Source organism: Alligator mississippiensis, chromosome 16, assembly GCF_030867095.1.
Source record: "Alligator mississippiensis isolate rAllMis1 chromosome 16, rAllMis1, whole genome shotgun sequence".
In the NCBI taxonomy this organism is placed as follows: domain Eukaryota; kingdom Metazoa; phylum Chordata; order Crocodylia; family Alligatoridae; genus Alligator; species Alligator mississippiensis.
The window spans coordinates 15,248,139-15,319,029 of NC_081839.1; the positions used below are offsets into that span (position 1 = coordinate 15,248,139).

Below are 70,891 nucleotides of genomic sequence, written 5' to 3' on the forward strand. Positions count from 1 at the left end.
TAAACTAGCCTTGCCGGGGGAGGGGGCCGCAGGAAGTCATGGAGACACCACCCGAGCAAGACAGGTGACAAATGCATGGAGTGCCCAGGTAAGAAACAGAGGTCCAGATAGTCTTCCTAATCGGGGGGTGGCACGTGCAGCTATGCAAGGCCTTAAATGCCTATATACCAATGCTCGTAGTATGGAGAACGAACAGGAGGAACTCACCCTCAGAATAGCCAGTTCAAACCCAGACATAGTAGGGCTTACAGAAACGTGGTGGGAATCATCCCATGACTGGGTAGTTAGCATTAGGGGCTATAGGCTCTACAGGCAGGATAGAGAAAGAAGGAAAGGAGGGGGTGTGGCGCTCTATGTCAAAGAGCAATACACATGCTCTGCCAGCAAAATGGGGTTGGAGGAGGGGCAAGCTGAAGTGCTCTGGGTCAAGATACAAGGGGGTCGTAGGGAGAGGGATTTAATGGTGGGGGTCTACTACAGACCCACCAACCAAGGGGAGGAGCTGGACCGGGAATTTTCAGGCCAGCTTGCAGAGGGACTTAAGGCAAGGGATGTAGTTGTCATGGGTGATCTAAATTACCTGGACATCTGCTGGGAGGAGCAGTCAGCCAGGTCGGACCATTTCAGAAGGTTCCTGGCCGAGATACAGGACCTCCACTTAACCCAGGAGGTGCACAGTCCCACCAGAGGAAATACCCTGTTGGACCTGGTCCTAGCCACAAGCAATGATCTGGTAAGGGGGCTCCAGGTCCTTGACCACCTGGGTGATAGCGATCATCGCTTGCTGGAATTCATCATCCAGCGCAGGGTATCAAGGGTCTGCAGCAAGGCAGTAGCTCTAGACTTCAAGAGGGCCAGCTTCAATGAGTTGAGGAGATTCCTGGGAGAGGCACTGGGCTTCTCGAGGGCAGGGGAACTCACTGCCCAAGATGAGTGGTCGTTCCTTAAGGAGACGATACTCAGGGCCCAAGGGGTGATGATCCCAACAAGAAGCAAGGGGGGCAAGAGTGCCCCAAAGCCCTCCTGGCTCACCAAGGACGTCCGGGAATGCCTGGTTGCCAAAAAGGCAGTGTACACCCAGTGGAAGGTAGGGGCTATCTCCAAAGAGGAGTATACCTCCACTGCTCGGGCCTGTAGGGGGGTTGTTAGGAAAGCTAAGGTGGACATAGAGCTAGGACTAACGTGCAAGATCAAAGATAATAAAAAGTCCTTTTTCAAATATATAAGGAGGATGAAGAAGGAACCGGGAAACGTGGGGCCCCTGCAAGATACGCTGGGCAATCTGGTGGTTGTGCCAGAGGAGAAAGCAGACCTCTTTAACAAATTCTTCACCTCCGTTTTCTTGTGCAGGGACCAGGACCCCCTCACCATGATTCAAGATGGACTCGAAGGGAATGCCTCCAGACCTAACGTTGAGGAGGACCAGGTTAGAGTGCTTCTGGAGGGGCTGGACGTGTTCAAATCAGCAGGTCCAGATGCTCTCCACCCCAGGGTGTTGAGGGAGCTAGCAGGGGTTATTGCAGGGACCTTGGCATGGCTTTACGAGCACTCATGGTGCTCGGGCCAGGTGCCAGATGACTGGAAGATAGCCAATGTGGTCCCCATCTTTAAAAAAGGCAGGAGGGAGGACCCGGGCAACTATAGGCCCATCAGTCTTACCTCAATCCTGGGGAAACTCTTTCAGAAGATGTCAGAGAGCACTGAGGTGCCCTGCTCCTAGAGAGGGGAAACTGCCAGGGAAAGAGCCCTAGCAGGGAATAAGGAGCCCAGCTGTGGGTTGCCAGGGCAACCCAGAGGTCAGCTGATGGAAAGGGGCAGGGCCTGACTCCTATATAAAAGCACAGACAGGAGGCCAGAGCCAGTTTCCTGCCAGCAGCCAGAGAGGCAGGAGCGCCGTAAGCCAGGGTGCAGGAAGAAGCCTGACCACAGGTACAGCTTATGGCAATTGTAAGATGCTTGAGCAATGTTATTTTAGCCAGGCGGCTTTAATTTATGTTACAGCCCAGGGGCTTGTGTTTTGTTGTTGTTAGAACCGGTGGTTTGGGTGAGGCTATTAGGGGTTGAAAGAGGCCTCGTAGGGGTAGGGGACCCACAGTAGTGTGGGGACCCCAGCACCAGTAGGGGCGCAGCGTATGGGGTACATAGACCCCAGCCCCAGAGAGGAGCATTATTAGGAAGCCCAAGTTGGGCACCATGAGGCCCAGATATGGGGCAGCATAATTGAGGAGTCGAAGTGTGGGCACGGAGAGCCCCAGATAGGGGGCAGCATTGTAGATAAGGCCCCAGAGAAGAGGGCACAGAGTGAGAGAGGGCCGGAGAGAGCCCTAGCACCAGAGGGAGCATTCATCAAAGGAAGAAAGGCCCGAGAGAGAACAGGAAGGGGCCAGATAGTGATAGAGCTGAGACAACAGCTATTCCATCGGCGAGGTATGGACTGCGGTGTAGGGGAGGAAATGGAGCTGCAAATAGTGTCCCTAGCAGCGGGGTAGTACAAGGGCAGCCTCCTGCTAATTAACACCAATTAAGTAATAACAAGGCATGGCAGACGAGTAGGCGGGCGGTTGCCCCAGGAACAGGTGTGCGGGCCACATTAAGGTTGGCCTAGAGTGGGCTACCTGTCACAGAAGATCATCAAGGAGCCCATCTGTGATGGGCTGGCATCGGGGATGATGCTCAAGGGCAACCAGCATGGTTTCATGAGGGGCAGGTCATGTCAGACCAACCTGATTGCCTTTTATGATCAGGTCACAAAAGCACTGGACGCAGGTGTCGCCGTGGATGTAGTCTTTCTGGACTTCAGCAAGCCCTTTGAGACTGACCACCCGATCCTCATTATAAAACTAGGCGACTATAGCATTGATGCCTACACGGTCAGATGGATTGCAAATTGGCTGAAGGGTCATACTCAGAGAGTGGTGGTGGACAGGTCATATTAGACCTGGGGGGAAGTGGGCAATGGAGTCCCCCAGGGCTCGGTCCTTGGGCCCACACTGTTCAATTTCTTTATCAGTGATTTGGACGATGGGGTGAAAAGCAACCTGTTCAAATTTGCTGATGATACCAAAATTTGGGGTGAGGTGGGCACGCTAGTAGGGAGGGAAAGACTGCAGAAAGACCTGGATAGGTTGCAAGAGTGGGCTAACAAAATAGGATGCGTTTCAATACGGACAAGTGCAGGGTGCTGCACTTGGGCAGTAGTAACCAGCAGCACACTTATAAGATGGGGAAACTCCCTTCTTGAGAGCACGGAGGCAGAAAGGGATCTTGGAGTCATCAGTGACTCCAAGATGAACATGGGCCAACAACGCGAGGTCACGGTTGGCAGAGCTAACTGGACCTTATCGTGCATCCACAGGTGCATCTCAAGTAGGTCCAAGGAGGTGATCCTCCCCCTCTACGTGACACTGGTCAGGCCGCAGCTGGAGTACTGTGTCCAGTTCTGGGCACCCCACTTCAAGAGGGATGTGGACAACATGGAGAGGGTCCAGAGGAGGGCCACCCACATGATCCAGGGACAGCAGGGCATACCCTACAATCAGAGGCTATGGGACCTGAACCTGTTCAGCCTTCACAAGAGAAGGCTGAGGGGGGACCTGGTGCCTGTCTATAAACTCACTAGCGGGGACCAGAAGGGTTTGGGAGAGACCTTGTTTCCCCTAGTGCCCCCCGGGATAACAAGGAATAACGGCCACAAGTTGTTGGAGAGTAGGTTTAGTTTAGACATCCGTAAGAACAACTTCACAGTTAGGGAGTCTAGGATCTGGAACCAATTTCCAAGGGAAGTGGTGCTGGCTCCTATCCTGGGGGTCTTTAAGAAGAGGCTTGATGCCTACCTGACTGGGGTCATTTGAGCCCAGTTTTCCTCCTGCGTAGGTAGGGGGTCGGACTTGAAGATCTACAAGGTCCCTTCCAACCCTACTTCTATGATTCTATGAAATTTTTGCTGAATCTATTTGGAGAGCTTCAAATTGATCCAGTACTTTTAATACGTCCCTTAATTCAATTCAAACTTGGAGATTTGGCCACCAAATTGGGGCAAATCTACTCCAAATAGAATCAGCGCCTGAAGCTTCACACAGCCCAATTATTTAAAAGTTTATTTCAATTTTAAAAGAACCCTGCAAAATGCAAAAATACTACTTAGTAGGACTGTTCTGCCTTTTTTACTCTACCTACTGGAAGTAGAGGGTAGAATGTTCAAATGCATCCAGAAGACCTAGGGGCACAAGCTCTGAGTCCAGAAAGTGAAGGTGGGATTCAGATAAAAATCAGTGGGACTTGTGCTTCTAAGTCACTTAAGAGCATTTGGAAAATTTACCCACTTACCAATAGCCAGTATTTGTGTGCAAGAGAGGCAGAGATAGAAAACTTTGACTGACACCAATGCACTGTGAAATGCTGTCACAATTTTGTACTGGTATGTGGAAAACCCTTGACAATGGGAAATTGCAACTTTTATGAGTGACAAAAGGCAGAAAGAAGGACACTGTCCATTCTTTTAAACATTTGAACCCCCAGGATTCATTGAACAGTTACATAAATGTTAGACCATTCCTTCCAAGATACCTGATCTGTTGCAAATAATTTAAATGTAAAAACCTGGTAAAAACTTTAGAAGTGGGAAGTAGAGGAACACAATAGCCAGACAATCCAAGGGTATAAACTGTACCAGCTTTTTTTAATCATATAGTCTAAAAAACTATGTACTAGTTGCAATCTCCTAAAACAGCCAGTATGTATTGTAAGAAATCCATACTTCAAATCCTCTGCATCAGATTGCTCTATACATACATGCATAGTTTGGCACTCTCTAGCCCCCACTGTATTTACCAAACTTTTGAAGGAGTAAAATGTAATGAAGAAATCATGTGTTCACTTAATGAGCTTGTGTTCACTCGTGTTTGGGAAAATACTGATAAAGAAAATCTACTTATTAGGGATGTGTGAAACAGTACCATTTCATTTCAACTTGCACTTCACAGGTTTGATGGGACAATGTTTCATTTTGAGTTTTGTTTGCTTTCAAAAACACTCTTCCATTTCATTTCCACATGGACACAACACTGTTTTGACATTTCGCCTATAGGCTATAATGAGGAAGCACAAACCTGCCTGTAACCTTGTCACTTCTTGCCTGATTTGAATGAAACTTGCAGCAGTGGTATCCCCTTCTGATTCTATGAGGTCCAAGAAGTTTAAAGGATATGGGTGCAGGGGTTTATGGGAAACTGCACTTCAAATTCTTGAAACTAAAACTCATGTCACATGTATGTATTAAGCAACAGTGGGATGAAAGATTCTGGGATAGCACCTGCTGAGGCCACAAATCTTGTCAAGTTTAAAGGAGATTGCACCTCAAGATGCCAACAAGCAGAACTCATGACATGGGTGACATGTCACTGTGTGTGTGTGTGTGTGTGTGTGTTAAGGTGTAGAGGGGTGAAAACTGCAGGCATGCTAGGCCCTGCTGAGGCTATGAAGCCTGCCAGCTTTCAAAGAGATAGGTGCAGGGGGTTCTGGCTTCTGGGGTCTGCACCTCAGGCTGCTGACAGGCAAAACTTGTGATGTGGGTGCTTGTGCAACTGTTTGTGTTAGGGCACAGGGGGTGAAAACTGCAGGACTGCTAGGCCCTGCTGCGGCTATGAAGCCTGCCAGCTTTCAAGGAGATAAGTACAGGGGGGTTCTGGCTTCTGAGGCCCTGCACATCAGGTTGCTGACAGGCAAAACTTGTGACATGGGTGGGTGAGGCTGTGTGTGTGTTAAGGTACACCCTCACTGGTGCTGGAGCATCTACCCAGCAGTGTTCTGTGCCCCAAGGAGGTCTCCTCCTCCCCTACCACCTTGGATCAGTCCACAATTTTACATGACAACAGGTAAGACAATCTGGTGCCTTTCAGTAGGCCAACTGTATAGTTAGAGAACTGTATCTTAGCAAGTTTTCAGGTTGAAAAACCTTTGGTAGGCTGAGGAAGTACCTGTATTGGGTCTGTGTGTCTGCTGGTCCTGGATGGAAGGAATAGTAAGGAAGCCGGAGGCTGGCCTGGCATGCAATGCAAGCAAGAAAGCCAGTCAGAGAAAATAGAAATGGAGGTGTCAGGGGTTGAGGGACAGGTTGGGGCTGGGGTGGGGGGGATGTAGCAGTGCAGGTGAAAGTGCAGAAGTACCTAGGGAGTCAGGCCTACTTCAGGCCTGGCTGCTAGCCCCTGCTGCAGCCACGAAGCCTGCCAGCTGTCAAGGAGATCAGTGCAGGGGGGTTCTGGGGCCCTGCACCCCTAGCAGCTGACAGACAAAACTTATGACATGGGTGCTTGTGCAACTGACTGTGTCTGTCTTGGGGCAGCTGATTGTCTGTATTGATTCTTTCCTCTCCTTTAGTCCTGGTTTTGTAGGTGTTAATCCATGCTTGTTAAGTCATGATGTAGTAGCTAGGTACTGTGTATTGAGCTGGTCCCTGTGTGAATCATGTTTAATTGGTACCTGGTACCACAGTAGCTTAGCAGCCAGGCCTACAGTAGTCTGCCCACCCGCCCCCCAACCCCGTGTCCCAAGACGGACACAGTTGCACAAGCATCCATGTCATGAGCTTTGCTTGTCCGCAGCTTGAGGTGCAGTGTCCCTTAAACCCCTGCGCTTATCTCTTTGAAACTTGGCAAGCTTTGTGGCCTCAGCAGGGGCCACCATTCCTGCAGTCTTTACCCTGCTGTGCCTTAACACACACAGGGTCATCTATGTCATGAGTTTTGCCTGTCAGCAGCTTGAGGTGCAGTCCCCCCAAACCACTGCACCTATCACCTTGAAATGTGGCAGGCTTTGTGGCCTCTCTAGGGACTACCACCCCTGTGGTTTTGACCCCACTGTGGCTTAACACATACATGTGATATGAGTTTTGCTTTCAAGAATTTGGGGTGCAGTTTTCCCAAACCCGCTGCACCCGTCTCCTTGAAACTTGGCAAGCTTTGTGGCCTCAGCAGGGGCTAGCAAGCCTGCAGTTTTGACCCCACTGTCTTAACACGTAGAGAGTTCTAGCTCTCCCACTACCACCTCTAGCCCCTCTCCCTCCCCTGCCAGAAGACCTGGCACCTGCCTTTCCACCACGCTTCATATTAATCTTTTCTGTGCTGGAAAGTGTGTGTCTTACTTCTTCTGTGTTGTATTTCCTTTACACTGTGTTGTGTGTGGACTCTGCTATGATGATTATTGATTATTAATAACTATATATATATATATATATATATATATATATATATATATATATATATATATATATATATATATATATATATGGTGTCATCTTCTGTGGTGTGATATATGAATTAGGGATGTGAATGTGTGACTTCTTCTTCTTGTGTTGTGTGTTTTCCTTACTCTGTGTTTTGTGTGGACTCTGCTATGATGATTATGATTGATGATTAATAGCTATATATGATATCTTTTTCTGTGATGTGATATATGAATTAGGAATGATTGCGAATATGTGACTTATTCCCCTGTGTTGTGTTTCTTTACTGTGCTGTTCTGTGTTGCGTACCTAAAATAATATTTCTTCTTCTTCTTCTTCTTCTAAGACTATGAGTCCTGTGTATTAATCTCAATCTGAATCTCTATCTGACTTCTTGTGTTGCCTTTAGTCTGTATGTAAACTAACTATAACTAATAATATTAATAACTATATATAATCTCTTCTTCTGTGCATATCTTCTTCTATGATGTGTGTAAATGTGTATAATGTGTGCCTCCCTGCACAGTTATGGATCACACTGCAAGGGAAAACACTGAGCTTTCTTTTTAAAAAGTATTGGGGTGGAAAAAGAGTACAAACATAAATTGAAAGAAAAGAATTGGATACATAAAGTAGAGGAATGCTAAGCTAAGCTATATCCTATCCACTCCTTTGTAAGAACAAAAAGAAGCAGGCGACTGACTAGGAAGCCAAACCCATCCAGTACCTTTTCAGATGCTGTTGCTCACTCAGGTAGAAACAGCTCACAAAAAAGGACAGGAAGCCAGAGGACAGAGGCTTTTATGCCTTTTCTATGTCCCTCCCCCAGACACTGTGATTGGAAGGAGACTCCAGGAGAGATCACACTCACTGGCCAGCTAGAGATGTCAGTCCTCCCCGCCCCCCACCCCCGGTCCCCCTCCCTCTTCTAAGTTTCTGTTTCCCCTGCAACACCACCTCCAAATCTCTGAATCTTTTCTGAATTGATTTGGAGGCTCCAAATCATTTGGATAGTTTTAAGCTTCTAGTGATTCGATTCAGATTTGGCCTCCAAATCAGGCCAAATCTTCTCTGAATTTAATCATGAACTGAAGCTTTGCACAGCCCTAAAAACGTGACCCTCCTACCCAAATTAGTATTGAGGAACAGACCCTGGAAATGGCTGAGCACTTCCCCACCTGTAACTTTAGAAAGGATGCACTATGTTGTAGAAAATACAACCCAAGCACTGTGTTGTACCCTCAACACAAGTCTTCCTTCTCTCCCTTTTGTACTCTACTCCTGGAGATTTTATGCCTCTTTTTGGATCCACCTTAACTCACTCATCAGTTCCAGCTGCTGCCAGCCTTCCACCCAGGCAGACTACCTGCAACTGGGTCTCAGGCTGAGCTGCAGGTTGAGCGCCTCCTTACAGTCCCCATAAAAATTAGTGCAGATGCTGGACAGTGCAGTTATTTTGTTATCATATTTTACGCTGTTTTATTACGAAAATGTCACTGGATCAGCATTAAGCATGTAACTTTGTAGAATGGGGTATGTCAAATTCATTGTTCTCATTTGTCTTCTACAAACTATTTCCATGAAGTAGTACAACTAACAAACTCAAAGGAATAAAGCCCAAGTCCATCTGATTAAGTAAACAATACTTTGAGATACAAAACCTCTGGAAACTTTTGTCTCCAGCTATGGGAATTCACAGTCTAGAAAAATAAGAAGATCTGAAAACTAAATATTATCCTTCTGATAGTCTTCTTTCTAACTAGGTTAGAAAGCTGCACTGGGTTTGAATTTCCTTGTTTTTAATTTTCATGTGTATATTTTAAATAAACAACGTAAACCAAATGCAATCCACCAAACAAGGAATGACAAAATAAATGGGTATATGATGAGTGAACTAAGAATTTATGTTTGTCTTAAAAGGTATATCAAATTAGTTACAGTAATGCACAACATAACACATTATTGTTAGGCCTGTGCAAATAGGGAAGTATTTGATTTGGATTCAGCCAATTTGGATGCCATAGATTCAATTTGGAGATCCAAATCATTTTTCTGATTTGATTTGCCAAATTGCTTCAGAAAATTTGGAGCCAATTTGGAGATTTAGCCATAGAGTGCAGTGGGGAATCAATTAAATATCTATAAATTTCCTGTCTTTTGGATGATTAAGACAAACTTGTAGAGCTAGTAGGCCCTGATGAGAGCATAATATGTGTCAAGTTTCAAGTAGATAGGTGCAGGGGTGTCTGGGAACCTGCACCTCAAAGTCCTGAAAGCTAAACTCATGTCACACATGTGTGTGTTAAGCCACAGTGGGGTGAAAACTGCGGACAAGCAAAACTCATGGCATAGGTGACACTGTGTGTATGTTATGGTACAGGGGGGTGAAAACTGCAGGTATGCTATCCCCTGCTGAGGCCACAAAGCCTGCCAAGTTTCAAGGAGATAGGTGCAGGGGTTTGGGGGAAAGTGCACCTCAAGCTGAGGGCAAGCAAAACTTGTGACATGGGTGACGACACTGTGTGTGTTAAGGCACAGCAGGGTGAAAGCTGCAGGCCTGCTAGCCCCTGCTGAGGCCACAAATCCTGCAAGCTGTTAAGGAGATTGGTGCAGGGGGGTTCTGGGGCCCTGCACCCCTAGCTGCTGACAGACAAAACTTGTGACATGGGTGCTTGTGTAAGTACAGTAACTGTCTCTGTCTTGGAGCAGAAGTGGTTCCTGGCTCTGTATTGATTCTTTCCTTTCCTTAGTTTTTGGTTTTGTAGGTGTTAATCCTTGCTCGTTAACTCATTATCTAGTAGCTAGCTCCTCTGTATTGAGCTGATTCCTGAGTGAATCATAATTGATTGGTAAAACAGTAGCTTAGCAGCCAGGCCTGCAGTAGTCCCCCCCACCATGTGCCCAAAGACAGACAGTTGCACAAGCACCCATGTCATGAGTTTTGCCTGTCTGCAGCTAGAGGTGCAGGGCCCTGGAACCCAGAAGCCCTGCACCCATCTCCTTGACAGCTGGCAGGCTTCGTGGCTGCAGCAGGGGCTAGCAGGCCTGCAGCTTTCACCCTGCTGTGCCTTAACACACACAGTGTTACCCATGTCACGAGTTTTCCATCAGCCTGAGGTGCACTTTCCCCCAAACCCCTGCACCCGTCTCCTTGAAACTTGGTGGGCTTTGTGCCATCCACAGGGGCTAGCATGCCTGCAGTTTTGACCCCACTGTGGCATAACACATGTATATGACATGAGTTTTGCTTTCAAGAATTAGGGGTGAAGTTCCCCCCAAACCTCTACACCTATCTCCTTGAAACCTGGCAAGCTTTGTGGTCTCAGCAGGAGCTATCATTTGTGCTGTTTTCACCCCACTCTGACTTAACACACACACACACACAACTTGAGTTTTGCTTTCAGAATTGTGAGGTGCAGTTTCTCAGAAACCCCTATACCTATCTCCTTGAATCTTGGCATGTATCATGCTCTCATCCATAGCTACCATCTCTCCAAGTTTCTTCTTAATTAGAAAAATGACAACAAAGTTATAGATATTTAATTGATTCCCCATTATACCCTATGGCCAAATCTCTGAATCTTTTCTGAATCTTTTCCAAATGAATTCGGAAGCTCCAAATTGATTCAGAAAGCCTAAAGCTTCCAGCAAGTCATTTCAGATTTGTAGATTCAACCTCTGAATCATCTTAATCATCTCTGCATCCAAATCATGAGCCGAAGCTTTGCACAGCCCTAATTATTCTCCTTTTGAGGAATTCACACAGAAAAAATATTAAGCAGGTTAAATTCAATGCAACAAGAGATACAGAGATGTTTCAGGGCAGCTCCACACCTGGAGCAGCTGCAGTGCCTGGAACAACACCAGGGTGCCCTAGTGCCAATTGCACTGGTGCATTCAGTAACTGCTGCAATGGCAGCTACCATATTTACTCAAATATAGGATGACCCTGAATATAAAACAACCCCTGCCCCAATAATTAGATTCTATAAATAGAAAACTTCTAAATGTGTTTATAATTTTCTAAATATAGAATCTAAATATTGGAGAGTTGTCTTAAATTCCCCCCACAACTGCGACAGCAAAGAAAGTCTTAGACCTGAACTCCGTGCGGCGTCCAACGACTAGGGAGACAATGGTCTAATTGCTCACACATCCTGTTACTCATTAGCCAGAGCAAGCAGGGAGCAAACACCAGCACACATTGCTCACAACAGCTTTATTTAAAATGGAGACAGCTTCGGGTGAGCTCCCTCACAGACACAGCCCGTGAAACCAGGGGAGCAGCAATGAGCAATAGTTTTTTTTCCCATATTTATACACTCTGGTTTATACTCTTTAATATTTATTCCACCCTTAATCCTTTGGTTTCACCCATTTTTTCTCCCATTTCAAGCTCCACCTCCTGTTTACTGTTTGCTTCATTATAATGGAATTGCCTATGCATTTCATTCATTTACATGACTTCTTGTTATGAGCACATGTCTAAGACCTTGACTCCTTTTCTTCAGTCAGTGGGCAGACTTTGGCCAAATCCTGGAAGCTTCTTCACCAATCACCATTCACCTATTCGCATATGTTCATCTCAGATTCTGTTACCAGTTATGTGTTGTTTTCCACATTCCAGTCTGCTTTTCTGTCTCATGTTGTATCATCTTCCACCTTTTTTGGGCCTCTGTATCTCATCTCATTCCTCGATGTAGCTGGTTCACAGCACACAGAGCTAATTGCTACTTTTTCCAGAAAAATGGTTGACATCGTTAAAATGGTTACTTAGCATAAGCAAATAGCTGGCTTAGCTATCATTCTGCCTTGTGGTCAGCAGCTCTGCTAGGCCACAGGTTAAAGCCTTTATTCAGCTGCAGATTCAGTGCTTCCTAAGATCCAGTGTTCCCCCAAGTCCAAATTATTGTTACCCTAACAGAAAGCAGTGGCTAAGAGAGGGGGGATGGGGTCAGGTGGCCCCCTTGCTCCATGCATTTTTTCCTCGTGCCACCTTTCTACCCTGCCTGACACCTGCAGCCCCCACCCCCAGCTCCCCCCAGCCTTTGCCTCTTTCTCCAAAACTCCCACCAGTTTCAACCCCTTCCTTCTGCTTTCCCCAGCCTCTGCCCCTTGCCCCAAACTCTCCCAGTCTCTACCTCTTCCCCCTGCTCTCCCCAGTCTTTGCCTTTCCCCACAAACTCCCCCCAATCTCTGCCTCTTCCCAGCTCCCCAGTCCCTGCTCCTTCCCACGCTGCTCCCTAGTCTCTGCCATTTCCCTCCCCTCCCCTCCCCTCCCCCTTTACTATCAGGCCCTGCTCTGCTTGGGCTGCTCCATCCAGGAGCACGGCACATGGAAGCTCAGTCCTTTCCTGGACATGCAGCAGTGTCAGCACTATTTATTGGCTGGGAAGGGGAAGGTGTTTCCATGTGCCCTGTGCCTGTGAGAGGCCCCAGCCCAAGCCAGAGCTGAGCTTGCACTTACAGGAAGGGAGACAGAAAAGTGTGAAGGGAGCACAGAAGCTTCAGAGGAGAAGTGAAAGGTGGGGCAGGAAGCTGCTGTGGGTCTAGCTCTTGCCCTGACCTGGGCTCAGGGCCTGAGTTAGAGCTGCAGCTGGAGTACTGCATCCAGTTTCGGGTGCCACACTTCAAGAGGGATGTGGATAATCTGGAAAGGGTTCAGAGGAGGATCACCTGTCTGGTTAAATGCCTACAGGTAAAACCCTATGAGGACCAAGAGGGACCTGAATCTCTTCATCCTCCACAAGAGAAGGCTGACAGGTGATCTTGTGGCCATCTACAAATTCACTGGGGGGTGGCGGGGGGAGCTGGAAATAGGGGATACAATGTTTACCAGGGCACCCATCTGGGTAACTAGAAACAATGGCCACAAACTGAAGGAGAGCAAATTTAGATTGGTCATCAGGAAAAAAATTATTTGCAGTGAAGGTTGCCAGAATATGGACTATACTTCCAAGGGATTGGACAAACACCTGGCTAGGGTTATCTGACTCCACGACTCTTTCTTGCCCAGGGCAGGGGGTCAGACTCAATGATCTAATGGGTTCCTTCCAACCCTAAAATCTACTAATCTATACAAATTTTGCTTTCAACAGTTTGAGGGCACTTTCACAGAAACCCCTGAATCTATCTCCTTGAAACTTGGCAGGCTTCATGCCCTCAGAAGGGACTACCATCCCTGCTGTTTTTATCTGAATTGGCAAAAAATTACAAAGTTATAGGTATTTTAGTGATTCCCCATTATCGTCTATGGCCAAATCTTGGAATCTGATTTGGCTGAATTGAATCAGGACAGTGACTCAAATCACTGAATCGAATTGCTGTCCCTCAGAATCGGCTGAATCTGAATCCAAATTGAATACTTGCCACTTTGCACAGGCCTGTTTGATATTTAGTGTGTGTGTGTGTGTGTGTGTGTGTGTGTGTGTGTGTGTGTGTGTATATATATATATATATATATATATATATATATATATATATATATATATATAATTGGTTTTTTTTCTGGTTGCAAGATGGCAAACCCCCTTCTGAAGAGGAGTACTTCTGGGAACTAGGAAAGGGACTTCTGGTGGCAAAGGTCAGAGGCTAGGAGAAGGATTTCTGATCCCAAGACAGCAACCAGGTGATAAGGTGTTGACAGGGGATAGGTGTTGACAGTGCATCACTTGTGAAGTGGCCTTCCAGCTGAAATAATTGCCCGCCCCTCTTCTACCAACTATGACCTTATTAAAAATCCACTTTCTACCCAAAGGACAAAAAGAAAGAAAGTGAAAAAGCCAAAGACAGGAGCAAGGGCTGTAGAGTAGAGGCAGGATATGAGGCAAACCTGCAGAAAAAGACTCAAGAGAGGTTAGTGAGGCAGGATGATAGAAAATCAGGGATCAGAAGAAGAGGGCTCATGAGGTTGATCGGCAGATAACACACCAAAGGGGATCCCAAAGCAGGGCTAGGGCATAAAAGCCTTAGAGACTGGAGAACAGCAGAGGGGAGCAAGGAGGAACATGTGTGACTTGTCAAGAGTTAGACTAGGCTATGATGCCAGGGAACAACAGGGACAGACAGGAAAACAGGGAGAAAAGGGAACAGCAGAAAATGGGGTAATAACAAACAGAGAAGAAAGGAAGCAAAAGGAGACCATCAAAATGAGGGGAGTGAAAGCAAATGGGACAGGAATGGAATAGCATGCATACACGGAAAAGGAAATAAGCAAGGAGGAGGGGAAGAGATGGAGAGATGAGAAACTAAGGGTTGACAGACAAAAGGGGCATCATGAACTAGGAGCGAAGAGTTGGTACACTGTGTGCTACATCCAAGGTGGCTTGGCCTGCCTTACCTGGCTTTTTCCTCTAGCCTCAAAAACTGGGAAAGTGTGAGGCTTTGTTAATGACTGAGGTTGGATGGGCTCACACAAGCCAAGTTAAAGGCATAGGGAGATCAGGCTCTTGAGAACCCAAACTTACCTGGTTCCCATATCTCAACTGAATCCTCATCCAAACCCAAACCACAGCACCCGCTCCCTGAGGGCCTAAGCTGCACTCAACTAAGAGAAGGATCTCCACCCTTCCCAAGCAGTGGTGAGGCCAAATCTGAAGCACTGGATCTAGATCTGCGTGCCCCCCCCCGCCCCCTACAAAAAGGATGTGGACAAACTGGAGAGAGTCCAGTGGAGGACAACAACAATGGTGAGGGGGCTGGGGGACATGACTTCTGAGGAGAGCGTGAGGGAACTGGGCTTATTTAGTTTAGACAAAAGAAGAGTGAGGGGTGATTTAATACCAGCCTTCAGCTACCTGAAAGGGGATTCAAAAGAAGATGGAGGGGGGTTCCTCTGACACCATTGTTCTCAGTGGTGACAGCTGAGGTAACAAGGAGCAATGGTCTCAAGCTGCAGCAAGGGGATTTGGGTTACATATGAGGAAACACTTTCTTACCATGAAGGTAAGTAAAGCACTGGAACAGGCTACCAGAGAGGTTGTGGAGTCCTCATCCTTGGCAGTTTTTAAGACCCAGCTAGATGAAGCCTTGGCTGGGATGATCTAGTTGTGGATGCTTGGAGCAGGGGGTTGGACTAGTTGACTTCCTGAGGTCCTTTCCAACCTTAATTTTCTATGATTGTATGACTTTGTAAGTGGGAGAGACAGCAGCTAGATTAGTGAGCTGGAGTAGGCAGCCAGGTGCAACCCCTGAAGGTGCACCCCATTACACACACTAAATCCTTGAATGAGGAATAAGGAATTCAATAAGGAATCCTTGAATTCATGTCACATGGAAGAGTTATACCATGGAAAGTTTCCATTCTTTTTTTTTTTTTTTTTTAATTTGCAAAACTATTCTGATACTTCATTTATGCTGCAGATGCATTTTCCTTAAGGGATAAGTATGAAATAGGAAAAAAAATCATGGAGAGAAACCCTACCAAAGTGCAGTTCTGGCAGCTATGAAAGGACCTGAAATAGCTCCCTGTTCTCCCACAGAGTTACTGTTTGTCTGACATGACTGCTGGATTTTTTAAATGAAAAGGAGGACCTCTAAAGGGAAACTCATGTTGATGTATTTCAAATTAGATACAGCCATCTTTCCTACTAAACAGGAGAAATTCAATTTCCTTATGTTAATGTATTCCTTATGTTAATGAACTCAAGTTAATGCATTTCAAATTAGAGACAACCATACTACAGGCCAATCACATAAGCCAAGTTAAGGGCATAGGGAGATCAGGCTTTTGAGAACCCAAACCCACAGGCAGGGGGTCTGCGGGGATCAAACGATCCCAGCAAGATAAACATCTGAACACCTTTTGAGTGGGTGCTTGCTCCACCTCTGGAGGCAGTCTGTTCCAGACCCTGGATACTCAGACTGTGAAGAAGTTTTTCCTTATGTTCAATCTAAATTGGCCTTCTAGCAGGAGGGCAGGTACTAAATACGAGAGACACACACGCACAGAAGCTCAGGTAGAAGTGCAGATGGCACACTGTGACCTGCTGGACATCTGACACCCCAGGCACCTCCTGCACATTTACCTGAGTTGCTACATCCCCCTTTCCCCCTACACCCCAGCCTGTCCCTCCCCCCCCGACACCTCCATTTCCATTTTCACTGACTGGCTTTCTTGCCTGCATTGCGGGCCAGGTCAGCCTCTGACTTCTTTACTATTCCTTCCATCCAGGACCAACTGCAAGTACTTCCTCAGCCTAACAAAGGGGTTTTCAACCCTAAAGCTGGCATCCCAGGCAGCCAAGCTGAGCTCACCGGGAGCCTCACAACTGCACTGCAACCAGCAAGTGTCAGACCTGTCAAAGACGTGACAGGTCTAGGTGTTCCCCAGCCAGGACTTTGTGCGTGTGTGTGTTAGCTGGAGATTATGGCACCTCCTACCCACCTTTCACCAGGGGATCATTGGTCCTGGCATTTACGGGGCTGCCGCGCCGCCAGCAGTCCCACCAGGCTTCCCTACCCTGGCAGGGTGCAGTTTTAGTGGTCATGCCCAGGACCTGGGGGTCTCCTCCTTCCTCATAGCCCCATCCCATGCCTCCAAGTTGGTCCTGGCAGAGGAGCGAGCTCAGCAGAGACATGTTCTTCCCCTGCTGGCTGGTGATGCAGTGAGTGCCAGCTGAGATTGGGGCATTAACTGCTTTTAAAAAAAATGAAAAAAGGAAATAGGTGGAGACGGAGTGAGGAGGGTGGCACTCAGTCTGTCTGCAGGTGGAGCTTGGGGAACGCCAGCAGCTGGAGGTTCACATTCAAGAACACCAGCTGCTCCACCAAACTAGGAGCCAAGCAGGTGTGGTGGGGTGTCACAACATCCCCAGCAATGCTGAACACCCTCTCGCTTGGAACACTGGTTGGTGAACAGGACAGGTGTTGCCAGGCAACCATAGCCAGGGCCTGCCACATCTGGCTGTGGCTTGCCCAGTAGGCCACGGGGTCGCAGTCCAGGGGCTCCACATCCTCAGCGAGATAGGTAGCCACCGAAGCCTCAGCACTACCTGCCCGAGGCTGGGGTCTGGTGTGTTTGGACCCCAGCACTGAAGCCCTGCCCATGGCCCACATTGGCAGTGGCTGGTATGGAGGAGACTGGCTGGTGCTGGTGCCAGTGCTGGGAATGCTGACATGGGAAAGTGGATCCCCCTCTTCCACATCCTCTTGCCTTTGCACTTCAGCCTCCCTAACTTTGTTCACCAGCACCTGTGTCCATTGGTCAAGGGTTTTGGGGATGCCACTGCACATGCTCCCCTTCACCCTCAGGTTGCACATGCCTGCCATCACGTGGACTGTATTGGACCGCAAGGGATCCAGCCATCTCCTGATGCCCTCCTTCAGCCACCTCACCAGTGCCAGCATGTCTGGTGACGGTGGCCTGCCCTAACCAAGAACATTGATCCCCTGAAACTTCTCCATTTTGTTCTCCAGTTCCCTCACTAGGGGAATCACCTGGCTGAGGAGGGCATCACCAGTGCTAAGGGTCTCAGTGGCCTCGAGGAAGGGCTTGAGGACCACCAACATGTGGGAGATGGTACCCCATTTAGCTCTGTTCAGGGGAGCACTGATCCCTATCTCCCCAAGAAAGGCCATATCATGGATGGCCTTCTGTTGCTCCACCAGCCTCTTGAGCAACACGTACGTGGAGTTCCACCAAGTCTCCACATCCTGTATGATTCTGTGCTGTGGGATGCTCATCTCTGCCTGTTTCTTCCGCAGCATCTTGTTCCCCTTGATGCTGCAGTGGAAGTAGCCTGTCACCTTCCTGCATTTCTAAATCAGCTGGCTTGTAGCAGTAGTGGGGGCGGCGCCATCACACTATTAACATGCAGCCTGTGTGCCACACAGGGGATGCCAACGAAGTTGGCATCATGGACAGCCTTCACCATATTGGCCCCGTTGTCGGTGACCATGAACCCGCGGGTGAGCTCAGCCTCCCCAATAAGCCACCCCTGCGCCACGTGGTTCATGGCCCCCATGATCTCCCTTGTCGTGTGGGACTCATCCAGCACCTCAGTTTGCAGTAGATTCCACCGACGGCCTGACTGAGCGCACCAGTGCCCTGTGAGGGAGAGGTAGGCGTGATCACCACCGCAGCTGCTCCAGATGTCGGAGGTGGAGTGCAAGGCTACCTGCAGCCTTGCCTTGCGCAGCTCCTCCCTCAAGTACTCCCTGCATGCCTGATACAGGGAGGGCACCACTGCCCTGCTAAGGGTGGTGCATGTAGGCACTTTATAAAATGGGGCCAGAAGTGCTACAAAGCGCCTGAACCCTGGCCGCTCAACTAGGGAGAAGGGCTGGCTGGCCAAAGCAAGCATCTCCCCAATGCTCTGGGTGATCTTGCTTGCCTTGGGAACGCACCCCGCTTTCTGTCCACCTTTCCCACACTAGTCCAGGGTGGCCTGCCTCTGCTTTGGGGGTAAGAGGGCTTTGGAGTGAGCGGGGGACTTCCCTTTCGGCACACTCACACTGGTGCCAGGAAGAGAACCAGGAAGAAGGGCAAGGGGGTGGTGCCTCCCCAGATGCAGCAGCATGGCCATGGTGGAGAAGTGTCTCACATCCTTGCCATGGCTCATGTGCTGTTGGCAGTGCTGGCAGATGGAAAACTTGGGATCATCTGCCACCTCAAAATGATCCCACACTACACTACTCCCTCGCTTCTGGGTTGAGGCCAAGGATCCTGCCTTTTCCCCCTTCTCAGCAGGCTGAGGCTGAAGAGCAGGAGGAGCTGCCTCAGCTGAGCCACTTGCCTCCTCTGAGGTGCTGCTTTCCAGAGGAGACCTGGGTCTAGGGGAGACTTGAGGGTGTGGAGCACAAACTCTGATTCCCCCTCAGTCCCCAGAATTGCTTGAGCCAGCGCGCTCAGCATCCCTGGTTCCAGCTCCAACTCCTCCTCTGGCAGTGGGAGGCTCAAGCTGAGAGCTGAAATTGGGGTGGAGGAGGCAGTGATTCCACTGCTGGTGCCCACGTCTGGACTGAGAGGAGGTGGTGAAGGTGCAGGGATGTTAAGTGCAGACACTGCTCCCACCGCCTGGCTTCCACTGGCAGCACTGATGTCATGGCTGCTCAGGAATAGAATGCATCTGTGTTTGGGATGGAGGGCGGGGGGCTTGCAGGTCTAGCTCTCCCTGTACCCTCTCTCCATCCCCTGCCAGAAGACCTGGCACCTGCCTTTCCAGCATGCTTCATATTGATCTTTCCTGTGCTGCAAAAGGTCTGTGTGTGTGAATCCTTTTGTATATCTGTCTGTCTTGTTCTCCTGTGAATATCTGTGCCTATCTTGTGCTGTGAATGAAATCATTTGTGTGTCTTCTTTGTGGTTCTCACAGTATTGTCTATCTTGTGCTGTTTCCAAAACAAGTTTCCCAAAAAAATAATTCAAAGAAATAAATTGAATTGTAAAACTACTAATAATTGAATAGAATAGCTAAGCTAAACTAAGCTAAGCTAAATCCTAACCACTCCTTTATAACATGAAAAAGCAGCAGGCAGGTCTCAGTCACAGTGTTCCTTTCTCACGCAGTTGCTGACAGGGAACGAGCTGCAAAAGGCAGTGAGGGACTGGAAATAGGGGCTTTTATACTTTTTTTAGTTTTACCCCATAGATGCTGCCACTGGAAAGCTAGCCAAGGAGAACTCCTTCTCACTGGCTACCTACAGATGTCAGTCTTCCCTCCCCCCCGCCCCGCTCCCTCCTCCCTCCTCCCTACCACTCTCCATCCCTCCCCCACTCCCCCTCCCTCTTCTAATTGCCTCAAAATGGCAGAAGTGGATCCAAAGCATCCAAAGTGGGTCCGAAGTGCTTCAGATGCCTCCGACCAACTCCGGACACCATTGCTGGGATCCTGCTTTGATCCGGAAGTGCCGCTTTGGATTCCAAAGCATCCGAAGTGGGTCCAGACCCAAAGCGGGCTCCAAAGACTTGCACAACCCTAATGGAGAGAGAGGAGAGGATGGAAGACTGCTGAAGGGACCTTCCCTGTGGGGCTCCCCTAGCCATGGGGGTTTCAGTTCTCCCCCAGCTGCTGCAGGGACCTGAGTGCAAATGCTGCAGCCCAGACTCGCCGTTGCCCCAGCTCCAGGCAGCCCCAGGAGTTTGGCCATTGGGGACAGCAGGGCTTGCCTGTGTCTGCGCTGGGTCCTGCTGCAGTGTCTCTGCTGTGTGAATCCTTACCTCTCTGCTCTTGATTGCAGGAGCAGAAGAGTGTGAGCACATGCCGGTGAGTGACCCTGCCCCCGTACCCATGACCTCATGCCCCTTCCCTGGGCAGCTGTTCTTCCTGCAGCCACTTCTCCCACCACCGCAGTGCCCCACACATGGGTTTTGAACATGTGATGAGACACAGTCACCACATTTCGGCTGGCTTCTCCCCTCCACAATCCCAGTACTGTGGGACTGGCACAGACTTAGCCTAGAGGGTCCCCAGGCAGTGGTCTTGGCTGCTCTCCACTGAAACCAGCCTGGCTGGCTGTGGGTGTGCAGAGGTACCCCTTCCTGTTTCCCTACATTAGTGTGGCCAGCCCGTGCATGCGTGCCATGAGGGGCATGGGCAGCGGCTGGGTCTGGCACGTGAGCCTGGGTGCAAGGTAACGGGAAGTGCTGGAACGGAGGCAGAGACACGGGCATTGCAGGGATCTGAGCAGCACTCAGGGAAGGTCTGGGTCTAACTAGTGACACTTCAGCAAAAAGGTGGTGGCCACCACTGCCCTGCACGATGTCCTTCAGTGTGTGCCAGGGCTCTTGTGCATTAAGAAGCCTGTCTCTGTCCTGAGATAACCGTGGGGGAAAAGGGCGGCTGAGGGCAGGCATCCTGAGACCAGATCCGTCCCTGCTGGGTGATCAGGGCTAGCCCAGCAAACAGGCCCTTCCCTAATCCGTCCGTCTCTCACATCTTAACTCCCAGGAAGTGTGATCTGTTTTAATGGCTATGCAGAGTCCTTTTCAACATGCGTACACCTATGGCATCCGGTTCCCAGCCACAGCCCATAGCAGGGCCCTTGTCCCGGGCATGGGGTCACACTGGTGTCTAGATGGAGCAGAACAGAGAGCTGGTGTCAGCCCTGGATGGAGCTGGGACTCGAGTGGCCTGTTCTCACCACAGCCAGTCTTGTGCTCTGTCTGATTTCCCTCCACTCAGAGAGGTGGAGCAAGAATCCCCAGGTCCGGAGAGGAGCCGGGAGAAGGATGTGCAGGATTCCCTCGATTTATTCGGTAGATGCCTTTCCAGGGAACAGTGCATAAATCAAATTCACATAAAGCAAACCCACTTTACAGTGAAAGAGATAGGGCTGCGGTCCCAGGGCTGTGAGGGAAGGAGGGAGTGAGACTGAGGTTAGGGAAGGGGCAGGGAGAGGGGTGTAGCCCCGTGGCTGCAAGCAGGTGGCATCTGTTGTTCCCCGGGCTGCAGCAGGGGCACTACATCGCAAATACACGAATCGCATATATGCAAATTTCCCTCTCGTAGAACAAAGTTCAGGTACAAAATGGTCGTCACATAAGAGCGAATTCACATAAATCAAACCCACATAAATTGAGGGAAACCTGTATCTGAAGTGGTTAGTCTCTATGGACACTTTTACACATATGCCCAAGGCAGTGCCTAGTGCTTTTAATTAGCAGTCCACACTAATGAAAGTGCCCAGCGCTGCACTGCATTGGGTGCAGTTATATAAGTGGCACAGCGTATGTCAGCACTGAGAAAATGGCAGTGGTACGTGGTACACTGAATGTGTTTTAGTTTAAATTGCACCACCCACCATTTTCTCAGTGTTGACATGTGCCGCACCACTTATACAACTGCACCTGATGTAGCGCCAAGTAGATTCACGATGTGCTCCAGCAGACTCCATTAATCCAGTTTCCTCTAATGCGCTGAATTTCCAGTGCATCGGAGCAAACTCACAGGATCTCTATCAATGCCCTAGAGTGCCACCTTGCCCTCCCTTTTGTCTGCCTTTGCTGCTAACCGTTTGTCTCTTCTGGATTTACAAGGGCCCCTTCCCTTGGTCTCTGACTCAGGAAACTAAATTCATGGCTGGGATGCATAGTGAAATGTAGCCAGCAGGCAGGGCCTGAGACTCTTCCCTGAATCCTGTGGGCTGAGGTGCGACTGGAAGACACAGGCCTGTTCCTCCTCCAACATATATCTGCCCCGTCCTGTCCATGCATGTGCAGTGGCCTGTCCCTTCTTTGTCACTGCTGGGCCCAGGGCCAGAGAGCTGACCCACTGCAGAGGGAGGTCGAGGGAGGCCATGCTGTCCTCTGCCCGCTCCAGCCAGGCTGCTCTGCATACATGTTTGCCTGTGTCCATGTGGCAGGGCACTGTGTCTGCCTGTGACTTCAAGGGCCTGGAGCTGGCAGCCGCCAGGTGCCTAATGAGGGCAGCCATTTAGGCTTAGGGTTGCCCAGATAAACAGGGCAGTTCTGCTGCAGGGGCCAGGCAACAACATTGCCTGGCTGGAGAGCTGCTGATATCATCTGGAGGAAAGGGAGGAGCTGTAGGGGATGGCTAGGAGGCTCCTGGTCCTGGGCACGACCTAAAACTGCACCCTGCCGGGAATGGGTGGCCTGGTGGGGCTCCCAGTGGTGCAGGAGCCCCCAGGAAATGCAAGGCCAGTTACCACCCTGGTGAAAGGTGGGTTGGGGCGCCTTAACCCCTAGCCCCCACCACTGGGTAGGTAACCCCTTTGTTTGTAGGGCCTGGATGGCAGACCCAGGGGAGAGAGCGGGGCTAGAGACTCTGACCTGATCAAGAGAGTACCCTCAACTGGCCCATGCTGGTGCCAGGACCAGGACAGTCAAAAGGGCCAGGGGCCCACCGTGAGGGAAGCCCAGGAGCTGAGGGCCTGGGATCCCAACTGGCCTGGAGGTGGGCCAGGGCTGGTAGCCAAGGGTCCTGGGGGGACCACACCCAAGGGGGAAAATAGTTTCAGGGAGCTAGATAGCTGAATGAAGGCGAGGTAGGCTGCCTGAATGGAGGGATCTTGGAGGGGTCCTGATAGGATTGTGGGGCTGGTGATGATAAGCACACCTAGATGCCATCTGCGAGGCTTGGGCTGTGGTGTAGGGGAGGAAAGGAGCCGCAGATAGTGGACCCTGGCACTGGGGCAGAAAATGGGCAGCCTCCCGCTTATTAACATCTCTATTCATCAATTAACATCAAGGCATGGTGGGAGAGAACACGGGCGGTTGGCCCAAGAACAGATGGGCAGGCTGCAGGGAAAGTGGCCCTGAGGAGGCCCCCTGTTACAGTCCACCTTTATGGTCTGGTGTGTTTGAAGCTGCACTGACACTGTTCATGACTTCTTTCCAGTTTCACTTCCCTCTGGTCTTGCACTCTTCCCCAGCCCAGTTCAGAGTGATTGGACTGGACAGGCCACTTGTTGCCTCTGTGGGAGAAGTCGCAGCCCTTCCTTGCTGCCTCTCCCCTGAGATGAGCGCTGAGAGCATGGAGGTGCGGTGGTTGCAGTCCTCGTTCGCTCCATACGCGCACCTGTACGATGACAGCCAGGATCAGCCTGGAGAGTGGATGCAGGGTAGCCCGTGGTCTGTCGAGGGCTGGAGCACGCTGGGGCAGGACCATGGGGCTGGGGCTGAAGTTTGACAGAGTTTTTTACACTTAACTTCATTAACATGTCATATGTAATGGAGGCGGTAGAGGGATGCTGTAGCTGTGGTCCGGGGCATAGGAAGAGGAAAGGATTTTTTTGGTTGATAACTTTCCTGGTTATATTGATCTTTATGCAATTTTGAATCTATTGGATATATTTGGATATTTGTCTATATGTTGGATATATTGATTTTGATGTGATTTTTCAGACATTGATTTGTCTCTTGCATAACAATACAAAGCAGGGGCTTGGACTAGACGAGACCTCCTGAGGTGCCTTCCAGCCCTACTTTTTATGATTACAGGAGCCCATGTAATTCTATTTCCATTAAATCCCTAGTAATAATTATTGCCCTTACTGTGTGGTCACAACTAGAATGACATGGGGATAGCAAAGACACGGGGTCCATGCAGCACTGTTCATCTCGGGGCCTCTGGTTGCTGCAGCTGCTGAGATCAGTGCATGGTTCACAGGGAGCACGAAGGGCCCTCACCAGTGCTTTGAGCTGGAGGCTCAGAGAGGAGAGCCCTGGGCTCTGAGTGCCCCAACTCACTCTGTGCAGGTCCAGAGCACTGGGAGGGGAGGAGAGGAGATACAAACCTGGATGCAGGACCAGGCTCCCAGGGAGACAGGACGAGGGGCTTCCCATCAGGCCTGTGCTGTGAAAGCTTCACCCCTTGGCAGGGCTCCCAGACTTGCCCCCTCGCTCCCACAACAGAGCAGTGGCTCCCCAGACATGGCACAGTGCGAGGGGCTCTGGAGCGATACGAGCTGCGTTGGGCTCTGGGGCTGTTCCTATTTGTGGTGTGATTAACATGTACATGAACATGTGTCAGCAGCCTTAATCCCTGGCCGCTGAAACTGGTACGTCTGATGAATATTCAAAAATATGTATTACCTATGCTCGTGCTTGTAGGCAGGCAGTTAGACGGGCCAAAGCTACCATGGAGCTGAGGATGGCATCCCAAGTAAAAGACAACAAGAAATTGTTTTTTAGATATATTGGGAGTAAAAGGAAGGCCCAGGGAGGAAAAGGACCCCTACTCAATGGGCAGAAACAATTGGTGACAGACAGGGGGGACAAGGCTGAACTCCTCAACGAGTTCTTTGCCTCAGTGTTCCTAAGTGAGGGACACGACAAGTCTCTCCCTGGGGTTGTAGAGAGGCAGCAGCAAGGCGCCAGACTTCCATGCGTAGACCCTGAGGTGGTGCAGAGTCACTTGGAAGAACTGGATGCCTTTAAGTCGGCAGGCCCGGATGAGCTCCATCCGAGGGTGCTGAAGGCACTGGCCGACATCACTGCACAGCCACTGGCAGGAATATTTGAACGCTAGTGGCGCGCGGGCCAAGTCCCGGAGGACTGGAAAAGGGCTAACGTGGTCCCCATTTTCAAAAAGGGGAGGAAGGAGGACCCGGGCAACTATAGGCCAGTCAGTCTCACCTCCATCCTTGGTAAAGTCTTTGAAAAAATTATCAAGGCTCACATTTGTGAGAGCCCGGCAGGACAAATTATGCTGAGGGGAAACCAGCACGGGTTCGTGGCGGGCAGATCGTGCCTGACCAATCTAGTCTCTTTCTATGACCAGGTTACGAAACGCCTGGACACAGGAGGGGTGGATGTCGTATACTTAGACTTCAGGAAGGCCTTCGATACAGTATCCCACCCCATACTGGTGAACAAGTTAAGAGGCTGTGACGTGGATGACTACACAGTCCGGTGGGTGGCGAATTGGCTAGAGGGTCGCACCCAAAGAGTCGTGGTGGATGGGTCGGTCTCGACCTGGAAGGGTGTGGGCAGTGGGGTCCCGCAGGGCTCGGTCCTTGGACCGATACTCTTTAATGTCTTCATCAGTGACTTGGACGAGGGAGTCAAATGTACTCTGTCCAAGTTTGCAGATGACACAAAGCTATGGGGAGAAGTGGACATGCCAGAGGGCAGGGAACAGCTGCAGGCAGACCTGGATAGGTTGGACAAGTGGGCAGAAAACAACAGGATGCAGTTCAACAAGGAGAAATGCAAAGTGCTGCACCTAGGGAGGAAAAATGTCCAGCACACCTACAGCCTAGGGAATGACCTGCTGGGTGGCACAGAGGTGGAAAGGGATCTTGGAGTCCTAGTGGACTCCAAGATGAACATGAGCCGGCAGTGTGACGAAGCCATCAGAAAAGCCAATGGCACTTTATCGTGCATCAGCAGATGCATGACGAATAGGTCCAAGGAGGTGATACTTCCCCTCTATCGGGCGCTGGTCAGACCGCAGTTGGAGTACTGCGTGCAATTCTGGGCGCCACACTTCAAGAAGGATGCGGATAACCTGGAGAGGGTACAGAGAAGGGCAACTCGTATGGTCAAGGGCCTGCAGACCAAGCCCTACGAGGAGAGACTAGAGAAACTGGACCTTTTCAGCCTCCGCAAGAGAAGGTTGAGAGGCGACCTTGTGGCTGCCTTTAAGTTCATCACGGGGGCACAGAAGGGAATTGGTGAGGTTTTATTCACCAAGGCGCCCCCGGGGGTTACAAGAAACAATGGCCACAAGCTAGCAGAGAGCAGATTTAGATTGGACATTAGGAAGAACTTCTTCACAGTTCGAGTGGCCAAGGTCTGGAACGGGCTCCCAAGGGAGGTGGTGCTCTCCCCTACCCTGGGGGTCTTCAAGAGGAGGTTAGATGAGTATCTGGCTGGGGTCATCTAGACCCAGCACTCTTTCCTGCCTATGCAGGGGGTCGGACTCGATGACCTATTGAGGTCCCTTCCGACCCTAACACCTATGAATCTATGAATCTAGTTTGTTTCAGGCAACATTTATCTTTTGACTTCATAAATACGGATTTATAGATGACTTGACAGAGGACCAGAATGGATTACGTCTCAGCTCAAGTCAGAATCCTTTCACCATCTACTTGTACAAAGGGAAACACTTGGACAGGACAGAACGCACCAGCTTGTGCTGTGGCCCCACCGTCCTTCCTGAGAGGCTATTTGTGACATCCAAGTAAATCACAACCACTTCCCTACAATAACAGTCTCCGCAGCCAGGTATGTCCATATTTTATTACACTTGTAAGAGTACAAGAGATTTTAGCTGAAAACATTCAGTGACGGCTCCTTTCATGCAGAATAGACAGAATAAACCACCAAGCGGGATCCCAGAGACAGCAGTGCTTTTGCTCCTCGCAGTGGTGAAAACGAAACGAGGGATAGTGGCCCCCGCTGAACTGTTCGGGCATGCACGTCTTTGCAACGTCAGAGAGGTCTCTTTGTGACTTATTGCCCGTTTCTCGGTGCCATTGTGCTGTAACAGCTTTGTACTCCGCAGTAGCCACGGGGGAAGACTACTGAAGCCCTGCTGTAGTCTGACACACAGGATCTCTCTCATCCCGCAGTCTATGAGGCAAGGCTGAAATGAAAGAAACCTACATGGGATATTTGCAGAGCCCGTGGGCCAGCTTTGCAATCCCCTGTGCCCTGTCCTTTTCTACCCAGCACGGGGACGGGCACCCCTCTCGCAGCCCTGGTCCTACAACTCCTCCTGACCCCCCACGCTTATCCAGAGACCCTGCATGTTAATCACTGGAAGGAAATGAAGGGGTTTCAGAAGTGTGCATGCTTAAAGCTGTGAAGTCAAAACTGACATCTCAAATCTAATCGAACTCGTCAGAAAACCGGACTATTGCTACTCCTCTAAACCGAAGTGACAAAGCCTGACAGCAAGTGTGCCAAATCCACTGGCTTGGAAGTAAAATGCCAGCATCGATGTCAGAAGCCGTGTGTGCAAAACAGGACACCGACTTAGAGGTTTTTAAAGCGCCCCTTGCAGACACGAACGGAGTTTATAGCCAAGAATCCCAAGTGCTACTGGCCAGCCCTCATCCACACCAACCACGCGCGAGTGAGGAGCCCGTCTCTGCGCGCCCCGCACGGCACGGCTCAAACACGCCGCACAACCCCTGCCGGCCGCCGCTCGCCCGCACTGCCCGGGGGGGGGGCAGCGCCCAGCACAGCCCGCAGCGACACGGAGCCGGGCAGCGTCCCGCACCGCCGCTCCCGCCACGCAAGGGCGCCGTCGCGGTTGCACGCAGCGGTCCGAGCCGCCGCGGCCAATGGGGAGCTCGCGCGTCACAACGGCGGGGGAGGAGCAAGGGGTTGGCGCGTGCACAGCGCAGCGCAGCGCAGGCTGGGCGGCAGGAGTGGAGCGGAGCGGAGGCGGGAGTCACGTGCCCGCGCCCACGCCCCGCCCCGCTGGCGCTGGGGCCGGGACTGCGTCCGTCGCCCACGCGGGCCAGAGCCGGGAAACGCGGCAGGAGCGGCGGGGGGGGAGGGGGTGTCGCGGGCATGCGCGCTCGGCAGCAGCAGGCGGAGGAGGAGGAGGGCGGAGGAAGCGTGTCCAGGCCGCCTCAGGCCCGCCTTGACACCCTGCGGCACCGACGTGAGCGCTGTGGCAGCGCCGGCCCCGGCCGCGCCCCGATGGAGGCCGGGTCTCTGCACAGCCGCAGGAGCCGGAGGGGCAGGAGCAGCGCGTTGTGGCCGGTCCGCACTGCAGAGCCGCCCCCCCCCGCGCAGACACGCGGCCCGGCTGCGCTAGAGTCCGGGACCCGGGACTGGCCTCGTGAGACAGGGTCGTCCTGGGCTGCGAGGGGTTGCCCACGGGTGTTTGTACGAGGGGGGGCGCGGGTGCGGATATCCACATGCACACGTATGTGTATACGTGTACAAGTGTATATGTTGGTATACATATGTGGAAAGAGTGCGTGTGGCAATGCACATACACTTCTGCCTGTGCACACACCTGCATGTACACACACAAACACGTGCACACTGTGCACACAGTATGCACATGCACGCACGCTGTACCCTATATGCTGCAGGTGCACTGTGTGTATACACCTACACATGCAGATGCGTGAGCATGCATGTATGTATACACACACACACACACACACGTGCATGTATGTGGCTGCATGGGCTCACATACCGAGTGCGTGAGTGTGAGTCGAGCACCGGGTGGATTTGAGCACTCGATCCCCAGAGCGGTGGGTGCGGGGGACAGCGTTTGGTGGAGTCGCCCTTTCCAATGAGATCCGTTTTAGCCCAGGGAGGTGAATCCGGGCGACCCCTTTCACTGGAAGCTCGTGGGCTCGTGCAGCCGTTGCTGGTGCTGTTCTTGTTTCCCCTGGCCCGTGCTGCCTGCCCTGCTGGACGGGCCCAGGTGTATGAGTTAAGGTTGGTTCAACACTTCAGTTTCTGCAGTAACCTTAGGAATGGTGTTGGTTGTGGTTTGTACCACGTAGACTCGCTGAATCAGAGATGCGTCAGCTCTTGTAAGCATCTGGCAAAAATAATTTTTTTTCCTGCAACATCCCAAATAAAGAGACCTTACAAGATTGTCTTGGTACATGAAATGAGTAAGTCTCAGCTGGGCTCCTTTGTGATATTAGCTCTATTAGACATGTAAACACCTGCATGTGATTCACAAGACAAACCTCGAGGTTTCAGGTAGGAAGCCATAGCATCAGAAGCCGTTCGTATCTGCTGTGGTCTAAGCTCTTGGCAAGAGGTAGGGGCGGGAGTCAGTCTACTATTTTTCATAATGAAAAAATGAGTGAAATTAATTTTTGAAATGCAGGTGCCACAAAATTCAGGCAAGTTACAGAAGGGCGCCTGGAGCTGAAAAAGGCTGAGAAACCACTGTACTAGGTACAGGAAGCCACGATGATCGCTTTCTCTACAGCATCAGCAACTGGATATATTTTTCATGCCTGTTAATGGGGACTGATTTCAGAAATGCTCCAGTGAAGACATTAAGTAGGACTGGAATTGTCTCCTTGTTTCTCCAGCACTCGACGCTCCTCACCTCCCTCTCCAGCGCTCGGCGCTGTCTTCCCCCGGGCACTGACGTTCCTGGTTATGCCTCTGGCTTTGCTTACACAAAAAATGGAACCAGTTTAACTCTGGTTTACTCAATCTGGTCAATTTAAGTAGTGCACACCAATTCACAGGTGGTTTTCTTGGTGTAGCTTGTGTTGATAACTTTTTAAAACCAATTTTAATTAAATAGGCACAATATCTGGCTAGGTGAGGCCTGAAACATCATTTCGCACACCCATTGCATAGTCATGCATGCGCATAGGAAAAGAAAGGAGAAAGTGCTTGATGAAGTTACGGAACCACTTTGATTCCAGTTAATTTACTACATGTCTGCTCCCTGACACAGGAAGTTGCTTGGCTTACCTTTCTAGTAGGATCTATTCATTTAGCAATAGCAGTTATAATTATGCTTTAAAAATACTTACAGTGAAATCTGATTTCACATGCTCCTGCATTTCGGGGGAAGGGGAAAAATCTTGACTAGAAACTCTCACTTCTTGAATGAAACTTTCCATGCTTCAAAGCTCTCAAAGCTAAACAGAATTATTGAAAATTAGGGTTGGAAGGGACCTCAGGAGGTCACCTAGTCTAATGCCCTGCTTGAAGCAGGACTACCCCCAACTATATCACCCCACCAAGGCTTTTAAAATTTCCAAGTGAACATAAGTAATAGGTTTAGATGCCAAAAATGAGTCCAGTAATGCAGTTATTTTAGTACTGCAGTGTATATGAATCATTGTGTTCCTGTTAACTTGAACATGTAGGAAGAATTATATTTGTCAATCTTCTTTTGTTAAATAGAAAGCAAAAGACTTATCTAGGCAGAATTGTGGTGGGGGATATTTATTCCAGTTTTTGCTATAATTTTAAATCTTCCAATTTGAATGTTGTATCACTGGGATTTTTACCTTTAAATGGGTAAAGTAGTGTCATGAAATACTGTATGATTCACACCCAAAGAGAAGGTACAATGTATTTTAAGGTTGGGAAATTATATTAGAGCAAGTAGAAGCAAAAGTGTCTAGCCAAACCAATAATTACCTTTCCATTAATACTAGATTCTGTTTCTCACCTGTCTAAACTCTTTCCTCTGGTGAGATAGTATCATCTTTTTACATTAATCTTAGGATTTAGTGTGGGATAGTTTTAAAATTGCTCTTCTGTGTAAAGTTAAGACTAACAGTCCTGATTTCCTCAATGCTGAAAAAAGCCCCTCTTTTTCCTGATTTACATACTTAGAAACATGTTTCTGTTTTAACAATGATTGATGGAGGTTGGGTTTTTTGCTTTTGTTTTGGCGAGTCTCTACTTTTACATTGGTACGTGGTATCATAACTGATAGGTGATTTCCCTTGTGGAGTGGGGGGCGGGGTTCCAAAGAGGAAATCATCCACTATGAATGCTTTGGGCTTGATTCAGTACTCTGTAAAGTCAATGAAAAGACTCCCATTCATCTCAGTGTCAGTTGGATTGGATCCTTAAAATGGCTTTTCTTGGGGAAACAAGAAAGATTAAAAATAGATTTAAAAAAATAATAAAAAACAAGATGGATTAAAAATAGAATGAAAAGTTTTGACTTTTAAGCTGCTAGTTCAGGTCTAGTAAAGGCTGGTAGGGAATAAAAGTCGTAACTGTTTGGGAACCTTTTGGCCTTTTTGAAGATAGGCTAGTTGATTTGTGGTGGAAAAGCATCAAACCCTACTTTCCAGCTTATCTTGTGCTGTTTTCAAGGTTGCTTTGAAGACTGTTTGTTGGCTCTGTTAATATCTTTGGAAATGGTGATTTGTATTGGACAGGGAACTTTTGTAACTCTTGGAAAGGATTTCTAAATGTATTGTCTACAGAACTAACCGTGGGTATTTTTAGAGTCCAAAATGTGAACTAATTCACTAATTGAGAAATTAACTTTTTTTTCTTCTTCTTTCAGCGCTACAACGTGTTGTGAAGCAGTTACACCTGCTCCACTTGTGCATATTTTCAAACAGGCAGGATCTTTTGAAAACGATACCTAATGTTATATTATTAAAATGGCTATCCATACAAGGCTGAGAGTATAAAAATGAAAATGCTGACAGGTATTTTTTAATCTTTTGAGATTTTAACTAACATTTCATTGTTATTTATGTTTTCTAATTATCTCTCTAAGCAAATATAAATTGCTGTATTATGCATCTACTAGACAAGGGTTGCTCAATTTCCAGGCCCTGGGCCAAATGCAGCCCCATGGAGCCATCACATCTGGCTTGTGGGGCTCCCCATGGGTCTGGGGAATTGGCAGCAAGCGAGTGGTGGCCATGAACACAGCCTCCCCCCCACTTTCCCCTGCCAAATCCCCAAGCCCCAATACCTGCATGGCTGGTCTGAGCCAAGCTATGCCTCTTTCCCCCGTGGGCCTGGGCCACGTTCCCCCACTTCGGGATCAGGGTTGGACTGTGTCCCCTTCCTTTCCTGCAGGGCCAGGTTGGGCCAGGCCACGCACTCTTTCCCTCCCTACAAGGTCACCTGGCTAGCCTTTTTTCCCTCTTCACAAGGATGGGTCAAGCTCCTTTCCCCATCAGGGCTGTGTTGAAGCCAGTTTGTCCCCCACCTGGCCAGATGGTGCCCACTCACGTGCCAGAGCAGGAACACCTGGATCCAGCCCACGAATGTACTGGCCACTGACAGTCTGGCCTGCCGTGTGAAACTGTTGGGGCTGCACTGTACTATCGGTGGTCCATTAAACCAATTTTAAATAAACAAGTCATGGAATCACAGATTATGTGATCATAATTTTATCACTACTTGATATTTTCCTTTCAAAGGCAAAAATAGAAGTACTCTGTGACAGGCTCACAGCCACAGGGGCTGCCATGACACCCCTAGCGGCCTTGCTGCTCCTGCCTGGCTCCAGCCCTAATGTCACTCTCTCTTCATTGTTCACCAGCCGTGCCTTGCTCTTAATATTACAGGTTGATTCAAGGAGGCTGCTAGCAGGCCTTAGAGTGAGCCCGAATCCAGTAAGTTTCCACTGGGTCTGAGGCCCCGTTGGCCTCTATCCAGACATCCAACTTTGGTAGGTTCCTCTCGGCCTGACTGCAGGTGCCCTACAGGGACCTAGCCTTCAGGGCAAACTGAGTGGTTCCTTTTCCTCCCCTACTCCATGCCCTAAGCCTCAGAGATGTTCTCCCTTTGATTTTCCTTCTTATACACTCTGGCTCCTTGAGCGCTCAGACATCTCCCCCGCCCAGCCCTGGACACAGGTGGCTCTGGGCCTCTTGGACCTCGTGATCTGGGTCTCAGCCTTTTTTCAGTTCTGGGACCCCTCCCTGGGTCCCACCCTCAGTGTGAGGGCTCCTGGGATACTGGCTGTCTAAGCAAGCCTTGAGGCTGCACCCCCAGGGTTCAAGGCTAAACATAAATAAGTAACATCACCGCTGTCTGGCAGACACCTCAGTCTTTAGAGGTGTAACATAAAGACCACTTGCCTGTAAACCCAGTCTTCCTCAGTCCAAGAAACTTGCCTTTGTTTCCAGACCTGTAGAGTTGTTCAGCCAAAATCCAGTTCCCTTCAGGGACCCAGAGCCAGGAGTTATGCACTGTGCAGTAGCTGGGGAGAATCGAACAGACTGGTGCAGACTCTGGGCTCATGTAGCTCCAGCCTGAGCCCTCTTCCAGCCAGGTGAGTCCCTCATTAGCTCCCCCCTGCCCCCTAAAAGCAGCCTCTCAGGCTGCTTGCTCTCCTAAAGGATCAGGCACATCCCAGTGCCCTGCTACATATTCTGTATACTAGATAACCATGATAGTTGATTACTGTGTTAATTATTTGTATGTCCTTCGATGAGGAGAGGTGACAATCCTGACTAAAGTTCTGTTGTAGCAGATGCTGTACAAACGCAAATAAAGACTTAAGGTGCGTGTAAATGAAATGAAAATTCCCGTTTATGTCAACACAACTGCATTTGTCACTATGGCCTGTTTGTTAGTTCTTATCCTGAAAAGATATAGTCTGAAAAAGCTCCTTTTGTATTCGAAGGCCAAGTCTGTGTGTGCATAGTTTTCAACAAATGAGCTGTTAAACTCAGTAAGACTATTAGCGCATGAGGCTAAATGTATGCATAATCATTTGCAGAAGTGGGGTGTGAAACTGTAGTTTTATAAATACACAGCAAAGCTAAGGCAGGTCTTACCTTTAAAGCAGCTAATCAATCTAGTATTAGGACTTCATTCGCTTAGCTAGAGTAAACCAAACAAAGGAAATGAGACTTAATAGATACAGCGTGGGATATTAGAGTTTTTACAGGTTAGTTTTATTTTGGTACTGTTTGTAGGCCACATTAGCCCACTGATTGCACTGGTTGTTGTGCAAACACACATGAGCTTCATGCTGATAAATTACTATTTTAAGCCTTGGGACCGTTCTCTCTCTCTTGGTTGGAGGATTTGGACCAAAAAGGAAAAACACAGGGAGGGGTGGACTTTGGGGAAGTGATTGAAGAGAACAAAATCTGAAAAACGATTCTGTAAGAATATTTTCTTTTACCACCTGTCATGATGGCAAGAGGTCAGTTTGGCTTTTAAATTCAGGAGTAGTGTGTAGGTCTGGAATGAAAAAAACCACCCCATTTCTTCCACCTGTTCCCTTATATACTAAGCAAATTTGATTTAGAGAAAGAAGGGTTTTGTTTTTACTAAAACTGCATTTAACCTTGACCTGGCAATCGCATAGCATCATAGCTCTTAACTTATTTGGATATTTGATTACTGTAACTTAAAAAAAAATTAAACATGTAGGAATTAAGAACTGTAAAGTAATAGGTAGTGTGTTATTTTATCATCTCAGGTTCAAGCAGGACAGTTTCAGGAAAGTATGACTTGAGAGAGGCAGCCAGACAGACCATCCAAATGCTTCAGTTGGCAGGATGAAGTGATATGCTAATGTAAGAGAAAAGGTGGGTGTACAATGGCAAGGAAATAAATACCCGTTAAAGAGATGGGAGGTCTAGGACAGTGGTTCTCAACTTTTTTTGTACCAGGACCTATTTATGAAGATTAGTGACCAGTCCCGACCTGCCTTCCCCCAGCCCTGCTAAAGGGAGCCCCCAGCTGCCCCTGTGCCATCCGGGCCGAAGTCCCGCAGTTTGTGCGGATTTCAGCGGAGAGAGTCCAGCCCCAGCACAGGCTGGAGGGAGGAGGGGAGGCCTGTGGCAGCCCCCCCTGCCCTGGTCTGGGGCTGCCATGCCTCACCAGGCAGCCTGGTCACGGTCCTTCCAGCGCGTCCCCCCACCAGCATCTCTCAGTTGCTCTGCCCATACAAGTATGAGCACCAGCTCAAGTGCCACCAGCCCACCTATGCAGCTCCCCCTGATGCCTCCTTCTCTTGCTGAAGGGGCAGGCGCCTACCCCTCCCGTCCCCCCTGCCCTGATACAGCCTTGGCGCCCGGCTATCTTCCCCCATATCTGGCAGGTGCCCATCCCCCCTGCGCGCGCACGCACGCACACACACACAGACACACACAGTCCCCAAGTCCCGGACCTCCAACCCCCACTGATCATACACTTCCCTGCATCCAGCCATTGGTGCTACTCCCAGGACCCTGCCTGGGTGCATGCAGGCCCTGGGGATGTGTGTGCAGAGACATGTGTGCCTGCTGCCTCCAGTCACCCAAAGCAGTGACTTGCAGGCAGGCTGGAATGAAGGTTGTGTATGGGGAATGACAAGCTAGATGTGTGTGGAATGAAGGGCTAGCTCGGAAGAAGATGACGTTGTGAGAGATTGGGAGTGGAGGGGGAGAGGTGGATTCTTTGCTAGTGAGCTTCCCTGGGAGTCAGGCAGCATGGGATAGCTAGAATCTTCCTGCGAGCCCTGCTGTAAGTGCTTGGATTCAATGCTTGCAAGCATAATAAATATTGTTATAGCGTTTTGATGATAGTGTTAGAGCACGGGTGCTCAACCTCTGGTCCTTGGGCCAATTGCAGCCTGTGGAGCTACGATATCTGCCCCATTGGGCTCCCCACAGGTGGGATATTTGGCGGTTTCTCACCTGTCTAAACTCTTTCCTTCGGTGAGGCACCCCCCTCCCCCCCCATTGCCGATGGATTGGGTTCTTGTCATGCCTGTACCTTTCCTCCCTCCATGGGCTTCGATTGGGGCTGGCCAAAAATCCCTTTTCATGCTGGATCAGGACTGGGCTGCGCCCTACCCCCCTCTGGACAGCTGGATGGGACCCTGTCATAAACTCCTTGGGCCCCAGATTGGAACCACTGACTGCGTACTGCTTGCATATGGATTGGGCACTGTCCATCCGTCTCACCAGACAAAAAGGTTGAGCACTCTTTGTTAAGAGTGGTGTTTTAGCTGTGATGATCCAGGAAGTATGCAAAAGGCAAGGATTTTTTGGGTGTGGTGACTTTTATTGGACCAACTGCACGGTTGGAATTAAATTTCTCTTCAATGTCTTCATCAGCGACTTGGACGAGGGAGCGAAGTGTACTCTGTCCAACTTTGTGGATGACACAAAACTGTGGGGAGAAGTGGACATGACGGAGGGCAGGGAACAACTACAAGCAGATCTGGACAGGTTGGACAAATGGGCAGAAAACAACAGAATGCAGTTCAACAAGGAGAAATGCAAAGGGCTGCACCTAGGGAGGAAAAATGTCCAGCATACCTACTGCCTAGGGAATGACCTGCTGGGTGGCACGGAAGCGGAAAGGGATCTCGGAGTCCTAGTAGAGTCCAAGATGAACATGAGTCGGCAGTGTGACGGAGCCATCAGAAAAGCTAATGGCACTTTATCGTGCATCAGGAGATGCATGACGAACAAATCCAAGGAGGTGATACTTCCCCTCTATCGGGCGCTGGTCAGACCGCAGTTGGAGTACAGTTGGAGTGCAGTTTTGGGCGCCACGCTTCAAGAGGGATGTGGATAACCTGGAGAGGGTCCAGAGAAGGGCCACTCATATGGTTAAGGGCTTGCAGGCTAAGCCCTACAAGGAGAGACTAGAGAACCTGGACCTTTTTAGCCTCCGCAAGAGAAGGTTGAGAGGCGACCTTGTGGCTGCCTATAAGTTCATCATGGGGGCACAGAAAGGAATTGGTGAGGTTTTATTCACTAAGGCGCCCCCGGGGGTTACAAGAAATAACGGCCACAAGCTAGCAGAGAGCAGATTTAGATTGGACATTAGGAAGAACTTCTTCACAGTTCGAGTGGCCAAGGTCTGGAACGGGCTCCCAAGGGAGGTGGTGCTCTCCCCTACCCTGGGGGTCTTCAAGAGGAGGTTAGATAGGCATCTAGCTGGGGTCATCTAAACACAGCACTCTTTCCTGCCTATGCAGGGGGTCGGACTCGATGATCTATTGAGGTCCCTTCTGACCCTAGCATCTATGAATCTATAAGTTAGATAAGCTTTCAAACACAAGATTCATAAATAAATAGATTCATAGATGCTAGGGTTGGAAGGGACCTCAACAGACCATTGAGTCTGACTCTCTGTCTAGGCAGGAAAGAGTGCTGGGGTCAGATGACCCCAGCCAGATGCCTATCCAGCCTTCTCTTAAAGACTCCTAAGGTAGGGGAGAGCACCACCTCCCCTGGAAGCCCATTCCAAATTTTGGCCACCGTTAGTGTGAAGAAATTTTTTCTGATATCTAGCCTAAATCTGCTCTATGTCAGTTTGTGACCATTGTTCCTTGTTACCCCAAGAGGCGTCCTGGTGAACAGAGCATCTCCGGTTCCTTGCTGCGCCCCCCTAATGAATTTGTAGCTGGCCACAAGATCACCTCTCAGCCTTCTCTTGTGGAGGCTGAAGAGGTCCAGGTCCCTTAGTCTCTCCTCATAGGGCTTATCCTGTAAACCCTGAACCGTACAAGTGGCTCTCCTCTGGACCCTCTTGAAGCTGTCCACATCCTTCTTAAAGTAAGCCGCCCAAAACTGGACGCCATACACCAACTGCAGTCTGACCAGTACCGCATAGAGGGGAAGTGTCACCTCCTTGGTTCTAGTTGTCATGCATCTGCTGATGCACGATAAAGTGCAGTTAGCTTTGCTGATGATTTCATCACACTGACGACTCATATTCATCTTGGAGTCCACTAGGACTCCGAGATCCCTTTCCGCTTCTGTGCTGCTGACAGGGTCATTTCCTAGCCAGTAGGTGCGCTGGATATTTTTACGTCCTAGGTGCAGTACTCTGCACTTGTCCTTGTTGTACTGCGTCCTGTTGTGTTCAGCCCACTTTTCCAACCTGTCTGGGTCTGCCTGCAGTCATTCCCTACCTTCCAGAGTGTTTACTTCACCCCACAATTTAGTATCATCTGCAAACTTGCACAGAGGACACTTCACGCCCACATCCAAGTCACTGATGAAGACACTGAAGAGTACAGGTCTGAGGACTGAGCCCGGTGGGACCCCACTACCCAGATGCTTCCAGGTCGATACTGACCCATCAGCTACCACTCTCTGGGTGTGACCTGCAAGCCAATTTGCCACCCACCGGACCGTGTAAACATCTAAGTCACAGCCTCTTAATTTATTTAAGAGAATGGGATGAGATACCGTATCGAAGGTCTTCCTAAAATCCAAAAAAACAATATCCACCTCTACTTCTGCATCACCATTTTGTGACCTGGTTATAAAATGAAACCAGATTAGTCAGGCATGATCCACCTGCTATGGATCAATGCTGGTTGCCCTGCTGCAGTATTTTTCCCGCTGGACTCCCACAAATATGATCCTTAATAATCTTTTCACAGACTTTTCCAAGGGTGGAGGTGAGGCTGACTGGCCTATAATGACTTGGATCCTCTTTCCTCCCCTTCTTGAAAATGAGGACCACATTGGCCCTTTTCCAGTCCTCTGGGACCTGACCCGAATGCCACGAGTGCTCAAACTGCCGTGCCAGTGGTTCTGCTATGACACCGGCAAATGCCTTTAGTACTCGCGGGTGCAGCGCATCTGGGCCTGCTAACTTAAACACATCCAGTCCATCCAAGTGACTCTGCACCACGTCAGCGTTGACAGTTGGTAGGCTGGTATCCCTCTGATCCCATCTAAGAACCTGTTAGGAGACTGATCTTGACCCTTGTTCAAGGACACTGAGGCAAAAAACTCATTGAATAGCTCAGCCTTGTCCCCCCTGTCTGTCACTAATCGGTCCTGTTTCTTCAGTAGGGGTCCTGTGCTGCCCTGCGCCTTCCTTTTACTCCCTACATACCTGACAATAGACTTCTTGTTGTCTTTAATTTGTGTTGCCAGCCTCAGCTCTGTAGTTGCTTTGGCCTTTCTAACTGCCTCCCTGCAAGTGCGGGCCAAGTAGATACACTCCTCCTTGGTAGCTTCCTCCTGCTTTCACCACCTATATGCCTTCTTTTTTATTTTTTTTGCCCTTAGGCTTTTCTGGATGTCTGTGTTTAGCCAAGGAGGTTTTTTGTCCCCTTTCTCCCCTTTCCCTCGCACTGGGATCATCTCCCTCTGTGCCTGAAGGATCGCTTCCTTTAGGAACGACCACCCTTCCTGGACTCCCATCTCGCCAATACTCCTCTCCTGCAGTGCATCGCTGATTAAACTGAGCACGCTGAAGTTAGCCTTCCTAAAGTCAAGCACCTCCACCCTATTATTATCTTACCCGCTCTACACCGTATGATGAATTTGATTGAGTGAGTGGTGGTCACTGTCCCCAAGGTGACCACGAATCCGTAGTTCCCCTACCAGGTCATCCCCCATAGCCAACACCAAGTCCAGTGGGACCATATACTTCCTGCGTTAGGTGAACGGTTGGATTTGGCTGACTGCTCTTCCCAGCAGATGTCAGGGTAGTTTAGGTCCCCCATGACAAACATGTCCCTAAACTGTACGGCCTTTGAGAGCTGCCTCAAGCATTCCCAGTCTAGCTCTGCTCCTTGATGTGGTGGTCTGTAGCAGACCCCCATCACCAGGTCCCTTTCCCCTTGACCTCCGTGTGTCCTAACCCACAATGCTTTAACTTTCTCTTAAGACTCCCTTCTGTGCACTCACCTGAACACTGAAGACAATGATGCTGATGCGCAGTTCAGACTCCTCCTGCTCTCCCCTCAACTAAATAGGGATGGGAGAAAACCCCTTCCCACTTCCCTACAGCTGGCCCAGCTCACCTTGCTGCTGCTGCTGGTTCCTTACCACTGCACAGGAGCGAAGGGTGCACACATGCTTGCTTCAGCATCCCAACTAAAAGTTAAATGCTCTAGGTGAGGCTTGAACTCACAACCTTAGCCTCACTTCCCCAGTGCTGTTTTATAAGTATCACATGCTAACCCACCGCACCACGAGAGCTGAGCTAAAAGGCTCTTTGTCACTATTTTAGAGCATTTGTTTAAAGTAATTGTATCTCTGCTATTGGCTTTTGGATTTAATAAAGGCATTTGAACTGAATTACTGACACGCTCAATCAAATTCTAACACAACATACAGGGCGCATCCACATGTGTCACTATGGCAACTTTACTGTGCTGTATGTGTGGCACATGATTATTTTTAGCCGCTACTTCACCGTAGTGGCGCGCTATACCAGAGGAGCGTGTTGCAATGGGGACGTAGCTGCTGTTTGCGTGCAGATGCCCATGGATGCTACATCGCCAGTTTTGTTTCTTATACTGCTGTTTTTCCAAATGTTTCTAATAAATCATAGAAAACTAGGGTTGAAAGGGGTTCCAGTAACTCATCTAGTCCAAGCAGGACCATCCTTAATTTGATCGTGCCAGAGATTTGTCGAGCCGGGCCTTAAAATCCTCCAAGAGTCCACCACCCTCTAGATAAGCCGTCCCAGTACTTCACCAATCTTTAGTCAGAAAGTTTTTCCTAATCTCCAACTTGTTCACATCCCTTCTGTAGTAGAGGGCACAAAACTGAACACAGTACTCCACTTGTAAGCTCACCAGTGCAGAATAGTGGGGAATAATGACTTCCCTCAGTGCTGACATCACTCCTACTAATGCAGCCCAGTATGCGGTTAGCCTTCTTGGCAACAAGCACGCACTGTTGGCACCTATTCAGCTTATTGTCCACCGTAACCCCCAGGTCCTTTTCTGTGGAGCTGCTGCTTAGCCAGTTGGTCCCAAGCCTGTAGCGGTGCATGAGACTCTTCTGTCCTAAGTTCATTACTTTGCACTTCTTCTGGAGCTTTGCCTTTTTCCCCTGCATGGCTGGTTTGAGGCCTGGCCATTCTTCCTTCCATGAGATTGCCGTGGGGATGGGCACACCCCCAACCTGCCGCTGTAGTGGGGCCTTGTCAAGCCCCTTGGGCTCGGGTTGAGGCTGACAAAGCCCCCTTTCTGCGCTGTCTTGGGGCTGGCGTGCCCCCTGCCTCCCTCTGCACAGATGGATGGGGCCCTGGCATGCCTTCGTTTAGAGTGATGTTTGAGCACCCCGTGGTTTGAGCACCCGTTTGTTTAGAGTTATGTTCTACCTGTGATGATCCAGGAAGTATGCAAGAGGCAAGGATTTTTTGGGTGTGATCACTTTTATTGGACCAACTGAATGGTTGGAATTAAGTTAGACAAGCTTTCAAACGCAAAACATTCTTTGTCAGTGTTTCAGAGCATTTGCTTAAAGCAGGTGTTATCAACCTGGGGTATGCCTACCCCTGGAGGTAATTTGAAAGGTCCCAGGGAATGTACAGGGGCGGGCGCAGATGTAGCACACCTGCTGCCTCACAGGAGCAGGGCCAGGGCGGAGGGAGAGCAGGGCCCACAGAAGCTGCACTGCCGCTGCTCTGCCACTCACCGTGCCCCTGCTCTGTGTCTGGCCCTCGCCACCCACCGCCACATCTGACCGCTCGCCACCCCCACCTGCTCCGCATCCGGCTGCTCCCACCCCCCTGGGGGTACACTTTTTAAAAAGGGGGCTGACGGGGGTACACTTACTAAAAAAAAGGTTGAAAACTACTGGCTTAAAGTCACTATGTATCTGCTATTGTCTTTTGGATTTAATAAAGACATTTTAGTTGAGTTCCTGACATACTCAATCAAACTCTAACACAACATGCAGTGTTGTTCTGGCTTTTGAAGACTTTGACCAGAAACCTGTACTTTTTTATTAATTGCTGATCATTTTACAGCTTTTAGAGAAAAAGGAAATTAGTTAAGCTCTTTCTGAGTAGTAAGATACTCTTATGTTTATTAAAAGCTTAATGAAATTTGGGACAATAACCAAATAATACCTTTAAAATATTTTTTTAAAGTTATGAATTTATATTAGGGGCGCATCGATAGAGATTTTTGCGGCCGATATCGATAGCTGATATTTAAGGAGGCATATTGGCTGATACTGATCTGGTTTCCGATACAGCTACCTCCAGCTGGTTAAGTCCGGTCTGGTGGAAGGGGAAGGCGAAGGAGAAGGGGAAGGGGCGTGGCGGGGGTGCAGATCAACATCGCCTGTGGTGAGGGAGGAGGCAGAGGGACGTGCTGCCCAGGCGCGGCGGAGGGGACGGAGCCACAGCTTGTGATGGGGGGCCGGCTGTCACTGCTGCTTGCAACCCGGGAAGGCACCAGGGGGACATGTGCCCCCCTGGATCTGTGTGGGATGGGGCAGGCTGCAGCCAGGACCGTGTGGGGCTCTTCTTGGTAGGGGCTAGGCTTGGAGTGGGTGCTGGCAGCGCTGGGAGGATGCTGCATCCAGCCCAAATTTTGCCAGGGCTCTGCTTCCAGCGCGACCACCGCCAGCCACTCGGTGCAGCCCTGGCTCAATGCTCCACCTCCACCCACGCACCAGGAAAACCCGGGGCTGCGTTGGGCTGCTGGCAGCGGTGACACTGGGAGCACAGCGGTGGTGAAATTTGGGGTGGATGCAGCATCCTCCCAATGCCACCGGCGCCCTATCCGAGCCCAGCCTCCACCGAGAAGAGCTCCACGCAGCCCTGGCTGCAGCCCACCCTGCCGTGCACAGATCCAAGGGGCACCCCCCCTGCCCATGCCCTCCCAGAGTGCAGGTAGCAGTGGGAGCCACCTCCCCCCACCACAAGCTGCAGCTCCCCCTCTCCACCCCGCCTGGACAGCACCTGCCCCCGCCCCCTCCATCACCAGCGAGAGCCTTGATCTGCCCCCCCACATGCCGCTTCCCTCCCCTTCCACCACACCGGACTTGCCAGCTGAAGGCAGCTCTCCACGCTGCCAGATCTGCTTCTTGCTTCCTGAGAGCTGTGCTGTGACTGCGCACAGCACAGGCATTTATCAGCCAAATTATCAGCCCCATCGGGCCGATATCCGATACAGCGTATTTTCTTGGTACTGGTACCGATCCGATATGAGACCAAGGTATCAGCGCACCTCTAATTTATATGATCGCTCACAGTGCTGCTAAGTGGTGCAAATCAGAGGCTCTCTTATTGTACCTCTAGGCTTTCATATATGACTGCAAAGTTGCTAACTTTTCTTATATACAAAAAACTAGAACTCTGGGTTCCAAAATGATACCTTTTATTAGACCAACTGGAAAAAGGCAAGAAAACTGTCCTTTTCTGCAGGCTTTCGGGATCAAAGTCCCTTCATTAGGCTCTGGGAAAAGTGTAGATGGTACAAGATGGTAAAAAGGCCCCATGGGTAGGAAAGAAACTTCATTTTTGCACAGAGGGAGCTGAAGATGGAAGGCCGTCCCTCTGGGTCCTTGAGAACGTCTTTGTGAGCTGTGCTGAGTAGCTCTTTGGTGTGTAGGAACTTTTCTTATAACCTTTCAAGTAAAAATGCGAACTAAACAGACACTTGGCTTGCATATTAACATCCTGTTTGTCAAAGTTGTAGTTCTTGTGCTGCTCTTTCTCCAAATTTTCCTCATAAAGATTTTTCATAATCAGCTATTAATTAGTACTGTGTTCCTCAGCTTTTTAGACTGAAGACCTGGCTTGGAAAATTCCAGGTCTTAGCTTCTACCTTTTTTTTTTTTACTACAGAAAAATAATGGCAATTTTTCTGTTGCAACCAACTCAGAAAAGCCAGGGCAGGTCAGAATGTCTTTAATATTGAATTCCTGCTGGAAATCTCTGACTACCTTATGAATATGGGGCCTACGTCGTTCACAGGGGCTTCCCCCGACTCTGCGATGCGAGTGCAGTGGTGGTCACCATTTTCACGGTGGCGCATGGCAGGCCCCCCCACACCTCTGGCTGAGGGGCCCTGGGAGCCCCAACCCATGGCCATCTCTCAATCTCCAGTGAGGGGCAGGGCTTCCAGGGCCCCTCAGCCAATTGGAGATGTGGGAGGGGCCTGTCATGCTCAGCAGAGAAAATCTCAGTCCAGCCTGCCCCTGCTTCCCCCCCACTCCCCCCAGGACCAGGGCTTCCAGCCCGTTTTCAGCTCCCTCCGTCCCCTCCCCACAGCCCTGCTTGCTGCCAGGGTTTCAGCTTGGGCTTTTTCACAAGGCACCTACCAAATTCATGGTTTCTGCGAAAATCTTGAATTTGGTAGACCCCTACTTCTGAATCCTAGTTTCCTGTCTGCCAGCACTAAGGGTGATTGTGTGGCACCCTATGGCTGCCTTTAGAGGAACTCAAGTCACCTTGGTGGAGAGTCACTGAATTAGAAGTTTTGGTATTTTGGCTTTCTTTAGCTATGGAGCTGTTGGGTTTCTCCCCCACAAAGTAAAGATGGCATAATGTGTTTCAGGACTGCTGCACAGTTTACCACTGAACCATATTTTTGTTTCATAGTATTCCCCCAAACTAAAAACCTGTAATGGTATAGCTATACCAAGATATGCTGATCAGGAATCAAGGACATTTTTAGTGAAGATTAGGGAATATTTTTAGGCCTTGTGTTTGGGGAAAGAAAAACAGTTTATCTTGTAAGATGCAGTTTTTCATTGGGACCTGAAGTGTCAGGTGTAGAAGTTTTAATTGAAATCAAATGTTCACTGCCTTAACGTCCCCTTCGTATTTGCCAGTATACGCTGATTACCCTTCTGATTGGCTATTGCAGCACATTGGCCAGTTCACTGCCTCTAATTATCTGTCAGTCTCCTCATCTCAGACTGTGATTTAAAACTGGAAATAACATGTTCTGAAGCTGCGGTAATGTCTAATAGTTAATTGTTCTGTATTAAGTATAATTCCTACCTTTGTCTTGGGAATGCAGTAATTGCCCTCTCCAGCCTGACAGTGCTTTTTTCTTGTCTGAAAAACTGTATTAAATAGAAGTTGGTAATTTTTATATAACCTGCAGCGTGCTAATGAAAATCTTTCGAGAGTGCTAGTGGCCTCTTCCCTCTACAGAGGACTGTATATTTTACCATGTAGAACTATTTTGTGCTTTTGTTTGCCATGACAATAAACTTGTGATTAGTAGGAACCAGGCTTTGGTGTTCATCTTTTGAGCTTCATATTCAAATAGCAGGTATTTCAGTTTGTGAAAAATGTTGATGTCTCTGGGTAAGCCTGCATGGTGCTTGAACTATTTTACTGCATTTCTTGTATCCTATAATGATAATTCCTCTTCACACCTAGTTCACAGTTTTCCTCTGTGCCTCCAAGCAGACTGTTTGCATTTACATGGAGTCAGAGGCAAGGATTTTTTGTGCGATCTTTAGTATAGTTGGGAGAGCTGTTGGACAAGGCTTTTTGGACTTGAGGAAAGACACTTGATGTCTGAAAGCTTATCTAACAGCTCTCACAACTATAGAGTTGGTCTGATGAAAGACATCACCAAAAAAATCATTGGTTCTCCTGCTGTTGGAATGATGTTGTAGCTGTGAGGATCCAGGAGGTATGTGAGAGACAAGGGTTTTTGTGGGTGATATCTTGAAGGATGCATTGCATTTGAAAGCTTGACTAATCTATTCCAGCCATGCAGTTGGTCTAATAAAAGATATCACCCACACCAATCCTTGCCTCTTGTACACTTCCTGGACCTCACAACTACCTGAAGTATATAGGGTTTGGGTGTGTCTGCTTACTCTTAGGAAGACAAGAATGTATACCTACTCGTGTATGCTTAACTGTTAGTAATTACTCACATTCACTTTTGCTTTCAAGTAACAGTTCAAAAAAATCAGAATGTATTAGCTGAGAGACTGCTCATTGTCAAATAAGAACAAAAAATAATCTTGTATTTTAACTTTTTCCCCCTCCAGATATGTCAATTGACCAGTTTAATAGTGGATGGGATTCAGTTGTCCTTTTGGTGATACCAAGCATACATTAGGTTTGAGTGTAACCTCCTAAATACCTGTTGTGCTGTGCTCTTAATGAATAGCTCCACCAAGGTTTTGGTGTTAACAAGCAAGACTATTTTATCAACCTTTGTTAATTATAGAGTTCTGAAATTGTGCTCTGTCATGATTGATATTTTCAAAACTGTACATTTATTATTGATGATGTACTAGCAGTAAGATGCACCGATAAAGATGTTTTGGGCCAATACCGATGGCCGATTGTAGACCATTCATATTGGATGATACTGATCCAATTGCCAATATGCAGCCTGGTAGCTTGGAGAACAGCATTTGGCTGGTAAGTCTATGGGGGTGAAGGGGTGTTGGGAAGGAAAGAGGCACAGCGGGGCAGATTGAGGTCCTCCGCAGTGAGAGAGGGAGAGGGGCTGAGGCAGGGGCAGGCACTGCCCAGCTGAAGTGGGGCAGGACGTGAGATGGAGCCGCAGCTCGTCCGAGGGTGGCAGGGAGGGAAGGGGTGGCTCCCACTCCTGCACGTGTCCCCAGGGCGGGCTTGTGTCCCCCGGATCTGTGCGTGGGGTGAGGGCAGGCTGCTGCCGGGGGCTGGGCTGGGCTGGGGCTGCGCTCAGGCCAGGTGAGAAGGACAGTGGCGGCAGCAGCAGCATTGAAAGGGGTAGCTACGGGTGGGGGAGCTACAGCCACCCCATAATTTCCCATAGCCCCCCCTCCCAGCACTGTCACCTGCCATGCCCAAACAGAGCCACACTGGGAAGAGCTTGGTGCAGCTTCCAGCCCCCAGTGGCAGTGGCAGCAGCAGCCCAAGGATGCAGCTAATGAGGGGTTTGGGCTGGTGAGACAATGCACTGAGTTATTAGCTCTTTCGAGGGATTCTAGCTGTTCTCAGTGCATTTCTGACGATTCTTGAGTATTATGGTTATGCAAATTAGTATTTTAATCAATCTTTTGAAGTGTCCAAGGAGCTGCTTCAAAATTATGGATATTTTCTGGTGTGAAAAATATCTGTTAAACTATTTAACTTTTTAACTGTGAATTGAAGGTTGTGGTTGCTGTATATGTCCATTCTGATCTTTAAAAAAAATTAGAAACACAAAGTCTGTGAGAGACTTATTAGGTCTGCTGGACTACCTGGGACTATAGGGGGCAATTAAGGAAGAGAGAGGATTAAAAAGAAAACAACTTCTGCTCATCAGTTCTCATCCCAAAGGATGTTGAGGTTTCTGTTACTCCTTTTAGATAATATGGAGGAGATAAGTTTGGAGATTTTGGTGCAAGGAGATCAAGTGCTAGAATAAAGTGGTATATTAAAGACCATTAAATCACTAGTACCACGTAGCATTCATTCAGAAGCTGTAAAGAATGAAATGACTGAGCTTGTCTTGCATTTAAAAGCTTGTCTAACTTGATCTTAACTACACAGTGGATCCAGTAAAAAATATCACCCTAAGAAACTCTTGCCTCTCTCCTAAGAAAAATACAGTCTCATTTAAATCACCTATTATAACAGAGGGTTGTAAACTATACCTTACTTTTAAAACAGGGCTGAATGGTGGTCCTGGCAATTATAAACCCATAATCCATAGGCCAGTGCTATCTTCAACTGTTTGAAGAAGTAAACAGATTAAAAAAGGGGGACAAGCCAGCGCAGCTTTTGTAAAGGGAAACAATTTGTCTCTAGTCTTTTTGATCATTTGAACAAAACTGGTGGATGAAACGGAAGCGGAAGAGTTCACAGAATCAGAGAAAATGAGGGTTGGAAGGGACCTCAGGAGGTCGTCTAGTCCGAGCCCCTCATGAGGTGCAACTCCAGGTGTGCTTTGGCCTTCCTGATTTCGTCCCTGCATGCCAAGCAGTACTGTTATGCTCCTTCCTAGTCATTGGTCCAACTTTCTACTTCTTGCACGCTGCCTTTTTGTGTTTTAGCGTGCTGAGAGTTCCCTGCTAAGCCGACCTGGTCATCTGCCATTCTTGCTAGTCTTTCTGTGCATTGAGATGGTTTATTCCTGTGCCCTCCGTCAGGTTTCTTTAAAATACAGCCAGCTCTCCTGGACTCCTTTTACTTACAGATTGGCCTCCCAGGGGAGCCCGCCCATCAGCACTTCCTGAGTGAAGGGAAGTCTGCTTTGCTGAAGGGCGGGGCTCGTACCCTGCTGCCTGTCTGCCTCCTGATCCTGAACTCAGTCATCTCGTGGTTGGTGCTGCCCACGGTGCCATTCACTGATTGATTCCCCACCAATTCTTCTCAGTTTGTCAGCAGGAGGTCAGGAAGAGCATGGCCCCTACTTGGCCTCCGCACCACTTGCACCAGGAGGTTGTCCCCAGCACTGTCCAACACTCCTGGTGTGCCTGCGCGCTGCTGTATTGCCTTCCCAGCAGATGTCGGGGATTGAAATCCCCCATGAGAACCGTGGCCTGCGATTGGTAAATCCGCTCGCTGTTTGAAGAAAGCCTCATCCACCACTTCCTGCTGGTCTGGTGGTCTGTAGCAGACACCCACCATGACATCACTCGTGTTGCTCTTCCCTCTGACCCGAACCCAGAGACTTCCTACAGACCTAGCTCCAGTTTCAGACCGGAGCTTTGAGCTGTTGTACAGATACTTGTGCATGTGCAATTCCTCCTTCTCTCCTCCACTGCCTGTCCTTCCTGAACAGTTTATATCCATCCATTGCAGTGCTCCAGTCATGCGAGCTGTCCCACCAAGTCTGTTATTCCAGTCATGTCATGGTTCTGTGACTGCAAGGACTTCCAAGTCTTATTGCTTATTTCCCAAGCTTCATGCATGTGTGTACAGACACCTGAGGACCTAGCTGATTGCTCTGCTTTCTCAGGAAGAATGAGAGGCTTTCCTTTTGCCTCATGTTCTTGCACTTCCTCCAGGTCACCTGCTTCCCCACTTACCTCAGGGCTTTGGTCTCCATCCTCCAGCGCACAGAGTTTAAATTTTAAAGCCTTCCTCACTAGGTTAGCGAGCCCGTCTGCAAATATGTCGTTCCCTCTCTTCATCCTGTGTCTCCCTAGCAATCCTTCTTGGAACAACTTCCCTTGGTTGAAGAAGCCAAAGCCCTGCTGGTGTCACTGTCTGTGTCGCCATGCATTGATCTGCAAGATGCGTCTGCTTCCGATCAGGCCCTTCCCTTTGACCAGCGGTATTGAGGAGAACACCACCCGAGTCCCCTTCCTCTTCACCCTGGCACCCAGAGCCCTGTAGTCACTTTTGATCTGCTCAAGGTCGCCCCTGGCAGTATCACGGGTGCCGACATGGATGAGCAGCATGGAGAGAGTTAGAGGGCTAGATGAGTGTGGGTAACTCCTCCGTGACAACTCAGGTCCAGGCTCCAGGGAAGCAGCAGAGCTCCCAAGACAACAGGTCAGGCTGGCGGACGGACGCCTCCTTCCCCTAGAGGAGGGAGTCTCCAACCACCCCCACCCTTCACTTCCTCTTGGTGGCAGTGGTCTCGACCCTCTCTCTCTTGGAAAGGCTTGGCCTGGCCTCTGCCACCGATGGAACATGCTCCTCCTCTGCTGCTGGGGCTTCATGTCTCTTCTCCAGGCAAACCGCTGCAGGTGGGCGTGAATATTTCTCCTTGCTGCAAGAGGTCACAAGCTTTCAGCTTCTGCCTTCCCTGGCGTTCAAGTCCTCTTCCTTCTCTAGTGCCGCCCTTGGCAGTCATTTCCCCACAGTAGAAGTATCCTCAAGCATCAAATTGATGAAGTTGTCATGGTGGAGGATGCTTTGGAGCCTCGCCACCTCCTCCTGTAGCTCTCTCGCCTGCTTCCCGAGGGGCACCACCTGAACGCGCGGCTCACATCACAGGCTCCCCCATCTCGCTGTCACTGAAAGGAACCTGCCAGTGGCAAACCCCGTGGGGTAGATGGTGAGCGCTCCTGCCTGGGTGGACACCTCACAGGTAGGAGCCCAGAGAGAGCTGGCAGTGGCAGTGGCTCAGGGATTTTGATGTCTTCCAGCCGTGTTGCTGGGTTTCTTAATCTGCTCCCTCTCTCTGCTCGCCCCTCTTTCAACCAGACCTTTCCTAGCAAACTCCCTTGTAAACTGGCCTCTGTGCTGCTCCTTGGTCCCAAAAGCTTCCCTTTCCCCTGCTAACCCGCTTCCTCTCTCCAAGTTTACGGTGAAGGAAGGTGAGGGAGAGTTTCCAGATAAATTACCTAGCAAACGCCGCCTCCAACTTCCCTCTCACTCTGGACTCCAGTTAAGCAAGGAGCACAAGAACTGGTCTAATTGCTGTGTTTTACCTACTTACACTAAATAGATGTAGATTAGGTACTCTCAATTAAAGAAAGCTCCCCTTTAAAGAACGGGGGGCAAACTGACCTGCGAACTAACTTAAAAAAAATATTATTTCTATATATAAATACATAAATATCTGTGTAACTGTACCTCTAACACAGTGGTTCCCAAACTGTAGGTCACAACCCCAAACGGGCTTGAAACATCAGCGGGATGGGGTGGCAGGGGTGGGGGGCTACGGGTGGGGAGTGAGGGGTCATGCTGAGGAATGGGGCCATAAATGGATCGTGCTGAGGAAAAGTTTGGGAGGCACTGCTCTGACAGCCTGCCTTGTGACTGCTATGGTTCGCTTGACAGTCCAAACCACACTTTTACAGTTACACCACTCTTAGTCTAGTTACAAAGACTGTACTGTGCAGTGTGCACACCCATCACCGTCACATTGAAACCTGCAAACTGACTTACGAACTGTTTGCAAACTGCCCCGTTCGCTGCCCCTGGTCACGCAGAGTCTCCTTTTCTCCCCTCCTGGGCCTTGTTAAGACTTTTGTCAGACAGAGGTAGCAGTCCCCCAGCTTGCAGCACTCCCAGCTCCTTAGAGCACGTGCCCAGACGTACAGGCAGCCCCAGCTCGCGTTGCTTCCAGGAGTTCGGGTCAGGTGCCTGGCTCCTCTTCCCTCGTCTCCTTTGCCCTGTTTGCTGCCCCTGTTCACCTTGTTTCTCTCTACTGAGCCTTTCAATGTACCTCAGTCTAACGTTTATATTTAAATTCTCTTTTATTTAGAGCCCTTGCTTTCTGTAAGTGCCTTCGTTGCATCCCAAGAGGAAAGCTGCTGTGTCATTGAACCAGTTAGTCTCCAGCGTGCCACCCTGCCCAGATTTCTTCCAAGGAAGGAATAGTGGATGTGATCTCTGCAAAAAGAAAGCTTGTCTGGTAAAGAGCAATTTTCCTCTTTAAGTAGCTTTTGACATTAAAGCAAAGAACTCTCAATACCATATTTTATGTACTTTTGAAAAATGGGCTGTTTACTTCGTTCTGTCTGTGCGGGATATGCAGATTGAGGACTGTACTGTGTTATACACAGACATCTGCGACCCTGGGTAGAGTATGTAATGATGTAAACGTTACAGTCCACGTGCTTGCACAGAGCATTGCATAGAAACTAGAAGAGTTTGTGCCAGAGCTAGGGGCACAGGAGTGGCTTTTTAAGAACTGTCCTTATGTCTGTTTCTTTTAGTTTGTAGAGGTTAAAACTTTCTGAAATATTATGCAAAGCTGAGGTATTGCACCCCTGCTAATACAGTATGCAAATATTCTCATTAAATCAGGGGGGCATATTTCACCATTTTGACATATAGCAGTGCTATAGAGGGGCATCACAAGGAGCAATCTATATCTGCAGCAATGATGAAGCAGTTATATTTCAGACATAACATCATTCTTTGTAAAAATAGTCCTCACTCTCTCTAGGCTAAAACATCACAGCCACCTGTGAAGTTTGTTATGCTACAGTCAAAACTGCAGTTGAAAGGTATTTCTTCTTTCCTTTTATTTTTGTTAACTTACGGAGGAGGAAATAATTTCAGTTCACTTTAGGAATCGGTCTTTCCTTTGCACCTGTTTTTCCTAAGTTAGTCCTTGGAACAATACCGGCTCAATTATAGTGAAGTAATATCATGCATTTTGAGCTTGTGGAATCCACAGACCGTGTAATTCTCTGCATTTCCTCCCCCTTCCTTGCATCCCACTTTTTGACAGTGTCCTTCTGCTGGAGCTATGCTGGAAAACCTTGCCAACTTGCGTGTGCGTGTGTGTGTCCACACATGCTGCATGCAAAATCCTACACTTTGTTTAGTCTGCAGAACCTCTTCTGTTAGCTAATGCTCCAGGCTCCTCAGAGGTGCAGTGAGAGAGGAGCACTAGTAAGTACCTAAGGCAGAAAGCAAACAAGGGCTTTATCACTGGTCTTTACCTCCTATCAAAAGGGGAATGAGGGAGAAGTCATTTAAACATGAGGCTTGAATGAAAATTAGCATGGATTAGTCACAGTTGTCCCAGGAGTCCTGTTATCTCAGGTCACAGGTACTTATGGTAGGGAGTGGGGAACTTTACCTCTAGGATCGCCAAATGAAAGACTCTTGAGGGAGCGAAGAGGGGGAGGAAGAGTCCTGGGTCTGTTTTTAGCCAAAGGGAATTCCCCTTGAGGCATGGCAGGAGTAGTGTGTGTCTCCCTTTCTTTCCCAGTGGATGAGCTCCTGGGCAGTTCATGCATGGAGGAAGGATGACTCTCTAGCCTGTTCCCTGCAGGTAAATTGCAACAAATTGAACTGATTTGGAGAAACAAGTGGGTTAGGTCTGAGCAGCTTCCTTGTTTGGTAGTCAATTGGCTGAAGAGTGGTTGATGCTGATGTTACTTAATACTAGATTTACCCTTCTGTGGCCCCTGGCAGAGAGATCGGGGCATTCATCTTCCACTTTGCACAGGCTTGAGGGAACAACCTGGCTCCCATCTTAGTTTTGAATAAATTCATTGCTGAAAAATCAAATGTGCACATATCCCCTAAGGAACGTATCCATTCAAAGGCATGAAATATAAACGTATATTGTTACGTGCAAATGCTTTGCACAAGTACATTTGCTGGATGCATTTGGTATGTTCTTCAAACAAGTAGTATTGTTAGCTATTTAAATTCTTGACTCGTCTGTTAGGCTTGGGACAGAAATTACACACAAGCTGGTCTAAGAGATTGGAAACAGGTTCAGATCTGGAACACAACAGAAGGATGGTGCACATAAGCCACTTTCAAGATTGCCAAAACGGGTTTAAGATAAGCCTGGATGGATGTAGTATTAGACTGAACTGATTTAGATTAAACTGGTTTATTGTACTTCTGATCCAGACCCTCTCCAGATTCATATTAACACACAGTCCCCCAGCATCCCTGGACCTCTGCCAGCCTGCAAGGGAGAAACCACCTTTGCCCACATTTTTCTCCATTAAAAGACAATCCACTTTAAAAGTTTGTTGATCCATTTTTAAAATTTGTTCGTGACCCTTTCATAGGTACTTGTGACCCCCTTTTGAGACACAACCCACGAACTGAGAACCACTGCGGTAGAGCAGCAGGGTCGGTCGCGGAGCGCACTGCTGCGGAGCGGAGGGGCAGCGCAGCTCAACCCTGTGAGACGGATCCCACGTACCAGATCAGACCTCTTTGTGGGCCAGATTAAGCCTGTGGGCTGTAGATTGCCACCCCTCTTATAGCTCCTTTTCAGCTGGGGCTTTGTAGATGCTCCTGTTACGTTGTTTCTACATTGAAAGACTCGTGCTAAGGGGCAGGGTAGGCTTTCACCTCGTAGACTAAGTCAATCAGAGGTGCGTAAGCTTTTGTAAGCTAGCTCGCTTCACACCCCTTTCTTTTTCCTCCCTTCCCTACCCTTTGTTTTCCAGTAACTGCTCTCTGTTTAGAACCGCTGCTTCCTGAAACGTCTTGTTTTACAACACAGCCGTCCAATTTCTGAGTGGCTGGGGCTGCAGCCCCCCTATCCGCATGCTGTAGGGGCTGCATGCCCACCAGAGCCGCATCCTGCACAAGCTGAAAGGGGTCTGCAGGACCTCCCCAGCCACAGACTCCCTTGCACCAGGACTGTGCTGCCCTGCCTTGGCCCTAGTGCAGAAGCGGGGTGGGAGGTGCGGGGGGAGGTGGGCACGCAGGAAGCAGATGCTGGGCTAGGGAAGGGGATTTTGGTGGCAGCAGCAGCAGTGAAGTGATGGGGCAAGCAGAATCGAGACTGGGAGTGTGGGAGCTGCACGCAGCCCACAAGCTGCCAGTCGGATGGCCGTAACTGGTTGGCTTTCCATGGTTTACTCTCCTTATGTGCTGTCCCTATATTCATTTTAGTTCTCGTTCAGTTTTCCTTTTCTTACTCCCTTTTCGAAACATCTCCTAGGTTATGAAACAGAGGTCTGAATGGTCCTGACGGTAAAACAAGCGTATCTGTTAAGATGACTGCGGGGAAAGTATCCTGTTTTCATCTATGCAGCCTGGTGAGTTCCACGATTTACATTTGAAAAGTACCTCTTACAGCACATGTCCTTAGAGCTGATTTTTTTTATTATATGATAAGCTTTTCATGGCTTTTGCCTCTCCGATATGTGTGAAGTGGGCCTAGAATTTGGGGGAGATCGCATGTTTTTCTGTCGGCAAACCACAGAGCAGGTCAGCACTGCTATTTAGGACACCGTAACGTGTGACAAAGCATTCCCATTGACGTTACATGGTACTTAGTATTCCCAGCCCCACAACCATCGCTAGTTGTGCCATTGCATTGCTGCTGCGGCTGTTACATTTGTTAGCAGCAGCCCCTGAACTGACAAGCTCCACAAGTCTTCAAGGCTCCCAGAAGTCAGTTTCCGGACTGGTGTTATCACCGACAGTGCTGGGCATGGCTTACGGCGCTAGCAGTGCCGCGGTGCTTGCAGCGGGCATGCTGGCAGCCTCTTATCCCACGGAGGGCTCCTGACGGTCGGTCCGTTCCCGCTGGGGATTTAACGAGCCCTTTGTTGGCAGCGCGTTCCAAGACGGGCAGTTTTCCTGTGCGGGGGCAGCCTCCCGCATCCGTCCCGCGTCTCCCTGGATGAAGCAGGGCCGGGCAGAAGCCACGCGCTGCGGTTCGGAGGAGAGCAGTGCCGGGGGAGGGTTCAAGTCAGGATGTCGTCGTCACGCTGGGGCGTTTCTCAGCCTTCCTGCCGAGAGCGTCTCGTCTCCGCTTCCTGTGACCCGTCTCTTGGTGGAGTCACCAGCAGCCTGATTAAGGGGGGTTACAGCTTTCATTCAGAAGGCAGAAAAATGGAGCATTTCAAACCCCCGCCAGCATTGTCCTTCGCTTGAAATCCTGGGGAGAACTGGAGGAGGTGGGAGCAGAAGCTACGATTACACCTTGCAGTCACAAAGGCCGGGCAAGAGGCAGAGGGTTATAACATTGCAGTCACGCTTCACTGCGATGGGTATAAAGGCCTAGACATTTACAACACCACGCAAGGGGTGTTTGCAGACCCTGGTAACAAAACCCTGGCAGAGGTGCTTGCAGCATTCAAGAGAAATGAACCCAGAAAAAAACCCTGTTTTTGAAAGGTATCGGTTCTGGCAACTTAGCTACACGGAGGCTGCAGGCAGAGATGATTTTGTTACAGAGCTCAGAAGCAGTCTCCCTGGACGAAGCAGGGCCGGGGAGAAGCCACGCGCTGCGGTTCGGAGGAGAGCAGTGCCGGGGGAGGGTTCAAGTCAGGATGTCGTTGTCACGCTGGGGCGTTTCTCAGCCTTCCTGCCGACAGCGTCTCGTCTTCGCTTCCTGTGACCTGTGTCTTGGTGGAGTCACCAGCAGCCTGATTAAGGGGGTTACAGCTTTCATTCAGAAGGCAGAACCTTCTGTTTGAAGGAAGCAAATGCTGAGCAGAGCACAGCATTGTGAATTTGGGTCTGCTGAGGATGTTATGTTGAGGGAGAGGCTTGTTTGCAGCATAACTGATTGCAAACTCAGGGAAAGGCTTCTGGAAAACCCCTCCCTCACCCTAGCACAGGCTGTGGAGATCTGCAGACCAAATGCTCTCTGCAGAAGCAAGCTTGCATACAGTTGAGCAGAAGCAAAGCTGCCATAGCACTTTGCAAAAGCAAAGGAAAGCACAGGTGAAGTTTGCTCCACAGGAGGGCCATCAAGCTGCAAAGGGCAAAGTTTGCAAACGATGCGGAAGCACACGCAAGCCTAGATCCTGCCCAGCTTTTGGAGAAACGTGGTACAAATGCTTTGGAGTGAACCACTTTGCAAAAATGTGCAAATCAAAGGGAGAGGCTCCAAAATCTGCAAAAGGAGTCAGTACCCTCTATATGGGCGCAGTGTCTGCCAAGCAGCACTCACCGACCGTTGATAAGCAGAATGCCTGGTATAGCACAGCGATGATCGCTGGCTTGCCAGCTTATTTGAAGTTAGATACTGGAGCGGAAGCAAACGCTGTTCCAGTAGCTATAGCAAAGGCTTTGCAAGGAAAAGTATGCAAGGTTCAAACTCATGTTACATTAGTTGCATTTGGCGGTGCACCCATCAAACCAAAAGGTGCAGGAATTGCAGGCTGCAAATCTGGTGCTAATGAATCTGATGTAACTTTCTACCTAACCGACAATAGTGACCCACCAAGACCTGGTACGGGTGGCACACGCCACGTTAGACCTCATCAGACGAGTCCACGGAATGGCCCCAACAATACCCGCAACCAAGGCGGACCTTCTCAAACTATGTCCGGACGTTTTCGAAGGAGTGGGCCAGTTTCCCGGTACCTGCCACATCTGTGTCGACCCAGCAGTACCACCAGTGGTGCACGGGTGTAGAAAAATTCCCTGTGCAAACCTAGGCACATAGAAGACTGCCCTCGAAACGCTGGAAGCTATGAGAGTCCTTACGAAGGTGACTAAGCCCACACACCCTGGGTCAATAGCCTTGTGATCGCGCAAAACAAGGATTGTTCGCTACCGCTTTGTTTAGACCTGCAAGACCTCAACGAGGCAGTATCGAGGCAGCACTTTTGTATTCCCGCTGTAGAGGATGTGCAAAAGAGCCTGTCAGGCAAAAAGCTGTTCACCATTCTTGATGAAGAGGACAGCTATGGGCAAGTCAAACCAGACAAGGAATCAGCCGAGCTGCGTACCACTCCAAGATGAACATGAGTCGGCAGTGTGACGAAGCCATCGGAAAAGCTAATGGCACTTTATCGTGCATCAGCAGATGCATGACAAATAGGTCCAAGGAGGTGATACTTCCCCTCTATCGGGCACTGGTCAAACCGCAGTTGGAGTACTGCGTGCAATTCTGGGTGCCGCACTTCAAGAGGGATGCGGATAACCTGGAGAGGGTCCAGAGAAGGGCCACTCGTATGGTTAAGGGCTTGCAGACCAAGTCCTACGAGGAGAGACTAGAGAACCTGGACCTTTTCAGCCTCCGCAAGAGAAGGTTGAGAGGCGACCTTGTGGCTGCCTATAAGTTCATCACGGGGGCACAGAAGGGTATTGGTGAGGTTTTATTCACCAAGGCGCCCCCGGGGGTTACAAGAAATGATGGCCACAAGCTAGCAGAGAGCAGATTTAGACTGGACATTAGGAAGAACTTCTTCACAGTTCGAGTGGCCAAGGTCTGGAACGGGCTCCCAAGGGAGGTGGTGCTCTCCCCTACCCTGGGGGTCTTCAAGAGGAGGTTAGATAGGCATCTAGCTGGGGTCATCTAAACACAGCACTCTTTCCTGCCTGTGCAGGGGGTCGGACTCGATGATCGATTGAGGTCCCTTCCGACCCGAACATCTATGAATCTATGAACTGTTGTTATTTTTGTTGCTGTGGTTGTGACGTTTGCTGGCAGGTCCTGAACTGACGAGTTCCGCGAACCTTCGAGGCCCCCAAAAGTCAGTTTCTGAACTGGTGTTATCGCTGACAGCGCTGAGCATTTCACGGGCCCTGCTTACCGTGCTGGTAATGCTGCGGTATTTGCAGCATACAGGGAGACTGACAGCCTCGCGTCCTGTTGAAAACTTCTGACTGTCAGTTCCAGCTGTGTATTTAACGTGCACTTTGTTGACACCGCCTTCCAGTAAGCGCAGGGTCCCTGTGTGGGGTTGGTCCCCTGCTCGAGTCGCGTGTGCTCCTGGAGGAAGTAGGGCCGGGCAGAGGAGAGGGCGGGCGGCCAGAGGCACATCCCCTCGCCAGGGGAGGGTTCAAGTCAGGATGTCGTCATCACGATGGGGCGGTGCGCTGCCTTTATGCAGATCCTGCGTGTCTCTGTCTCGTCTCTTCTCCTCACGCAGCCAGCCAGGAGGCGAGAGGCGGGGAAGTGTTGAGGGGGCAGGAATCTTTGGGATACACGAGCGAGGGAGACGCCAGTGCCGAGGGCGGCGTTGCGAGAGGGATTTCTCCCCAGGTTGCTGGGCCCAGAGGCTGCTCATGACAGCCGAGAGGAAAGGGGCCTTTTCCAAAGGGGAGCAGCAGCTCTGTTGGGACGGTGGGGTGTGAGCACGCTGAGAACGCCTCAAATGAGGCAAAGCAGAGGCTCCGCGCCCCAAACTGGAAAGGAGCTGCCACCTTCAAGTCGTTCTCGGCTCGTGCCTGCACAACTGTTAAGCGTGTTCGCTCAGCGTTCACTCTGTGCAATTAAGTGTATTTGCACGCAACAGGGATGTCCACTGACACACAATTGTGTGCACAGAAACAGCGAAGTGCAATCACGTGCAACCCTGTTCTTGTTGTTAGCTGTAAGCTAGCTGAGAACAACTAAGACGAAGCAAAGGAGAGGGGCCGCACCCGAAACTGGAAAGAAGAGTTTTGCTCCGTCTGTTTCACTCGTCCGCAGCTCCTTCACAGGCAACGATTAAGGGTGTTCCTGTTCAAATACCGGTGGTTGGGCTCACACTCAGTGATTAACGGGTGTTCAAGCACAACTGAAGCACAATCACACTCTCACAGGCAACAATTAAGGGTGTTCCTGTTTAAATACAACCGGGTGGGTTCACACTCAGTGATTAACGGGTGTTCAAGCACAACTGAAGCATAATCACACTCTCACAGGCAACAACTAAGGGTGTTCCCATTCAAATACTGGTGGGTGGGCTCGCACTCAGTGATTAACAGGTGTTCAAGCACAACTGAAGCACAATCACACTCACAGGCAACAATTAAGGGTGTTCCCATTCAAATACTGGTGGATGGGCTTGCACTCAGTGATTAACGGGTATTCAAGCACAACTGCAGACATTCACACTCACAGGCAACAATTAAGGGTGTTCCTGTTCAAATACAACTGGGTGGGCTCACACTCAGTGATTAACAGATGTTCAAGCACAACTGAAGCACAATCACACATGCAACAATTAAGGGTGTTCCCGTTCAAATACCGGTGGGTGGGCTCACACTCGGTGATTAACGGGTGTTCAAGCACAACTGCAGACATTTACACTCACAGGCAACAATTAAGGGTGTTCCTGTTCAAATACAACCGGGTGGGCTCACACTCAGTGATTAACGGGTGTTCAAGCACAACTGCAGACATTCATAATCTCACAGGTAACAATTAAGGGTGTTCCTGTTCAAATACAACCGGGTGAGACTCACACTCAGTGATGAAGGGTGTTCAACCACAACTGAAGTACATTCACACTGATGTATGAATGTGACGAACATCCAGTAAGCACGGTGGCACCGACCAGTGAAGCGCATTGCCCCTCAGGGATTAGAGCCTGTTCCCCCTCAGGAATCAGCAGCTGCCCTTTTGATCCCTGCCCCTTTGAGAAGGGCCCCCAGTGTACCCGTGTCTGCTCAGGGGGTTGCTGCTGCTGTTGCTGGCGAGAGCAGGGCTGGAGGAACGCCCCGTGAAACAGGAGAGGGTTAAAGCGAGATGCTGTCGTCATCATGCTCGCTCGGGCTGTGAGCAAATCATCTCTCATCTCATGGCCAGCGAGGAGGCGGCGGGAGGCAGCGCAGTGTTGAGAGGGCATGAATGAGGGGGCCTTTGGGCTACGTGGGGGGTGTGGGAGGGGGGTGCTTCGGACCTGTTGGGCACGAGATATTGCGGAAGGACTTTTCCGTGTGGGTTTGTGGCGCCAGAAGCTGCAGGTGATGACTGTGAGCGGCGGGGCCTCCGTGGCAGCTTGCGGTGTGTTTGGGGACGCTGCCGGTGGGGGCCCCGAGGTTTCCGTGGGGTTCAGGGTATCGCTTCTCGGCCTTTTGGCTAAGATCAAGTGTAGTATCGGCTGTTTTCAGTGGAAAAACTGACGTGCTAGGCATGCGGGGTCTTTAGACACCCATGAGCAGCGCAGCGCACGAGACGGAGGAGACAGTGACACAGAGTGGAATGGCTGCTTCGAAGGCGAGGTCGGATATGCAGATGAATATGCAGATGAGTATGCAGATTACGGCGGAGGCAGGAACCGAGGCGGAGAGAGTCCGGGAGCAGAGACGTCGGTTGGCGAACCATATCGGTGACTGGGCGGAGACCAGAGATGGTGAGCAAATGGCGATGGAGGAGGAGAAGGAGGAGGAGGGGTGGACCCGCGTTCAACGGAAAGGGAAGGCCCACGTGGGAGCGGGGGGGCAGAAGACCCCTGAAGATGGAGGAGGAGCCTCGCCGGCGGCAGGAAGTCGTCGGGAGACACCAGGGCCAGAGGCAGAAGCAGAGCCTGAAGAAGCAGGAAATGGTGGCCAGGGCACAAAATGGAGGGTGAAAATAACCCTCAGCCCTGAGGGCTATAAAGGAAGTAAGACACTGAGGCGTGGGGAGTTCATGGCAGAGGTGCTCCTGAAGCTTCTCAAAGTGAACCCGAGAGACTTGTACTGTGTAATTGCTTTCGATAACAGAAAAGTTTGGAACGTCACGTTCGAAAATGGGAGCAGTTACGCAGCATTTTGGAAGGCACATGAGGAGGCCCAGAACAGAGGGGATTTGGAGGGCCTGGTTTTTGACATGGGGCGGAGAGCACGAGAGAGAATTCTCTACATCAAGATGTTTACTGAGGTGGACCAAAAAGAAGAAGTTAAAAGATGGCTGGAGCAGAGGGTGGAACGGGTGGCTGTTGTCGAGAGAGAGTGTGATCGCTGGGGGGTGTGGACCGGGGCATGGAAAGCAAAGGTGATGCTCTGCGAGGTGGTGGGAAAGCCCGGGGCAGTCAAGCACTTAGCTTCGGCGGTGCAAATTGGGCCATGCAGAGGTTACGTGGTATATCACGATCAGCCCAAGTTGTGTAACCGGTGCGGGCAAGAGGGGCATTTGGCGGCGTTCTGTCGCCTTACTGTGTGTTACCGCTGTCGGGGCCTGGGGCACACAGCCCAATTCTGTAAGGGGAGCATTGTGTGTCCAGGGTGCGGGCAGGAGGGACACACGCAGCAGGCGTGCCCCTCGTCCTACGCTAACCGCGTACGGATGGCGGGGAGTCGTGAGGAGGCCCGGGAGGAAACGAGAATACTGGAGGAGGAGGAGGAGGCGCAGAGGTTGGTGCCAGAGCAAGGGGACGAGATGTGCGTGGAGGAAACGCAGGTTGAGGAAAGATTCGAGAACGAGGAGAAGGTTTACGAGGGGATCGAAGAGGCAGCCAAAGAGCTGGTGGAGGAGGAAAATGTGGAGAAGTGGACACAGAAAACAGAGGAGGAAGGAAGGGAGGCTGAGGGATTGCAACATTTGAGGGGTATGGTAGCAGATTTGGAAAGGCAACATGGAAAGGGACAAAAGCCGAGTCGTATAAAAGAGAAAGCGTGGGTAGAACAACTGGAGGAGATGGAGGCCATTGAGCAAGGGCGAGACGGGAGTCTCAAGAAAAGGAAGAACTCCGGCGGGGAGGAAAAGGAGACGAAGAAGCCGGGGGTACAAACCGACGGTGGAAAGGAAAGAGGGAAAGGGAAGAAGAAAGAAAAGGGAGAGGGGGAAAGGGAAACGGCAGACATTTTGGGATTTTTGAACCCAAAAGCAGTGGGGGAGCGTTTGAAAACTTCTGGGAAATGGCGGAAAGGGGTGGAATCCGTGCTGGAGACATCGGAGAGTGAGAGTGGGGAAGAAGTGTGAAAAAGGGGAAGTTTTTGTTTGTTGCTACTCGCCATGGCAGGGGCATTGTGTGTTGTCTCCTTAAATGTGAGGAGTCTAGCGTCTAAGAAACGGTGGGAAAGGATGGGAGGGTTTTTGAGGGCGGTGAGGGCTGATATTATTTGTTTACAAGAGTGTGGGATCGGGTGGGAAGAAGATTACGGGGTGCTACGGAGAAGATGGGACAAGGGAAGATCGTGGTGGGCGGGGGCGGGTGGAAATAAAGCGGCGGGGGTGGGAATCTTAGTGGATGAAACACGGGTAACAGTAACCGGAGTGGAGGTCTTAGTTGAGGGGCGCCTGCAACACATGAAGGTGGAGGTGGGGGGGGAGGAGGTGGGGGTTTTCAATGTCTACGGCCCGGCGGTGAAGGAGGAACGGAGGGAATTCTTTCGGAGATTGGCGATATGTGGGGGAGGGGGAGGGAAGAAAGTTTTTGTCGGAGATTTCAACTGCATTCTCGAGGGAGGAGATAGGGAAGGGGGGGTTGGCGGGGGAAGTTTGGATAGTACAGGGAGGTGTTTGGGGAATTGGATTCGGGAAGAGGGGCTGGTGGATGTCTGGAAGGGAGAGCGGGTGGGAACGAGGATTGACCCCAGGGGACAGAAGGTTTCGAGAATTGATTTTGTGTTGGTCTCGGAAGGAGTGGGGGTGGAAAGGAAGGAGGTCGTGGAAGTGGGTTTTAGTGATCACAAGATGTTGAGGGTACAGTTACGGGTCGGGGGAGGGAGAGGGAAGGGGGTGTGGAAGCTGAACACGAGGGTGCTGGAAGACGAACGGGTGTGTAAAGCCTTTGGGAGAGAATATGAGAGGTGGAGAACAACAAGAGTGCTGTTTAAATCACATTGGGATTGGTGGAGGGTTATGAAGGAGAAGATCAAGGGGTGGTTTAGTAGAGTTGGAAAACGGCAAGCGTGGGAGAAGAGGAAGGAGCTGGGGAGATTGCAGGGGAAGGTTCAGGGGCTGATTCGAGAAGCGATGGGGGGAAAGGAAGTGAAGCGGGAGCTGGGGGAGGCGAAACGGGCGGTAGAGGAATGGTTTCGGGGAAAGGAACAGGAAAGGATGTTTTTAGCACGGGCTCCGTGGATGGGGGAGGGGGAGGAATGGGGGAAGTATTTTGCAGGCAGAGTTAGAAAGGGGAGCAAGGAAGTGGGGGCGGTGGTGACAGGGAAGGGAGTGCGGGTCGAGTCGCAAAGGGAGGTGTTAAAGGAGGTGACAGGTTTCTACGCGGAGCTGTATAAAAAGCGAGAGGTGGATGGGATGGCGGGGGAGAGGTTTTTGGGGGAGCTGGAAAAGAGGGTAGAAGAAAGGGAGAGGGTGGATTTGGAGAGGGACGTCACGGAGGAAGAAGTGAAGGAGGTGTTGGGGCAGATGAGGAAGGGGAAGACGCCGGGTTTGGATGGGTTGCCGGCTGAATTTTACGAGCGTTTCTGGGGGGTGGTGGGGGAGGATGTGGTGGAGATGTTTCGGGAGGTGATGGAATCAGGGGTGGTCGGGGAGGGCTTTGCGGTGGGGGTGGTGGTGTTGTTGCATAAGAAAGGGGACAAGGAAGTGTTGAAGAACTGGAGACCGATTACTTTATTGAATGTGGATTACAAGTTGTTCTCAAAGGTGCTGGCAACAAGGATGGGGAAGGTGATGGGAGAGGTGGTGGGGGAAGATCAGACGTGTGCAGTGAAGGGTAGGAGGCTGGGGGATACGCAGTGGGTATGGAGAGATACTTTGGAGTACGTGGGAGAAAGGGGGTGGAAAGTGGTGCTGGGTAGTGTAGATCTAGAGAAGGCATATGACAGTTTGGAGCATGGTTTCCTGTTTAAGGTGTTGGACCGGATGGGCTTCCCTGGGAAATTTGTGGGGTGGGTGAGAGCCCTGTATAGAGGGGCGAGGAGCAGGATCTCGGTGAAGGGCGTTTTGGGAGAGGAATTCAGGGTGGAGAGAGGGGTGCGCCAGGGGTGCCCCCTATCTCCGGAGCTGTTTGTGTGCGGCATAGAGCCGTTGGCACAGAGAGTGAGGAGAGATGGGAGAGTGAGAGGAATACCGGTACCGGGGGGAGGAGAAGTGAGAGTGACTCTGTATATGGATGACGTGATGTTTATGGTGCGGGATAGGGGGTCCTTGGAGAGGGTGGTGGAAAGCATTAAGGAATATGGGGAAGCAGCGGGGCCACGAGTGAACACAGGGAAAAGCAGTTTGTTAGCGGTGGGGGAATGGGCCGGGCTGGAGGAGGTGGGGTGGCAGGTAGAGAAGGAGGGTTTGAAGGTGTTGGGAGTCTATATGGATGTGAAGGGGAAGGGGGAACGGGCGTGGGAGGCGCTTCGAGGGCAGGTGAGGAAGGTGGTAGGGCTATGGCGAACGAGGAAGTTGACGTTTCGGGGAAAGGTGGGGATTATGAAACAGTTTCTGCTGCCAACAATTTTGTTTGTGGCAACGGTATACCCGCCTACCTGGTTGCAGGTGAGGCGGGTGCAAAGGGAGATATGTCTCTTTTTCTGGGGTGGGCAGACGGAGAAGGTGGCGAGGAGGGAGATATATAAGGGGGAGAACTTGGGAGGCTGGGGCGTGCCGGAACTAGAGGTGTTCCTGTACGTGCACTTTTGGAAAGGGGTGGTGCGAATTGCGGGTTTGGAGGGAAGGAAAGTGGCGGCGTTGTGCAGATATTGGGCGGGAAGGTTTTTAAGGAGGTTGGGATTATACGGAGAGAGGTGGACGGGCTTGTGGGCCGAGAGACCGCCCAAGTGGTATGCACGGGCCTGGGCCTTTTTGAGAGCGAAGGGGCTGGAGGAGTTAGGGTGCGAGGGACTGAGAGAAGCAAAGAAGGTGCTGAGAGGAATCAGAGCGAAGGATGAGATGGCAGATATAGGAGAGTTGTCAGAAGGGCAGGTGGGAAGGGCCTGGAAGGGGATAGTGGGGAAAAGATGGAAGGGGGAGCACGAGGATTTTGCGTGGCGAACGGTCAGGAAAGTGCTACCGGTGAGGGCAGAGCAGCGGAAATGGGGTCTGCTAAGGTCAGGGGAGTGTCCGAGGGAACTGTGCAGCAGGGAGGAAACGGTGTTCCACGTGCTATGGGAATGCTCATATGCACAGAAGGTTTGGCAGAAGGTGGCGAAGTTTTGTAAAGAGATAGGGTGGGGGGATTGCGTGAGCTACGAGGGAGCGATGTACGGACTGGCGAGGCATAAAGCGTGGGAATGGGAGATTCGGGTTTTACTGTTGTGTACAAGGATGGCACTGTGGAAAACGCGATGTTTATTGGTACAGAAGGGGCTTTATTTCGCGCCACGGGAATGTGTGTATTTAGCGTACGCAGAGTTGGGGTACTATCGACGGAAAGGAGAAGGAGAGTGGGAAGGTATTGAGTGGCAGAAACTGTTGGAGTGAGAGGGCAGGAAAGGGGTGGGAAAGGTGGAGTAAACAACTGTTTGGATAGATGTTATGTTATGTGATGTTATTTTATGTTCAGCGTTGTTACTTAAGGGAGAGCTAAAATGTTTTTGTAGTTTGAACCTGTAACAAAGAGACAAGCGCTTTCCAGTTTTGTACGGGAAGGTTTGTTGTGCGGTGATGTGAAGGAGAGAGGTTTTTCCTGGTGGTGGTGAAGGAAGGATGCTTTTAATAAAAAAAAAAAAAAAAAAAAAAAAAAAAAATCTGTTCTTATGTTCTCGATGCGAGGACTGACGCATTGAACGCATTTTCCGGTGCCGGGAGCGGAACTCGGAGCTTGCTCCATCCGCTCCACACATCGGCCCGGTTTTGCAGTTTAATTGCTGAAAAAGACAGAGAAACACTTACTCTCGCCCCGCGCCCGGCCTGGTATTGCAGTACTTCCAGGACCGGCGCCAACCCAGTCCGGCAGACTGCCGGAACTATAGAGACAAAAAGTGAGCTGACTAGCAGCTTGCTTTTCTTTCTCCTGCTGCAGCGAGGGTTCTCGTCAGTCATGACGGGCTAGAGAAGGCGGTGCCGCCAGTACGTCCGAAAGGGTATCCGGTTGCGCGAGCGACCGTGCTTCCCAGGTTAGTAGCCAAAGGGTGCTCTGGCTCGCCGGACCCCGATAAAGCGAAAACCCCAGCTCGGGCTAGTAGCCGAAGACCTCGGTCGGTAGGCGAACGCCAGGGTTCGGAGGACGGAACGTGGAGCAACACCCCCAGGTCTCAAGGACGCCCTGATCCACTGTCGAGAACGCTCGAGGCACGGAGACCCCAGCTAGGGCAGAACGTCGACTGCGGATCCCGGAGGACCCTCCCAGGAGGGTAGACCAGCGAACCCGAGCCGGCGAAGTACCCCGACGCACCCCCCCACGATGTCGGGACCCCGACAGGCGGCGGCGGACCCCCGACCATCGATCCACCCCCGGAGGCAGAGAGACTCTCAAAGCCCGGAACCCCGGCTGACGAGAGCCGCCTCCCGGCGGAGGACCCCGGAGCCCGAGGACGCCCCCCGGACAACGACGGAGCGTCCCGTGCGACAGCGGAGCCCTCCGGACCCCCACGGCGCCTCGGTGACGACGACGGGCCCCGAACGGCGACGGCCCCCGGACCCCGGCGGCCCCGAGGACGCCCCCCCCAAGGGTCTCCCCACGCTGGTGGAGGAGCCCCGAACCCCCCCGATGCCGGACCCCCCCACGGACGACCCAGCGGAAGGAGCAGACGTGACGGCGCTCACGTTCCTCCCCTTCCCTCTTCCGGGCAAGCTGTTCTGCCCGACCTGCCACCCGCCGAGACAGTACAGGTCGCACGGCGACATGAACAAGCACCTGCGGCGCTTCCACCAGCTGCGCCTAGCTTTTTACTGCTCCCTCTGCGGCACCGAATACGAGGCCTTGAAGCTCCTCAAGAACCACCAGAAGGTATGCCAAGGCCACGGAGCAGAGAGGAGACCCGGCACGCTGGTGAGGTCCGCCGCCCCGGCCCGGCGCACCCAGGCCGCGGCGCGGAGACCCGCCAGACCGGCCACCCCGCCGACAACCCCACCGGACCAGACCTCCGAGGACCGCCCTACGGAGAGACCTGCCCCGACGACGTCACCGTGCAGGCCTCCGCCCAGGGTCCCCCGACCGAACGCGACGCCCCGACCGGACAGCCCTCCACCGGGACCCCCGGGGCCACCCGAGGCCCCCGCCGCGCCGAGGATTCCGGAGCCGCCGGGAGGAACCGAGCCGCCGGGCGCCCTCCGGCCCCCGAGCGTGCCGGAATCTCCCGGTGCGGAGCCCTCCCCGCAGCAGAGGATGCCCTCTCCGTGGCAGACCCTCTGGCTGGAGGAGCTCTCCCAGGCCACCACCTTCGAGGCTTTCGAGGCCTCGGTGGCCCGGCTCACAGAGGAGCTCTCGGCAGCCGCCCGGCCCGGCCAACCCCGAGGAAACAACAACAGACCGGCGACGCGACGAGACCACAGGCCCCAACCGCAGAGGCGACCCAGGCGCCAGCGCTACGACCCGGCGGCGGCCTCCCGGATCCAGAAGCTGTACCGGGCCAACCGTCCCAAGGCGGTGAGAGAAATCCTGGAGGGACCCTCGGCCTTCTGCCAGGTCCCCCGGGAGGCTCTCTTCAGATATTTCAGCAGGGTCTTCAACCCTCCAACGGATGCCGCCACCCCACGCCCTGCGACCGTCGAAGCGCTGACCCCCGTGCCCCCGGCGGAGGGGTTCGAGGACGCCTTCACGCCGCAGGAGGTGGAAGCCCGCCTGAAGAGGACCAGGGACACCGCCCCCGGCAAGGACGGGATCAGGTACGGTCTCCTTAAAAAACGTGACCCGGGCTGCCTTGTTCTTTCTGTTCTCTTCAACAGGTGCAGAGAGTTCCGGCGCACGCCCGCCGCCTGGAAGAGGGCCATGACGGTCCTCATCCACAAGAAGGGAGACCCGAACGACCCGGGCAACTGGCGACCCATCACCCTGTGCTCCACCGTCGCGAAACTCTACGCCGGCTGCCTGGCGGGCCGCATCGCCGACTGGGCGGTGACCGGCGGAGCCGTCAGCCGAAGCCAGAAGGGCTTCATGTCCACGGAGGGCTGCTACGAGCACAATTTCACCCTCCAGATGGCCCTGGACAACGCCCGGAGGACCAAGAAGCAGTGCGCGGTGGCGTGGCTGGACATTTCCAACGCCTTCGGGTCCGTGCCCCACCGCCACATCTTCGACACCCTCCGCGAGCTGGGCCTGCCGGACGGCGTCACCAACCTGGTGCGCGAGCTCTACCACGGCTGCACCACAACCGTCCGCGCCACCGACGGGGAGACCGCGGAGATCCCCATCCGGTCGGGAGTGAGGCAGGGCTGCCCCCTCAGCCCCATCATCTTCAACCTGGCCATGGAACCGCTCCTTCGAGCCGTGGCGGGCGGCCCCGGCGGGCTCGACCTCTACGGCGAGAAGCTGAGCGTCCTGGCCTACGCCGACGACCTCGTGCTCCTCGCCCCCGACGCCACCCAGCTGCAGCAGATGCTGGACGTGACGTCGGAGGCGGCCAGGTGGATGGGCCTGCGTTTCAACGTCGCCAAGTGCGCTTCCCTGCACGTCGACGGGAAGCAGAAGAGCCGCGTCCTGGACTCCACCCTCACGATCCAGGGCCAGGCGATGCGGCACCTGCGCGACGGGGAGGCCTACTGCCACCTGGGGACGCCCACCGGCCACCGGGCCAGGCAGACGCCGGAGGAAACCATCAACGGCATCGTGCAGGACGCGCACAAACTGGACTCGTCCCTGCTGGCCCCGTGGCAGAAGATCGACGCGGTGAACACTTTCCTCATCCCCCGCGTCGCGTTCGTCCTGAGAGGCTCGGCGGTCCCCAAGACCCCCCTCAAGAAGGCGGACGCCGAGATCCGACGGCTGCTCAAGAAGTGGCTGCACCTGCCGCTGCGGGCCAGCAACGAGGTCCTGCACATCCCCTACCGGCAGGGGGGTGCCAACGTGCCCCGCATGGGAGACCTCGGCGACATCGCCGTGGTCACCCACGCCTTCCGCCTCCTGACCTGCCCGGACGCGACGGTAAGTATCATCGCCGCCAGCGCCCTGGAGGAGACCGCCCGCAAGAGGATCGGCAGGCAACCCACCGGACGTGACTTGGCCACCTTCCTGAGCGGCTCGCTGGAGGGCGAGTTCAGCCGAGACGGCGGGGACTTTGCCTCGCTGTGGAGCCGAGCCCGCAACGCCACGCGCCGCCTCGGGAAGCGCATCGGCTGCGCCTGGACTTGGACCGAGGAGCGCCGGGAGCTGGCAGTCTCCCTGCAGCCAGCCCCGCACGCCGACCCCGTGACCGTGACGCCCCGCACGAGGACCTTCCTGGAGAGGTTCCTGAAGGACGCCGTCCGCAACAAATACGCCGGCGACCTGAGGGCCAAACCCGACCAGGGCAAGGTCTTCGACGTCACCTCGAAGTGGGACGCCAGCAACCACTTCATGCCCAGCGGGAGCTTCACGCGCTTCGCGGACTGGCGCTTCCTCCACCGCGCCCGCCTCAACTGCCTGCCTCTCAACGGGGCCGTCCGCTTCGGCCACCGGGACAAGAGGTGCCGCCGGTGCGGCTACGCGGCCGAGACCCTCCCCCACGTGCTGTGCAGCTGCAAGCCGCACGCCAGGGCCTGGCAGCTCCGCCACAACGCCGTCCAGGACCGGCTGGTGAGGGCCATCCCGGCCGCCGCGGGGCAGGTCTCCGTCAACCGCACCGTCCCGGGCTGCGAGAGCCAGATGCGCCCCGACATAGTGATCACCGACGAGGAGGCCAAGAAGATCACCATCGTGGACGTCACCATCCCGTTCGAGAACCGGCGCCAAGCCTTCACCGACGCCCGGGCTCGCAAGCGGGAGAAGTACGCCCCGCTGGCCGACACCCTGAGGGGCCGCGGCTACGACGTGACGGTCGACGCGCTCATCGTGGGGACGCTCGGAGCCTGGGACCCCAGTAACGAGAGCGTCCTGCGCGCCTGCCGCGTCTCCCGCCGCTACGCCAAGCTGATGCGCTGCCTCATGGTGTCCGACACCATCCGGTGGTCCCGCGACATCTACGTGGAACACATCACGGGCCACCGCCAGTACACGGACCCCAGCAGGAGAACAGCCGCCGGACCGGACCCGGAGGGGACCGCCTGAACCGCCCCCCTCCGCAACAGACGGACCTTCGCTTCAAGAGGACTCATCAACGACGGACGACGACCCAGCGCCACCCGAAGAGGACCCCCGCGATAGACTGTATCTAGACTGAGACGCTTCATCTTCGGACCACTCCTCCCACCGTCGCGGACCATTGTCACGGGTATGTGTGTTTCTATCCTCTTTCTCTCTCAGCGTCGCGAAACCCCCTCCCTCCCCCTCCCCACTCCCCTCCCCTTACCCCCGGGCTTAGTTGGCTAACTTTGTATCGCATGTAACCTAGGTGCGTTCCCAACCTCACCCCCATCCTTCTATTGTTAGTCCCTCGCCCGGGCGTTCTGTATTTCCCTATCGGCTTTGTCATCTTTTTTGGATTTACCATCCTTACCATTTACTGATAAAAGTCAATCTGTTCTTATCAGTTTAATATCTGATATGTCCTCGATGTGAGGACTTTATATTAAATGGATTTTTGGAACTGGGAGATGGACTCGGAGCTTGCTCCATCCACTCCACGCATCGGCCTGGTATTGCAGTGCCTCCAGGAGCGGTGCACCTCCCTTCGGGGAGAACTTCCTGTTGTCAAAAAGTAGATCTTGTTGCTTCTTCACAGACGTTTGGGGGGGCTGGGCAGGGACCCCTAGCAGTCTGGCAGGCGGGCTGCTGCTTGTCCGAAGCTTTCAAGAGAACGGGTTGGCTGTCTGTCTGGAGGAAAGCCGTCCCTCTGTCTGCACCTGGATGGAGAGCGTGGGCAGCAGCGTGCAGCTGAGGAGGGTGTCAGGAGCAGCCTGCTTAGTGGCCCCCTGCGAACAGCTCTGTTGTAGCGGAAATCCTTTCACAGCAGAAATCGTGGGCTTTAGGATGCCAGAAAGCTGTGGATGTTGTCATCACACTGTTATGAAGCAAAGCGAACCAAACTGAACACAGGCGGTACGGTACGGTACAGTACGTCTCAGAGGTCAGATGCGAGCCAGAACTGAAAGCTGGAAGGCCTGGGAAGAGCTAGAGGCCGCCACAAAACCAAGGCGAGGCTTCTGGAGCACTATGCGCTACACACCAAAAGCATTGTTCCAGTGGTTGGGTGTGAACTAGCTGTGAACAACTGAGAGGCTCCACACCCGGAACTGAAAAGGCTTGGCTCCATTT

The 70,891-nt window shown here is 51.2% G+C and overlaps 2 long non-coding RNA genes, 1 other non-coding gene and 1 pseudogene across 4 annotated transcripts; 3 read left to right on the forward strand and 1 right to left on the reverse strand.

Moving 5' to 3' along the window:
- Nucleotides 1-26,847: 26,847 nt before the first annotated feature.
- Nucleotides 26,848-28,011, reverse strand: LOC132246507 (uncharacterized). Its single transcript, XR_009457832.1, has 2 exons — nt 27,697-28,011; nt 26,848-27,213 (listed from the first exon to the last, which is right to left on the reverse strand). It is a non-coding gene; the product is annotated as an uncharacterized LOC132246507 (long non-coding RNA).
- Nucleotides 28,012-28,211: 200 nt separating this feature from the next.
- Nucleotides 28,212-57,045, forward strand: LOC132246583 (uncharacterized). 2 transcript variants are annotated; one of them, XR_009457979.1, is made up of 4 exons: nt 28,212-34,609; nt 50,845-50,994; nt 51,532-51,592; nt 54,013-57,045. It is a non-coding gene; the product is annotated as an uncharacterized LOC132246583 (long non-coding RNA). The 2 variants fall into 2 exon arrangements; XR_009457978.1 differs by lacking the exon at nt 51,532-51,592.
- Nucleotides 57,046-59,803: 2,758 nt separating this feature from the next.
- Nucleotides 59,804-59,901, forward strand: LOC132246656 (U2 spliceosomal RNA; annotated as a pseudogene).
- Nucleotides 59,902-70,120: 10,219 nt separating this feature from the next.
- On the forward strand, nt 70,121-70,306 carry LOC132246652 (U2 spliceosomal RNA). The gene has a single exon (XR_009458068.1). It is a non-coding gene; the product is annotated as a U2 spliceosomal RNA (small nuclear RNA).
- The last annotated feature ends 585 nt before the right edge of the window (nt 70,307-70,891 follow it).